We start from the raw sequence: 72089 nt of genomic DNA, 5'->3' as shown, positions 1-72089 counted from the left end.
AAATGCAGCACTAACCTTTTACAAACTTCATCAGATGACACACCTATGACATCATGTTATACAATGCATGCATTCTTTTGTTCAATAAAGGTCATATTTATATATAAAAACAGCATTTTACATCGGCGTCTGACGTTGACTAAATAATTTCCCCTCAAATGCGTCCCGGTAAACAATGCTACAATTCCCTAAATCCGATAACGATTTTTTAAATTTATATTGTCAATCTAACATTTATAGATGAATATCTCTTGAGAACACCTGTCATACCAGATTTTAAATTAACTTTACTGGGTAATCACACTTTGCGATAAAAGGAGATGCGATACTCAGAAAATGAGCTAATATACAGAGCTCGGCGCCATCTTGGCACAATCGCATGTCACATCTCATCTTGTATAATATTGTCAATAATCGCCTACCTTTAGTTGTCTTCATCAGAAAGCATCCCAGGTCCACAACAGATGTATTTTCGGTCGAAAAAGTCCATACTTCACGTTCCATTAGCCTGCTGTTGGTAGCGCGTCCTAGGGCTCTCTCCAAGCGCAGGGCTGAAGTTCCGGATAAAATGAGATTCTCCCGCCTGTAGGTTCGTTCAAACATGTCAAACGTTGTAAAACATTAATCTTCAGGGCCTGTAACACCAAGAGAGCCAATAAGATTCGAGGGGGATGATTTCATTGCCTTTAAAACCGTTTCCAAAGGTGGGGGTAGACATGGCCGCCGGCGTCATAATGGTGATGGCCCATCCCCTGTGACCAATTTCCAATGACTCTCATTCACTGAGTTTCGACTGTATAAGGCTCAAACCACTGTGAAAAGACTGGCGACATCTAGTGGAAGCAATAGGAAGTGCTCACTGAACCATGGTTAACGGTGTGATTTATAGGGAAAGATGAGAAGTCGAGTCCACAATTCTGAATTCCAGTTCCTGTTTCAATCGGTCTCGGGGTTTTGACTGCCATTTGAGTTCTGTTATACTCACAGACACCATTCAAACAGTTTTAGAAACTTTAGGGTGTTTTATATCCATATATAATAAGTATATGCATGCCCTAGCTTCTGAGTTTGATTAGTAGGCCATTGAAAATGGGAACGATTTTTTTTCAAAATGCGCTGTGGCGCCCCCTATCCTAGGGTATCCTCAAGAGGTGATATAACATTGGTTAATCATAAACATTGCATGAATTCTGTGATCTTTTTCCCTATCGCTTGGATTTAACTTAATGTTCTGTCTGTGACTATATTTAGCCTGTGGGGTGTCTGTTGAAGAAGTCACGAATGCTGCTTTGTTGCTGTAGTTTTCTCAAAGCCAAAGAGGAAATGACTAATCTGGTGCTGGCCCATCTTCCCATTTACCTTCTGATGCCACAGAGATACTCAGTAGGAGAAATCTACTAAGCCACACACTCAGATCTTGTGTGCAATGGACTTCAGTCAATGCACCACAATGACTGAGTCACTGCAAAGACCTCCGTTCTGCTCTTATTCTAACCATGTTTTGAACAGTGCTCAATTGCTATCATTACAGCATCTCTAGAGCCGAGTTCCCCTCTCTCCTTCCACACTACAGCTGAAGCTGGCATAAACTGGTTCCCTCAGCCCACACACTGACCAGTCGGATCCTGGTTCCATCAGCCCACACGCTGACCAGTAGGATCCTGGTTCCCTCAGCCCACACACTGACCAGTAGGATCCTGGTTCCATCAGCCCACACGCTGACCAGTAGGATCTGTTTCCCTCAGCCCACACACTGACCAGTAGGATCCTGGTTCCATCAGCCCACACGCTGACCAGTAGGATCCGTTTCCCTCAGCCCACACACTGACCAGTAGGATCCTGGTTCCATCAGCCCACACGCTGACCAGTAGGATCCGTTTCCCTCAGCCCACACACTGACCAGTAGGATCCTGGTTCCCTCAGCCCACACACTGACCAGTGGGATCCATCACTTCGTCCAACAGCCAGGTGTGAGTCATCTAACACAAGCCTCTAGCAACCACAGTATTTCACAGTAAGCATGATTGCAGAATTAACCTTTTACACTCCTGACCCATTCTGTAAACATTATAAGGGCACAGGCGAGAATTCATAAACCAGGTCAGAGATGAACTGGCACAGAGAGACAGGAAACACAGGGATAAATACACCAGGGATAATAAGCGACACCTGGAGGGGGTGGAGACAAGTACAAGGACAGGTGAAACAGATCAGGGTGTGACGGTCCCCCCCCCAGGGGTGCCAGTTGGCATCCTACCTGTGCGCATACCTGGTTGAGAGGGGTGTTGGCGGTGGAAGTTGGCGATAAGTGCTGGATCCAGGATGTCTCTAGCGGGAACCCAGAACCTCTTCTCCGGGCCGTAAACCTCTCAGTCAACCAGGTACTGGAAACCCCTGCCCCGTGGTCGAACACCCAGGAGGCATTTCACTGTGTATGCTGGATATCCATCGATGACACGGGGAGGAGGGGTGGGCCTGGAGACAGAAGACAAAGGGATGTGAGACACGGGTTTAATCCTAGACACATGGAAAGTAGGGTGGATACGGGGGGTACGGGATAAAAAAAGACAGACAGCAGTGGAACTAAGGAGTCTAGAGATGGGAAAAGGACCAATGAAACGGTGGGACAGTTTGCGGGACTCCACCCAAAGGGGCAGGTCCGTGTGGAAAGCCATACCTTCTGCCCAATGTGGTAGCGGGGAGCTGGAGTCCGGCAGCAGTCCGCTTGTTGATGATACGTGGAGTTGGTCTTGAGAAGTGCCACCCGAGCTCTTATCCAGGTACGTCGACAGCGGCGGACAAACATCTGGGCTGAGGGTACATCGACCTCCTGCTCTTGTTCTGGGAAGAGCAGAGGCTGATACCCCATAGAGCACTCAAAAGGGGAGAGTCTTGTGGCTGAACAGGGAAGGGTGTTCACGGGCATACCAGGGAACACCTGGTTTGGTTGAGACCAGGCATAGTGGGTTTGTGGGTTTGGTTGAGACCAGGCATCTTAGGGTGGTTTCCAGGTTCTGTTTACCTTGCTCTGACTGGCCGTTGGATTGGGGATGGAATCCGGAGGACAGGCTGGCCGACAACACAATATGGGTGCAGAACATCTTCCAGAACTGAGACGAGAACTGAGGATCCTGGTCGGAGACCATGTCCACCAGGAGTCCATGGATCCAGAAGACATGCTGCACCATAAGCTGGGCCGTCTCTTTGGCAAAGGGTAGTTTGGGGAGATGGATGAAAGGGGCAGCCTTGGAGAACCAATACACGATCTTCAGAATGACAGTGTTGCCATCAGACGGAGGGAGCCCAGTGACAAAGTCCAGAGAAATATGGGACCAGGGACGATGAGAGACAAGTAGTGGTTGAAGGAGGCCAGAAGAAGCTTGCAAAGGCGTCTAGTTCTGAGCACACACAGTTCCCACGGCGAAGAAGGCAGAGACGTCAGGAACCATTGTGGGCCACCAGAAACGTTGTCAGAGGAAGGCTAGGGTATGACGCGAACCTAGATGACAGGTCAGCCTGGAGGAATGAGCCCATTCCAGTACCTGGGACCGGACTGAGTTAGGGACAAACAACCGGTTAGCCAGGCCCCCTTCAGGTTCAGGCTAGGAACATTGTGCCTTGCGGACCAAGGTTTCAATACCCTAACCCACTGAAGTCGCAAGGCATGAGATAGGGAGAATGGTTTCGGGGACCAAGGGTGTGACAGTACCACGGGGGGCCAGTACTTCCCACGGGGGGCCAGTACGGAAAAAAAAATGTATGAAATGAATTGAAATGTATGCATTCACTACAAAAAAAAACGTATGAAATGAATTGAAATGTATGCGTTCACATTTTTGGACCCTGGGTGGTAGGAAATGGTGAAGTTGAATCTTGTAAACAATAAAGCCCACCGGACGGAGATATTCAAAATTTTTATGGTCGGTCCAAACCAAGAGTGGCTGCTCTGCTCCTTCCAGCCAGTGCCTCCACTCTTCCAGCACCACCTTGACCGCCAGTAGTTCTCGGTTGCCTATGTCGTAGTTCCTCTCTGCAGGATTGAGACGATGGGACAGGAAAGAACAGGGATGTAGCTTTTGGCCCTGGGCAGATCGCCAGTAGTTCTCGGTTGCCTATGTCGTAGTTCCTCTCTGCAGGATTGAGATGATGGGACAGGAAAGAACAGGGATGTAGCTTTTGGTCCTGGGCAGATCGCTGGAACAGGATGGACCCCACTCCAACATCAGAAGCATCAACCTCTACCACAAATTGACGGGACGGATCCCGATGGACGAGGATGGGGGCTGTGGTGAACTGATAATTCAGGTCCACGAAGGCTCTGTCGACAGCTGGAGACCATGTCAACGGTACTTTGGGCAAGGTGAGTGCTGAGAGGGGGTCCGTCAGGGTGCTGTAGCCCCAAATGAAATGATAGTAGAAATTAGCGAACCCCAGGAAACATTGTAACTGCACCCTGGACGTAGGTTGAGGTCAATTATACCACTGCTTTCACTTTTTCAGGATCCATTTTGACATTTCCATCAGCGATAACATATCCCAGAAAGGAGACTGTAGAGCGGTGGAACTCACACTTCTCATCTTTCAATAACAATTGGTTCTCCAGGAGGCGCTGAAGGACTTTCCTGACATGAAGTATGTGTTCTTGGGCAGACCAGGAAAAAAACTGGATGTTGTCAAGGTAGACGAACAGAAAACGGTTTGGCATGTCCCGGAGCACATAATTTACCAGAGCCTGGAAGACAGTTGGTGAGTCCAAACGGCATGACCTGGTACTCATAATGTCTGCTGGCTGTGTTAAATGCTGTCTTCCACTCATCTCCTTCGCATATCCAAACCAAGTGGTGGGCATTCCGAAGGTCCATCTTGGAAAAAATGGTGGCCCCCTAGAGAGGTTCGAAAGCCAAGGAGAAGAGTGGTTAGGGGTAACGATTCTTGATCATTAAATCATTCAGACCCCGGTAGTCAATGCATGGACGCAGGGTCTTGTACTTCTTCTCCACAAAGAAAAACCCTGCGCCGGCAGGAGATTGTCACGTCCTGACCAGTAAAGGGGTTATTTGTTATTGTAGTTTGGTCAGGATGTGGCAGGGGGTGTTTGTTTTATGTGTTTCGTTTTTTTTTGGTTAATGTTCTATGTTAGTATATTTCTATGTTTCTTCTTGTTTTTCTATTTCTATGTTTAGTTTATTGGGATGACCTTCAATTGGAGGCAGCTGTTCCTCGTTGCCTCTAATTGAAGGTCCTATTTAGTAGGGGTGTTTTTCCATGGGTTTTTGTGGGTAGTTGTTCCGTGTGTAGCTGTGTGCCTCACAGGACTGTTTTCCATCGTTGTTTTGTATTAAGTGTTTATTTTGGTTTTCTTCGTATTAAAGAAGATGAGTATACACATTCCCGCTGCGTTTTGGTCTAATCCATATGACGAACGTGACAGAGATGCAGACGGACGGATGCCTCCAGTAGCCAGAGAATCCTCAATGTACTCCTCCATGGCCTTGATATTCGGGCCGGATAGGGAATAAAGCCGACCACGAGGTGGTGTGGTGCCTGGGAGGAGATCAATGGCACAATCATCAGGATGGTGCGGGGGAAGAGAAGTAGCACGTGCCGTACTGAAGACCTCTAGGAGGTCATGGTATACTGTGGGAATGACAGAGACATCCGAGGCTTTGTTAACGTCCTGAGGGGGACGTCTCAAGGACAGATGGCTACTTGAAGAATCTCAAATATAAAATATATTTTGATTTGTTTAAAGCAATGAGAATGACAAAATGGGTTCCAACCCATGCTGGAGCTCGTGGTCCAGTCAATAACAGGATTGTGTTTCTGGAGCCAAGAAAATCCCAAAACCACAGGAACATTGGGGGAATCAATGAGGAGGAACTGTATGGTCTCACTGTGGTTTCCTGATACCCGTATATGAATGGGCACTGTGCTATGGGTGACTCTTTCAATAGAGCGGCCATCCAGTGCCCTTGCATCCATTGGGACAGAGAGAAGTTGAGTGGAAGTACCTACAGTGAGGGAAAAAAGTATTTGATCCCCTGCTGATTTTGTATGTTTGCTCACTAACAAAGAAATGATCAGTCTATAATTTTAACGGAAGGTTTATTTGAACAGTGAGAGACAGAATAACAACAAGAAAATCCAGGAAAGCGCATGTAAAAAATGTTATAAATTGATTTGCATTTTAATGTATTAAATAAGTATTTGACCCCTTTGCAAAACATGACTTAGTACTTGGTGGCAAAACCTTTGTTGGCAATCACAGAGGTCAGACGTTTCTTGTAGTTGGACACCAGGTTTGCACACATCTCAGGAGGGATTTTGTCCCACTCCTCTTTGCAGATCTTCTCCAAGTCATTAAGGTTTCGAGGTTGACGTTTGGCAACTCGAACCTTCAGCTCCCTCCACAGATTTTCTATGGGATTAAGGTCTGGAGACTGGCTACGCCACTCCAGGACCTTAATGTGCTTCTTCTTGAGCCACTCCTTTGTTGCCTTGGCCGTGTGTTTTGGGTCATTGTCATGCTGGAATACCCATCCACGACCCATTTTCAATGCCCTGGCTGAGGGAAGGAGGTTCTCACCCAAGATTTGACGGTACATGGCCCCGTCCATCGTCCCTTTGATGCGGTGAAGTTGTCCTGTCCCCTTAGCAGAAAAACACCCCCAAAGCATAATGTTTCCACCTCCATGTTTGACGGTGGGAATGGTGTTCTTGGGGTCATAGGCAGTATTCCTCCTCCTTCAAACATGGCGAGTTGAGTTGATGCCAAAGAGCTCCATTTTGGTCTCATCTCACCAGAACACTTTCACCCAGTTGTCCTCTGAATCATTCAGATGTTCATTGGCAAACTTCAGACGGGCATGTATATGTGCTTTCTTGAGCAGGGGAACCTTGCAGGATTTCAGTCCTTCACGGCGTAATGTGTTACCAATTGTTTTCTTGGTGACTATGGTCCCAGCTGCTTTGAGATCATTGACAAGATCCTCCCGTGTAGTTCTGGGTTGATTCCTCACCGTTCTCATGATCATTGCAACTCCACGAGGTGAGATCTTGCATGGAGCCCCAGGCCGAGGGAGATTGACAGTTCTTTGTGTTTCTTCCATTTGTGAATAATCGCACCAACTGTTGTCACCTTCTCACCAAACTGCTTGGTGATAGTCTTGTAGCCCATTCCAGCCTTGTGTAGGTCTACAATCTTGTCCCTGACATCCTTGGAGAGCTCTTTGGTCTTGACCATGGTGGAGAGTTTGGAATCTGATTGATTGATTGCTTCTGTGGACAGGTGTCTTTTATACAGGTAACAAACTGAGATTAGGAGCACTCACTTTAAGAGTGTGCTCCTAATCTCAGCTCGTTACCTGTATAAAAGACACCTGGGAGCCAGAAATCTTTCTGATTGAGAGGGGGTCAAATACTTATTTCCCTCATTAAAATGCAAATCAATTTATAACATTTTTGACATGCGTTTTTCATGCGTTAAACATTGACAAAATACATAACAATTATTTTAAGAATTATAGATACAAAACTCTTTTATGCAATCGCTGTGTCAGATTTTAAAATAGCTTTACAGAGAAAGCACAGCTAGCGTCCCACCTAGCCCATAGAAGTTAATGAGGGAAAAAATGATAGAATAACAGAATAACGCTGTAATGTAACAAAATGTGGAAACGGTCAAAGGGTCTGAATACTTTCCGAATGCAATGTACGCTTTCATATTGGTAGAGTTTTTGTTTCCCTCAATACCTGAAGTGAACAGCAAATTATCTATAGCCCCATGCATTCAGAAACCAAACAAGTGTATTAACAAGTGTATTAAATCTATGAGAAATTACATGCTACACATTTAATGACACCTTATACTCTCTTTGTAATTTTCCCACATGTGGAGTTGTCTTGCTGCAGTTATTAGTGTGTGCGTCATGATGACTGCACTGTATGGTGTTTTTTATCAATACAATTACCATTACAAAATGTTTTATCTGTCTTCTCTCCAGTGGAGACTGCTGAGTGGAGACGGCTCATAATAATGGCTGGAAAGGAGCTAATGGAATGACATCAAACACATGGGACCCATGTTTTTGATGCATTTGATACCATTCCACTTATTTTGCTCCAGCCATGACCCCCAGCCTGTCCTCCCCAATTACGGTGCCACCAACCTTCTGTGCTGCTCTCCCACGTTTATATTAAAAGTGCCATTTCAGTTCATTTCAGTGAAATTCCATTAATCACATTAGTAAATGTTGAACAGGCAGTTTGGTTGCAAAAGGAGAACATGCATTATCAGGAGAAGACCCTCCTCTCTGGTCAATGTGATAATCTTTTCTCACCACAAACAAAACAAAAACACAACAACATCTGTGTCAGGGGTCAGGGTGACCATTCAGATGTACAGCTTTAGTTGTCGTGCTTTGATGTCACTGGACTTTATATTCAGAGCATAAATTGGGAACCTGCCCCCACTGTCCTACGGTGGTGAAGTTCATCACTGAATGCAACCTCCTGGTAGCACTATTGTTCTCACCTCTGAAACCTCTGTGTGGATTGCACAAATGGAAGTGGAAATGTTGAAGGCGCCGAAGGTCTACAAAACAGCATGCCCTGTTTCAGATATCAGTGGCTCACTGTTTAAACATATTGTTAGCGCAGCAGGTGACAGCGTAATTGCTCCATCAAAATCGCCTACGGGTGGATAGGTAACATATACAGCGACAGGGTTCAGCAATGCTTCCTTAACATTATACACGTAGCAAGGTGTGTGCATGTGTGTTGTGTATTTGTACATCGTTTCTCTCTCTCTCTCTGTGTGTGTGTGTGTGTGTGTGTGTGTGTGTGTGTGTGTGTGTGTGTGTGTGTGTGTGTGTGTGTGTGTGTGTGTGTGTGTGTGTGTGTGTGTGTGTGAGAGAGAGAGAGAGCGATGCTTTCTGTCATTGTTAGGATTTCATCCTCAGGCAATAATTATTTTCCTCTGTATAGACAATGTACAGCATTTAGGCACCATAACATGTTAAAGAGTATGTCTTATCCTGTTTTATTGATGCTATGGCTTTAAAGCAAACATCCACTCCAAAAATGATGTTTTTATTTTCATTTTCCTCAATCCACTGTTAATACAGTCCCGAAATGTTTTGCATGTTAGCAGTGAAGTTTAAGGTATGGGATTTTCAAGAAGCAAAGTGTCTCTTGCCACATGCAAAATGCATCATCATTAATTGACAGATCAGCCTCACAATATACCATTTTCCATTAACAAAAGGTGTTGAGTACGCTACTTCCCTACCTTTAAGAAATGTTATTCTTTAAGAGATACACACTTAAAAATAGGGAAGTAACAATTAAATAGTTAACATTTGCTCAAGGCAACATTATGCCCAACATGCCCTGGCTTAAGAATGCTGAAGAGAACCATCTGAAACCATGGCAACATATGCCTGCAGGATAGTGGTGGCCATTTGGGACCCTATGTGCTGTCACATCTCCAATGGGAGTCAAGGGCTACCGTGGTGGGTTGGGCTAGTATTGTATGGTAATGTGTGTGTCTGTGACTCCCCTGTGTGCTGTTGTTGTGTTGCTGTTGTAAACCTCCCATCTGCCATTCCCCATCTAGGGCGTTTGTATGCTCTCCTTTTTTTTTCACCAGTGTACCAGAATGATTTGAATGAAAAATGGAGAGAGAAGCTTAAACCAATAAAGTGTGTTCCACAATGGTTGAGACATTCAGGAAGTATACTGATTTAGTGGTATAATCAATAATTTGCTATGATATAAACATATATACCAACATTGGAGAATCATGACAAAAATTTGTGATGAATGGATACAATAACTTTTCAATTTCTTTCCAGTATCCTTTAATGAACTTAATTTGGGCCATTTTGAAAGACAAAACATTTTATAACTCAAATGTGGATGGCCTCTAAAAGCACAAGCAATTCCAATGCACTTAATAACATTACAGGCTATGGAGTCAAATGAATTAGTCACAACACCAAGCACTCAGCAAAACAAAACTAAGAAAAGCGATTATCATAAATTTTCAGTGACTGAAAGTATAACAACATGGATGCTAGCATGGTTAGGGTATAGAGAGAGGCCTGTAGAACAACTGAAAGAAAGAAGGTTGTGGTTACAGTAGCTATATCCCCACCTCAGAATCTGACCTGCTCCTAAAGTGTGCTACATAGATCAACCTGTTATGCACACATTGTGTCACTGTGTCGCTGTGCAAGGATATTGGGATTATAATCATTTCCAAAAAAATGATTCACTGCAAAGGGATTGTTCTCCAACTGTGTGGGAATGGACAGCAAATCAACTAGATCCCCTTTGTCACACATACTAGATGTACGCACGTTTTTGATTTAGTTTGAACTATATCCCCTGAGTTGTCAAAGACGATATATTCCAGCTCTGGGTTCCTGGGAGGAGGTAAGGTTGTGTGATGAATGAAGTAAAGTTGAAGAGTTTAATCTTCAAATACATGTTCCCCAACCATGCATAGAGTGCAATGCAGTTTGAAAACCTCTCCTATTCTGTGTGTACAGGGTTTCTTGTTGAAAAACCTTTCAGGTTAATAGTTGACACAACATAGAGGTTAATGAGAAACACAGAGTAGCGGGACAAAATCACTTTGGAAATCATAAATGAGATCATACTGTGGTAACATGAATACACCTTGCATGCTCTTTATGCTGCTATCGGTTCACTGGCTTCAGTGATGTCAAGCAACACATGGTTTCAGACATATAACCAGTTAAATTATCATCATTATCATATCACATTGTACCCATTACAGATGAAGGACCTTCATTTGATCACCCTGTTGCAGGATAACTTTTGGTCAGAACGATACTAGAACCATGCAGATCCCCTAAACGGGGCACTTTCTATCGTCTTATTAAGGCTGTATGCATATCAGGTATGAAGGTAAGACCCAGATGCAGACACGTCAAATTAACATTGGTTTAATAATCCAACAGGGGCAGGCAAAAGACAGGTCAAGGCAGGCAGGGATCAGTAGGGATCAGGTGGGGCAACGGTACCGGATGGCAGGCAGGCTCAGGGTCAGGGTAGGCAGAGGTCAATAATCCAGAGGTGGGGCAAAGGTACAGGTCGGCAGGCTCAGGGTCATGGCCGGCAGAGTGGTCAGGCAGGCAGGCTCAGAGTCAGGACAGGCAAGGGTCAAAACCAGGAGGGCGAGAAAATAGAGACTGGGAGAGCAGGAGCTGAGAAAAAAATGCTTGTTGACTTGACAAACAAGACAAACTGGCAACAGACAAACATAGAACACAGGTATAAATACCCAGGGGATAATGGGGAAGATGGATGACACCCGGAGGGGGGTGGAGACAATCTCAAAGACAGGTGAAACAGATCAGGGTGTGACAGTACCCCCCCTCTAGGGGCGCCACCTGACCTGGTTGACCAGGATGTCTGTGATGGAAGTCGCGATGAGGGCTGGTTCCAGGATGTCTCTAGCTGGGACCCATCACCTCTCCTCCGGGCCATAACCCTCCCAGTCAACCAGGTACTGGAAACCCCTGCCCCGTGGTCGAACACTCAGGGGGCGTCTCACCGTGTATGCCGGATGGCCATCGATGACATGGGGAGGAGGGGTGGACCTGGAAACAGAAGACAAAGGGCTGTGAGACACAGGCTTAAACCTAGACACATGCATGGAAAGTAGGGTGAATACGGAGGGTATGGGGTAACAAAAGACGAACAGCAGTGGGGCTAATGACTCTAGAGATGGGGAACGGGCCGATGAAATGAGGGGAAAGTTTACGGGACTCCACCCGGAGGGGCAGGTCCCGGGTGGAGAGCCATACCCTCTGCACAAGCCGATAGCGTGGAGCAGTGGTCCGGTGGCGATCCGCTTGTTGCCTATACCTGGAAGTGGTCTTCAATAGAGCGGCCCGGGCCTTCTTCCAGGTACGCCGACAGCGGCGGATAAACATCTGGGCCGAGGGATTGCTGACTTCCTCCTCTTGCTAGGGGAGGAGCGGAGGCTGATATCCCAAGGAACACTCAAAGGGCGAGAGACCCATGTCAAAGCAAGGAAGGGTGTTGTGGGCGTATTCAACCCATTCCAGTTGCTGACTCCAGGTGGTAGGGTTGGCGGAGACTAGGCAGCGAAGAGTTGTCTCCAATCCTGGTTGGCTTGCTCCGACTGGCCGTTGGACTGGGGATGGAATTCTGAGGACAGGCTGGCCGATGACCCAATGAGCGTGCAGAACGCCTTCCAGAACCAGAACGAGAACTGCGGACCCCGGTCGGAGACCATGTCCACCAGGAGTCCGTGGATCCGGTAGATGTACTGCAACATAATCTGGGCAGTCTCCTTGGCCGAGGGTAGCTTGGGGAGAAGAATGAAGTGGGCGGCTTTGGAAAACCGGTCGACCACTGTCAGGATGGCAGTGTTGCCCGCAGACGGGGGGTAACCGGTGACAAAATCCTGGGATATATGGGACCAGGGATGGTGAGGGACAATCAGTGCTTTGAGAAGACCAGCCGAAGCTTGCCGTGGAGTCTTGTTCTGTGCGCAGACCATGCAGGCGGCGACAAACATCTGGAAACATAGTAGGCCACCAAAAGCGTCGAGAGCCCGGGTGACAGGCAGGCTTGGAGAAATGGGCCCATTCCAGGACCGGGAAGTGGACAGCGTCAGGCACCTGGTCCCACGTGGTGGGAAGGATGGTCTCGAGCTCTGGGGAGTTAACCGTGGGGTTATAGTAGTGAGACAGGGCAACCGGCTTGACGTTCTTTGGAGCCCGGCTGGAAGGAGGGAAAAGTTGAACAGGGTAAACAGCATGACTGATCTCGCTTGCCTGGAGTTGAGGAGCTTGGCGGTGCGGAGACACTCCAGGTTTTTGTGGTCGGTCCACACAATGAACGGATGTTCTGCCCCTTCTAGCCAGTGACTCCATTCCTCCAATGCCATCTTCTCTGCAAAAAGCTCCCGATTCCCCACATCGTAGTCCCTTTCCGTGGCATTGAGGCGGTGGGAGAAGAAGGCTCAGGGATGCAGCTTAACTTCTATGGGCTAGGTGGGAAGTTTGCGTCCCACCCTAGTCAACAGCCAGCGGAATCGCACCACGCGATTCTGGCCAGCATGGCGCGAAATACAAATACCTCAAAAATGCTATAACTTCAATTTCTCAAACATATGACAATTTACACCATTTTAACCTGTTGGGGATAGGGGGCAGTAATTGCACGGCCGGATAAAAACGTACCCGATTTAATCTGGTTACTACTCCTGCCCAGTAACTAGAATATGCATATCATTATTGGCTTTGGATAGAAAACACCCTAAAGTTTCTAAAACTGTTTGAATGGTGTCTGTGAGTATAACAGGTTAAAATCAATTTTTATGCTATCTTTCTCGTAAAAAAAGCGATAATATTCCAACCGGGCAACGCTGTATTCATTCAAAGGCTGAAAAAACAAATGGAGAAGTCTCATGGACGCGCATCTCAGTCTCACTGTCCCAAGGCTGACCACTCACAAACAGAGCTGCTGTACTTTGCCCAGAGACAGCAGACACCCCATTCCACTTTCTGGCGGCTTTAGAGAGCCAATGGAAGCCTTAGAAAGTGTCACGTTACAGCACAGATGCTGTATTTTTGATAGAGATGCAACAGAAGGACAACAAATTGTCAGACAGGGCACTTCCTGTATGGAATCTTCTCAGGTTTTGGCCTGCCATATGAGTTCTGTTATACTCACAGACACCATTCAAACAGATTTAGAAACTTCAGAGTGTATTCTATCCAAATCTACTAATTGTATGCATATTGTCGTATCTGGGCAAGAGTAGAACCCGTTTAAATCTGGTACGTTTTTTTATCCGGCCGTGAAAATACCTCCCCCTAGCCCCAACAGGTTAAGGTCCAGGGCAGAACGTTGGGACAGGACAGGCCCCACTCCGACATCTGAAACATCGGCCTCCACCACAAACTGACGGGAAGGGTCAGGTCCCGGAACACCAGGTCAGTGGCAGAGAACCACGTGAATGGAATCTTGGTAGAGGTGGGTGCAGACAGGGCAGGGGCCATGGTGCTGTAACCCTGTATAAAGCGGTGATAAAGTTGTCGAACCCCAGGAAGCGTTGTAGCTGCACCCTGGATGTAGGCTGAGGCCAATCCACCACCACCCTCAGTTTCTAGGGAATCCCCAATGTAGGTCTCCATAGCCTTGATCTTTGGTCCCGACAGAGAGTACAGACGTCTCCGGGGTGGTGTAGTGCTAGGGAGAAGGTCAATCCCGCAGTCATAGGGGCGCTGTGGCGGAAGGGAAGTGGCCTGGGACTTGCTGAACACTTCCCAGAGGTCCTGGTTCTCCGTTAGAATGGCGGAGAGGTCCGGAGCAACTTCCGAGCCCCCAGGAAGACGTCCCCGGGCAGGTTGCGCCGACTTCAGACAATGGGCATGGCAGAATGGACTCCATCCCATCATTGCACCCATAGACCTGTTGATGAGGTGATTGTGTTGCTGGAGCCAGGAGAATCTCAAAATCACGGGAATCTGGGGGGACTTGATGAGCATGAATTGAATGGTCTCGCTGTGATTCCCTGACACATGTAGGTTGATGGGAGTGGCGTTATGTGTGACCCGAACTATAGAGCGCCCGTCCAGTGCTCTAACATCCATGGGAATGGAGAGTGGCTGAGTGGGGATGTTCAGCTCGGAAGCCAGTGTGGCATCCAAAAAGCTCTCATCGGCGCCAGAGTCAATGAGGACCTGGAGAGATTTGGACTAGTTTACCCATAGCAGAATAACATGAAAAGGGTTGTGAGTAAAGGAAACAGAAAAGTTCTCCATATGGCCCACCAGAGTGCTCGCTCCTACTGGTGAGCCTGGTCTTTTACTGGGCAAGAGGACACAAAATGACCAAAAATGTCCCGCAATACAGACAGCTCCTTGTGTTGATCCTGTGTTTCCGTTCAGCCCAGCTCTGTCTAGTTGCATGGGCTCGGGAAACAGTGCCTCGGCCATCTTCAGTGACTCTAGAGGATGGTCGGGGAACCTCGGGTACTCTCGGCAACAGAACCGTCGGGGACTTCCATTATAACTCAGAGATGAGGTGGAATCCCTGGACGTGCAAGCGAAATCAAATTTCCTCTCCATCCATCATTCCCGCAATCGCCCATCGATGCGGATGGTGAAAGCGATGAGAGAGTCAAGATCCGTGGGTAACTCCCGAGCAGCAAGTTCGTCCTTAATCTACTCCGAGACGCCGTGCAGGAACATATAAAACAGTGCTTCCTCGTTCTATGCACTCTGCGCTGCCAACATGCAGAAATCCATCGCAATGTCGGCCACTTGGCGGGCATCCTGCCGGAGCTGGATTAGCTTCCAAGCAGCTTCTCTCCCGGAGAACGGGGCATCAAAAACCTTCCTCACTTCTCCCACAAACCCTTCCAGACTCACCCACATGGCCGCTGTTGTTCCCATAAGGCTCTCCATTAAAGTGTTCCGGGGGAGGTAACCAGGGCTCCCAGGAAGGTGGAGTGGCCAGTGGGGCAGTGCTGCTAACCGTCGAGTTACTGAGGGGCGGTGGGGTTACCACCGTGGCAGGCTTCCCCCCCTGACAACCCGCGGAATTATTCCAGCAGCATGTCCAACGCCCGGTCATGGCGCTCGCCAACGTTTGGACCCCCTCCATAAGACCACAAAGCAATTCCTCGTGCCTACCAATGGAGGCTCCTTAGGAGGAGATGGCATTGCACAGCTGGCCAGGGTCTGCTGAGTCATGGCCAGTTCGTACTATCAGTATGAAGGTAAGACCCAGATGCAGACATCAAATTAACAATGGTTTAATAATCCAATAGGGGCAGGCAAAAGACAAGTCAAGGCAGGCAGAGGTCAGTAAACCAGAGGTGGGGCAAAAGTACAGGTCGGCAGGCAGGCTCAGGCTCAGGGGAAGGCAGAGTGGTCAGGCAGGCGGGCTCAGTGTCAGGATAGGCAAGGGTCAAAACCAGGAGGGCAAGAAAAGAGAGACTGTTAAAAGCAGGAGATGAGAACAAAAACGCTTGTTAATAACTTGACGAACTGGCAACAGACAAACAGAGAACACAGACATAAATACCCAGGGGATAATGGGGAAGATGGGCTACACCTGGAGGGAGGTGGAGACAATCACAAAGAGAGGTGAAACAGATCAGGGTGTGACAATGCATGCTTTTAAAGGCTGCATGCATATTTATAAAGTCTGTATGCATGCTAATAACAGGTCTATGTGCATGCTATAAGTACTATCTAAGCTAAGATGTATTAGATCTCTTTCATTTCAGTGGATTATATGATTAGGTTACCTTTTTTAAATAATAAATTCAATAAAATACACTTTCCCCTGTACTGCTCATCAACCTGAAGGCAAGGGATAAAAAGCATTTGTTTCTGTGTTGCTACCTCCCAGTGATCGGCACTGCACTGATTAGATGGGAACGTGTCTTGTGTGTCCCTTGCGTGGGCGATAACGGAGATTGACGGGGTTAGTTGGCCATTCGGGGGCCTGATCTATAGCACCGAGTCCCAGGGGATGAAGCCATCCCGGCTCCACTTGGCCGCCCAGGGCGGACGGACACAGTAATTGAGAGGAGATGTATTTATAAAGTGCCCTGCTCAGCAGCAACCACTGATTCCAGTAAATCTGAGGGGAGCTAAAAGGGAGAGTGTCACAACCCCAAGGACGCAGCGAAGAGCTGCCCCTATAGCCTCCAGAAGGTAATTGGGGTGTCACTTTCTCCCACAATGCATTTCCTAGCTACCCCTGAATGCTTCTGGGAAATACTAACATTCTCGACAGAGCTCTGGTATAGAGAATAAATAGTTTTAAATACAAACCTGACTATATATGTATTTTCATCCTACCGCACAATGTATAGTAGTATTCAGGTGATAGAAATTATGTGATTTACTGTCACAGGACTTAGTCCCATGGAAATGGGTAGGCAAACAGAACAAAAAGATACACATCTTTACATTAAATTCACATGCTTTATTGAGCATTGTTTCCCCCTTACAGAAAAAACACATACCTTCACATGTGGAAAATCACATGGTTTCACATAAAATTTCACTTGAAAACATGTTTTTGAAACACTTCACGTTTTCACATGTGTAGTTTTATGTTCAAATAAGATGACGTGATCGCATGGAAACATGTTTTTGGAACACTTCAAACGTATTCACATGTGAAATGAATGAGTTTTTCCCCCGTAAGGGCCTCTAGGGGCTAACATACTGGCTAACGGCCATCAGATATACAGTACCAGTCATAAGTTTGGACACACCTACTCATTCAAGGGTTTTTCTTTATGTTTACTCTTTTCTACATTGTAGAATAATAATGAATAAATCAAGACCATGAAATAACACATATGGAATCATGTAGTAACCAAACAAGTGTTAAACAAATCAAAATATATGTTATATTTGAGATTCTTTAAGTAGCCACCCTTTGCCTTGATGACAGCTTTGCACACTCTTGGCATTCTCTCAACCAGCTGTATGAGCTAGTCACCTGGAATGCATTTCAATTAACAGGTGTGCCTTGATAAAAGTTAATTTGTGGAATTTATTTACGTCTTAATGTGTTTGAGCCAATCAGTTGTGTTGTGACAAGGCAGGGGGGTATACAGAATATAGCCCTATATGGTAAAAGACCAAGTCCATATTATGAAACATTTCAAGAACTTTGAAAGTTCCTTCAAGTGCAGTCGCAAAAAGCATCAAGCACTATGATGAAACGGGCTCTCATGAGGACCGCCACAGGAAAGGAAGACCCAGAGATACCTCAGCTGCAGAGGATAAGTTCATTAGAGTTACCAGCCTCAGAAATTGTAGCCCAAATAAATGCTTCACAGAGTTCAAGTAACAGACACATCTCAACATCAACTGTTCAGAGGAGACTGTGTGAATCAGGCCTTCATGGTCGAATTGCTGAAAAGAAACCAATACTAAAGGACACCAATAAGAAGAAGAGACTTTCTTGGTCCAATGAACACGAGCAATGGTGGAAATTAAACAGGTGGAAATCGGTCATTTGGTCTGATGAGACCAAATTTTAGATTTTTGGTTCCAACCGCCATGTCTTTGTAAGACACTGAGTAGGTGAACGGATGATCTCCGCATGTGTGACTCCCACTGTGAAGCATGGAGGAGGAGGTGTGATGGTGTGGGGGTGCTTTGCTGGTGACACTGTTAGTGGTTTATTTAGAATTCCAGGCACACTTAACCAGCATGGCAACCACAGCATTCTTCAGCGATTCGCCATCCCATCGGGTTTGGGCTTAGTGGAAAAATATAGTTTTTTTCAACAGGACCCAGCACACATCCAGGCTGTGTAAGGGCTACTTGACCAAGAAGAATAGTGATGGAAAGGGGGATACTTAGTCAGCTGTACAACTGAATGCCTTCAACTGAAATGTGTCTTCCGCAATTAACCCAAACTCTGAATCAGAGAGACGCGGGGGGTGTCTTCGGCGCCCGGGGAACAGTGGGTTAACTGCCTTGCTCAGGGGCAGAACGACAGATTTTTATCTTGTCAGCTCTGGGATTCGATACAGCAACCTTTCAGTTACTGACCCAACGCTCTAACACCTAGGCTACCTGCAATAAAGTGCTGCAGCACCTGTCCTCCACAATCACCCGACCTCAACCTAATTGAGATGGTTTGGGATGAGTTGGACCGCAGAGTGAAGGAAAAGCAGCCAACAAGTGCTCAGCATATGTGGGAACTCCTTCAAGACTGTTAGAAAAGCATTCCAGGTTAAGCTGGTTGAGAGAATGCCAAGGGTGTGCAAAGCTGTCATCAAGGCAAAGGTTGGCTACTTTGAAGAATTTCAAATATAAAATACATTTTGATTTGTTTAACACTTTTTTGTTCCTGCATGATTCCAAATGTGTTATTTCAAAAGTTTTGATGTCTTCACTATTATTCTAGAATGTTGAAAATATTTAAAATAAAGAAAACCCCTTGAATGAGTAGATGTGTCCAAACTTTTGACTGGTACTGTACATATGTATGCTTAATAACTAACTAAGTATTAGTAATTTATCACGTATCCCTGCAGCCCTACTGCATGTTCTTACTGTCAGCTGGGCCTGTTGCTCGACTTAAACAGTAGCCACAAATCACTGGAGGGTTATTGATTGGAGCTTATGACAAAATCCATATGAAATACTTTGAGGTATTAAAATGCGAACAGGAGCAGGAGGAGTGAAATGATTCACTGTGGGCAGGAAAAGTAAAAGCCACTATTAGATATTGGTTGTGGTATACACTACCTGTCTGGACTGTTTAAGTGTACACAAGCCTGGTGAATTCTCAATGTCAAGACACTGTAGCAACATTTATTTCTGTTCACCAGAGATGAGGATAACTCCCTGACAGTTTGTCGTTAAAGATTGGGTGAGCACGGCTGACGAATCACACACAGAATGAAAAGAGAGGTATGGCAAAACAGTATTCCTTCTAATTGCTCAAACGAGGCTGGAAGCAATTGACATGGCACTAGCAACACACAGAATCCAACTGGGAACACAAATGTGTTCTAGATGTTTCACACATGTCTTTCCAGTTAACTAACTAGATGGAATGAAAAGGGTAATGATGAATAGTCTTATGTGCTTAGAAATATTGCCTAGTTCTGTGGCCCCAAAAGCACTTTTAAGTTGCATGCATGATGATGATCAAACAGATATTGATGTGTAAATGAGGCAAGATAAGAACTCCTGTGCAGTTGCAATGGGAAAGCACAGTGTATGATATTGATATACATTACATTTGAGTCATTTGCAGGTGCTCTTATCCAGAGCGACTTATAGGAGCAGATATGGTTAAATGCCTTGCTCAAGGCCACATCGGACAATACATTTTTTTTTTACCTGTTGAGGACAGACGGAATGCCTAGCCAATATCCAATGCAACAGCGTGGCGCGAAATACAAATACCTCAAAAATCCAATAATTTCAATTTCTCAAACATACGACTATTTTGCATCATTTTCAAGATACACTTCTCCTTAATCCAGCCACATTGTCCGATTTCAAAAAGGCTTTACAGCGAAAGCAAAACATTAGATTATGTTAGGAGAGTACATAGACCAAAATAACCACACAGCCATTTTCAAAGGAAGCATATATGTCAATAAAACCCAAATCACAGCTAAATGAAGCACTAACCTTTGATGATCTTCATCAGATGACACTCCTACGACATTATGTTACACAATACAGGTATGTTTTGTTCAATCAAGTTCATATTTGTTTCCAAAAACAGCATTTTACATTGCCGCGTGATGTTCAGAAAATGTATTCCCACCGCAAACCTCCGGTGAATTTACAAAAATACTCATCATAAACGTTGATGAAATACATAACAATTATTTTAAGAATTATAGATACAGAACTCCTTTATGCAATCGCTGTGTCAGATTTTAAAATAGCTTTACGGAGAAAGCACATTTTTCAATATTCTGAGTACATAGCTCGGCTATCACGGCGAGCTACTCAGACACCCGCCAAGTACGGGGCAACCTAAACTCAGAATTAGTATTAGAAATATGCTCTTACCTTTGCTGATCTTTGTCAGAATGCACTCCCAGGACTGCTACTTCCACAAGAAATGTTGTTTTTGTTCGAAATAATCCAAAGTTATGTCCAAATACCTCTGTTTTGTTCGTGAGTTCAGGTCACTATCCAAAGGATAATGCGCGAGTGCAATTCGAGACACAAAAAGTCAAAATGTTCCATTACTGTACTTAGAAGCATGTCAAACGCTGTTTAAAATAAATTTTTATGGTGTTTTTAACGTAAAATTGCGATAATATTCCAACATGACAATAGGAGAAAAATAAAAAACAGCGTGCTCGCAGGAACGCGCATATCCAATCCCTTTGTTGCCAGGCAGACCACTCAGTAACTGAGCTCCTATTATCTGCCCAGTGACAGGAAAATGCTCAAACCACTTTCTGAAGGCTTTAGACAGCCAATGGAAGCCTTAGAATGTGCAACGTAACAGCACAGATACTGTAGTTTCGAAAGGGACTAGAAAGAAGAACTACAATTCTCAGATCCTCCAATTCCTGGTTGACTTTTTCTCAGGTTTTTGCCTGCCATATGAGTTCTGTTATACTCACAGACACCATTCAAACAGTTTTAGAAATTTCAGAGTGGTTTCTATCCAAATCTACTAATAATATGCATATTCTCGTTTCTGGGCAAGAGTAGTAACCAGTTTAAATCGGGTACGTTTTTTCATCCGGCCGTGAAAATACTGCCTCCTATCCATATCAGGTTTAAATCAGTTAGTCGGCTCAGGGAATCAAATCAGCAACCTTCGGTTAACTGGCCCAATGCTCTTAACCACTAGGCTACCTGCCGCCCATTTATAGACCATGCAACACAAATCATCGGGGGAGCTTTCAGGATCCTCCCTCGCCTTGGATCACACAACTGTTCCTGTAGGATTCTCGTCAACTAAAAAAGGTTATTTCTTCTTTATGTCTCCACATTAAGCTTAGTGTCACTCTGTCCTGCTAGTAAAAGCTTTCTGTTGCATACTTCCCTTCCTGTATTAACGTTTGCTTTGAAAATGCAGCGTGTTTCAAAGACGTGGTATATTTAAAGCCAGCATTTGATTCATTAGTTCAATTGAGACGCTAAATTACCCTTCAGTATATTGAAGCAGCGTGGCTTGAGACACTTGAGATGTCTTTTGTTCAGTAATTCAAAAGCCGTTGTGTTCCCCATGTTATTACAAAATAGTTGGACCAAAGCAGCTAAATACCACAAGGGTAATGAGACTGACCGCCCTTGGCTTTTGATAAGAGCCCAACTAAGGGAAAGATATATAATTGTGAAAATTATGTTAACTTCTTGTATAAGAACAGCATTGAATTCCGCCTTGGTTTCTGGATATTTTCCAATCTACCATTGCCACCAAGTCCGTGATGAATTCTTCACCTGTTTATTTGAAAACTATCAGCTTACACCTCTCATTTCTGTTTGACAATTTTCTGCACTTGAAGATACTCATTTCTGGCCTGATTTAACTGTGCAATTAGTCTGGTGCTATATTGACACACTTTCAGTTGTCTAGTCCTTCAGCAAAATACAGCATGTAGCTACAGTGATGATGAGAAGTCCCACTGGACACAGGCATCAGTTCAACATCTATTTTTGATTTACATTTGGTTGAGTTTGATTGAATTTCACCATGTCCTGGGATTTAGGTTAAAAGTTGGTTGAAAAAAATTATAATTCCTTTATGTTAATGACTTTTTGCAAATCCAATGAATTTTCCGTGTTGATTCAGTGTCATCACACAGATTTTTGGGGGTTGAAATGACATGGAAACAATGTTGATTTAACCAGTTTTTGCACAATGAGGCGGTTCTATTCCAGGAAGGGGGAAGATGTGCCTGTCAGCTTGACATACAGTGTTGATTGTTAGCTGACAATTGTTAGCTGACATGACTAATTGAGTGACTGTCAGTGACTGACATAACAACAGAAAAAATGCTAATACACAACCAAATTTCTAAATTGCACCTGGTGTATTCTATTATTTAGCGGCCGGGAGCCCTAAGCAACCACTTATGTCTGAAACCTACCCTGTACCATAAGAACCTGCCCTGTACCATATCATACTAAATAGTGTCTAGAATTTACATACATAATAATACAAAATGCTCTGAGACCATGTTGCTCACTAAGACGAAATCTTGGAATATTTTGGTTTGAGTGACCCACAGTGCCTCCTGTATCTCCTGTGCTGTGGTGATCTGTGCCTAACACTACCCTGTCACCTCTCAGTCCCTGGATTTGAGAGGAAAACAAACAAATAATGTTATTTCCCAGAGGGCTCTAGAACATTCTCACAACACAGTATGCACCTGCATAAAACAAATACAGTTAAAGAGACAGTGGTGATTGTTTGAACATAGGCCTACATTCAGAGGAAGACTATAGGAATCCATGAGTCATAGACCACTGAGAAAAGTGTCACTGGGCTTCACAGAAGATCATGTAGGCCTACAATACATGTACATAAATGATGATGACGTCGTTGAATCTATGGTTGTCTATCCAGGGAACGGCCTTCATGAATCACCTGGTTGATGAAAATTACATATAATAACCACTGAGGCAGCAATGGAGAAAAGTGAGCAGTCCAAAGTTCCACTTCCTTGCCATATACACTGTCTGTGGTTGTTTAAAAACTATCAAATGACTTTAAGGAACATGTCTCATTTGTAGACGTCTGTCATGTTTCCAGTTCAGGAGACACCCTATCCACCGTTCGCCCTCCACCCTCCCACAGGTCGTTAAATTCTCCATATCAGTCACTGTGAGAGGGCCTTATCCACTTTGAAAAGAAGGCTGACGACATCCGCTCCTCATTCACTCAGCCTATTGAGTCCACTGGTCCCACTCACACAGAACTACCTTACGTTGTGATCTCTTTCTCCCCTTTTCTCCAGCCGCCCATAACCTGCCCACTCGATCCTATCACCTCTTCCCTTCACCAGACCATCTCTGGAGACCTTCTCCCATTCTTCACTTCCTGAGTCACTCCCCTCCACAAGAAACCAACAGTCGACTCAAAAACTACAGACTGGTATCCCTTCTTTCTTTTCTTTACAAAACAACTCTCTCGCTATGTCTCTCAGAACAATCTTCTTCACCCTAACCAGTCAGGCTTCAAGACGGGACACTCAACTGAGACTGTACTTCTCTGTGTCACGGAGGCTCGCCGCACTGCCAAAGCTGACTTTCTCTCCTCTGTTCTCATCCTCCTAGATCCATCCGCTGCCTTCGACACCATTAACCATCAGATCCTTCTCTCCCCCTCTCGTGGCTGAGCGTCTCACGCTCTGCACAGTCTTGGATTGCATCCTACCTGGCAGACTGCTCCTTCCAGGTGGCTTGGAGTGGATCTGTGTCTGCCCACGTACTTTCTCTACTGGTGCCTCCAGGGCCCAGTCCTAGACCCTCTTCTCTCTATACACCAAATCACTCGTCACAGTCATATCGTCACATGGTCTCTACTATCATTGCTATGCAGATGACACTCAACTACTTTTTTCCTTCCCCTCTTCTGACACCCAGGTGATATACCAAAGCTTTAAAGGTAGACTCAGCGATGTGAAGTAGATGCAGACAGTGAACAGCATAGTTGGTCAATTTCCACAACAACTAAGAGCGTTTCTGCTGTTTTGGTGCCCTGGCTACCAAGCTGTAAACAGCGTGAAGCGAACCCGTGTGCATGCGCAGATACTGTGTGTGCCTTTGTGAGAGCGAAGTGTTACATCTTGCTTATCTTAATATCTCCGGTGCTGCTCGGGGAAACACATTTCGCTGAGTCTACATGTATAGTCAGTTTCCCAAAAAAGAGGAACTTAAAAAGAATCAATTAGATCTGTACTTATAGACATCAACAAGAAAATGTCATAGCTTTTCTTAATTTATTGTGGTCATTACTACTAAACATGTGAACATGTGCTTTTCTGTGAGGCAAAGTTTTGGGTGAATGAAATTAGATTAAACCCATGACGCAAGAATAGTATCAATGATAGCCAGTGGTCAGATGCAGCAGGTGCAAAGCTACCAGACTGTTTTGCTAGCACAGACTGGAATATATTCCGGGATTCCTCCAATGGCATTGAGGAGTACAACACATCTGTCATTGGCTTCATCAATAAGTGCATTGATGACGTCGTCCCCACAGTGACCATACGTATATACCCCAACCAGAAGCCATGGATTACAGGCAGCATCCGCACTGAGCTAGAGCTGCCCAGTGACAGCCGAGAGCTGCCCAGTGACACGAGCCTACTGGACGAGCTAAATTACTTCTATGCTCGCTTCGAGGCAAATAACATTGAAAAATGCATGAGAGCACCAGCTGTTCCGGAAGACTGTGTGATCACGCTCTCCGCAGCCGATGTGAGTAAGTGTCACATCCTGACCATATACGTAGGTATTTTTGTATTATATTTGGTCAGGACGTGGCAGAGTTATGTTTGGTTATGGTATAGTGGGGTTGTGAGTGTTGGTTTAGGTTCTAGGTTAGGTTTTCTATGTGTAGGTTGGGTGCTGGACTCTCAATTGAAGGCAGGTGTGTTGCCTTTGATTGGGAGTCCTATATTAGTAGGGTGTGTTTGTCTGTGTGTTTGTGGGTAATTGTATTTTGCACTGTGTTTCGTTTCACCTGTGAAACTGTCACCGTTCTCCTTTGCGTGTTTATTTTGTTTTGTCGTTTCCATCTGTAATAAATATGATGTGGAACAGTCAACCCGCTGTGTATTGGTCATCGAGTGATTTCGACATATCTTCCGATGAGGGAGAATACGAAGAACGTGACAGAATTACCCACCAAACCAAGACCAAGCAGCGGGGGAAGGAGCTGCACACTGAGTATATGGATTATGGTGAGAGATGGACTTGGGAGGAGATTCTGGACAGGGCCGGACCCTGGCATCAGGCTGGGGAATACCGTCTCCCTCCCGCGGAGATTGAGGCAGCCAAGGCAGAGAGGAGGCGTTTTGAGGCCATGAACGCTCTGGTGGAGGAGCATGAGAGGCACCCCCAATAATTTTTTTGGGGGGGGCACACGAGTAGATTGGCTAGGGCAAGGAAAAGCCAGAAGCCAACTACCCGTGCTTACATGGAGAGAAGTATGGAGTTGAGGGCGCCGAAGTTTGCAGAAGGGCGCACGATCTCGCCCATACGCTTGCACAGTCCCGTGCGAGCTATTCCAGTCCCGTGCGAGCTATTCCAGCCCCGCGCAGATGCCGTGCTAGAGTGGGCATCCAGCCTGGTAGGAGGATGCCTGCGCAGCGCGTCTGGCCGCCGGTACGCCTCCTTGGACCAGGCTACCCTACGCCCGCTCTACGCACGGTAACTGTCGAGCCCCTGCACAGCCCAGTTCGCCCTGTACCAGCACCCCGCTCGTACAGGGCTACTAGTTCCATCCAGCCAGGACGGGTTGTGCAGGCGGTGCGATCAAGACCACCTGTGCGTCTCCATGGCCCAGTCTTGCCAGTTCCCGCCTCTCGTGCTGACCCGGAAGTGCGTGCCTCCAGTCTGGCACGACCTGTACCAGCTCCACGCACCAAGCTTCCAGCGTGTCAGTCCAGCCTCGAGAGTACGGAGACTGGGCCCCGTCCAGAGGATCCCACACCAGTGTGCAGCCCAGAGGATCCGACGCCTGAGTGGCCCGCCTCAGGGGGTTAATTGTGTGTTGTTTTTTTTCTGTTGGTTTGGTGCATTCAGTGTATGCACCTTTAGGGGGGGTAATGTCACGTCCTGACCATATACTTAGGTATTTTTGTATTATATTTGGTCAGGACGTGGCAGAGTTATGTTTGGTTATGGTATAGTGGGGTTGTGAGTGTTGGTTTAGGTTCTAGGTTAGGTTTTCTATGTGTAGGTTGGGTGCTGGACTCTCAATTGAAGGCAGGTGTGTTGAGTTGCCTTTGATTGGGAGTCCTATATTAGTAGGGTGTGTTTGTCTGAGTGTTTGTGGGTAATTGTATTTTGCACTGTGTTTCGTTTCACCTGTGAAACTGTCACCGTTCTCCTTTGTGTGTTTATTTTGTTTTGTCGTTTCCATCTATAATAAATATGATGTGGAACAGTCAACTCGCTGCGTATTGGTCATCGAGTGATTTCGACATATCTTCCGATGAGGGAGAATACGAGGAACGTGACAGTAAGACCTTTAGACAGGTCAACATTCCACAAGGCCGCAGGGCCGCAGACGGATTACCAGGACGTGTACTGCGAGCGTGCGCTGACCAACTAGCAAGTGTCTTCACTGACATTTTCAACCTCTCCCTGTCTGAGTCTGTAATACCAACATGTTTTAAGCAGACCACCATAGAGCCTGTGCCCAAGAACACTAAGGTAACCTGCCTAATTGACTACCGGCCCATAGCACTTTGAAAGGCTGGTCCTGGCTCACATCAACACCATCATCCCAGAAACCCTAGACCCACTCCAATTTGCATACCGCTCCACATCATCCACAGATGATGCAGTCTCTACTGCACTCCACACTGCACTTTCCCACCTAGACAAAAGGAACACCTATGTGAGAATGCTATTCATTGACTACAGCTCAGCGTTCAACACCACAGTGCCCTCAAAGCTCATCAATAAGCTAAGGACCCTGAGACTAAACACCTCCCTCTGCAACTGGATCCGGGACTTCCTGAAGGACCGCCCCCAGGTGGTAAGGGTAGGTAACAACACATCTGTCACGCTGATCCTCAGCACAGGGGCACCTCAGGGGTGCGGGCTCAGCCCCCTCACGTACTCCCTGTTCACTCATGACTGCACGGCCAGGCATGACTCCAACACCATCATTACATTTGCCGATGACACAACAGTGGTAGGCCTGATCACCGACAACAAGACAGCCTATAGGGAGAAGGTCAGAGACCGGGCCGTGTGGTGCCAGGACAACAACCTCTCCCTCAATGTGATCAAGACAAAAGAGATGATTGTGGACTAAAGGAAAAAGAGGACCGAGCACACCTCCATTCTCATTGACGGTGCTGCAGTGGAGCAGGTTGAGAGCCTCAAGTTCCTTGGTGTCCACATCACCAACAAACTAACATGGTCCAAGCACACCATGACAGTCGTGAAGCGGGCACGACAAAACCTATTCCCCCTCAGGAGACTGAAAAGATTTGGCATGGGTCCTCAGATCCTCAACAGGTTCTACAGCTGCACCATCGAGAGCATCCTGACTGGTTACATCCCTGCCTGGTATGGCAACTGCTCAGCCTCCAACCGCAAGGCACTACAGAGGGTAGTGCGAATGGCCCAGGGCAAAACTTCCTGCCATCCAGGACCTGTATACCAGGTGGTGTCAGAGGAAAGCCCTAAACAATTTTCAAAGACTCCAGCCACCATGGTCATAGACTGTTGTCTCTGCCACCACATGGCAAGCGGTACCGGAGTGCCAAGTCTAGGTCCAAGAGGCTTTTAAACAGCTTCTACCCCCAAGCCATAAGACTCCTGAACATCTAGTCTATTCACATTGCCCCCCCTTTCCACACCACTGCCACTCTCTTTTGTCATCTATGCATAGTCCCTTTAATAACTCTACCTATATGTACATACTACCTCAACTAACCGGCACCCCTGCACATTGACTCTGTACCGGCACCCCCCTGTATATATTGTTATTTTTTACTGCTGCTGTTTAATTTCTTGTTACTTTCATCTCTTATACTTATCTGCATTTTTTTAAACTGCACTGTCGGTTAGGGGATCGTAAGTAAACATTTCAATGTAAGGTATACCTGTTGTATTCGGCGCATGTGACTAATAAAATTTGATTTGAATGATGACTTATATGTAGATTCTCTCTTACTTTGAGCTAAACATGGAAAAATAACATATCCTTTTAAATTAGGCAGGAGTACACCTGTAAGATACCACTTGGCAAATTGACCAGGACCCAGGTGAGACCTGAATTTACTGAAGCCTGTGCCTTGTGTATATGTAATGTGTGTTAGCAAACTCAGACCTCAGACAAACTCAGACTGAATCAGCAAGCAAAGTGGATGTGTAATGTAGGCTATTGATTTATTTAAGGATGGTTGTCAATTAGTCACCTGTAGTGTCTATATGATTTGTTTTCTAAACAGTAAAAACAGTAAAAAAAAAACAGTAGAAACAGTCAACTTGCATTTATAATTCCAATTATTTATTTCCCTTCTCTGTGATATGATCCACCACACCATTAGACTAAACCAGGTATTATTGTCTGATGTATGCCCTCACCAGAAGCAAAGCATGCTGACTGGGTACAGTTACGATGTGTAACTCCTAATGGTTAACATTCGAATCAGGTAGGGTACGTTCATCTCAAATCTTTTTTTAGCTGTAACTGCTACTTACAGGAGGACAGCTCCCGCATTTGAACAAAGAGATATCAATTGGTACAGTATACCGGTGTGGCAAGCAGCTCTCTGTGGATTCCTTTCAGAGCCCAACAGAGAATCATATACAAGGTGTTCCTCACTTCGAATCTTTAATGAGCCTTTCCTCTACTCTGGCAGAGACAAAGTGGGCACAAAGAGACCTTTTCCTCTGATGAATTCATGCAGTGTGGAGTGAAGTGTATTGCAGTCGTTTGTTAGTGTCTGACTGCTTTAATAAAGGATCCTTACACTCTCCCCCAGAGATGACTGTGTAGGGCAGCAACCTTGAAGGGCTGCAATCTTTACAAGTCCAGGGAAAATTAAAGGTTGCATTTTATCTAATGGCAGTGTCAGCACAGGGCTTTATTCCTACCTTTTCTTGTCCTCTCCTCCCTCAATGAAAAGCAAATGGAGGAGCAATGTGTCCTGCCACATTTGCATTTATATAGCACCTATCCAGGAGCCTCCCCTGGGTGTCCCTTGAGGTTGTGTGTGTGTGTGTGAGTGTGAGTGAGTGAGTGAGTGAGTGTGTGTTCAGAGGAACTAAGGGCAGCACTTCATTAGTGTTTGAGAGCCCACCAGACAGCAGTGGATAATCCCTGCTCCTTGCGGACAAGCAACCTGTGTCCTGGGCCTGAGAGTTTAGGGGCTGATAGTTTAGGGTCTGAGAGCTGAGGGTCCTGAGTCTGAGAGCTGAGGGTCCTGAGTCTGAGAGGCTGTGTCCTGAGTCTGAGAGCCCGTGTAACTGGGTCTGAGAGCCTGTGTCTTGGACCTGAGCGCTGAGGATCGTGTTGGCGTGATGCAGGTCCCAGCAGTGCAGGGTCAAACACAGGTCAGGGTGTTCTTGAAGTCGTGCCATCTTCAACATCATGTTGGATTTAACTCTTAAACATGTTGTGCACCACTGCCCTTTTCAAATCCTGGTATTTGTCTTACGCATAACAGATAATCTTTCTGGGTATGCTATGAGGAGATTTGGTCGAGACTTCTCTATTTTTCTTTGATTCAAATTGAGGTAGAGCTCTATGATGCTACACACCGTCATATCGACTGAGCGCACAGTACTGTTCTTCTGGCAATAGCATCTTCATGCAGAGTACTGGAGAGAGAATGTAGCCTGCAGTCCGGCTGTCCATAGTATCAGCTGTCACTGAGTCAGACTCCTTCTATGTACGTAGCTGAGCACCATGTGAGGGTCTGACTAAGGCCTGGATGGTTTTTGCTCTATTTGCGGCAGGTTGTCACACATGACAAAGCAAGCTGTTGGTCGATAGTATCACATGATCTGTATGGTTGTGTTGAAGTGTTGAGGCAACCTCCCGTGTGTGCGTTGCTTAGGTGCATGTGTGGTCAACCCTCCCTCAGATCAGACAAATCACTGCTTAACCAGACTCATCCAGCCTACCATAGGTCAATGAGTCAGAGAGCAGAAGGAGAAGAGACTGCATGTTTGGTAACTCATGGCAACACGTTAATCTGATCTAGTTGTTATAATAATTAAATACACATTTTTGTACACCCTCATAGACATGTAGAGAGAACCTGCTTCTCCCATCTCACTCCACTGGGATGTGGCACAATGAGCTTTTGGGTTATCAAGGTAGTAAAGTCACAGTACATAATGGTCAGTGCCTAGCTATTCAGAGCTGAGTCCCTCTCTGTTCTTTCTCTCTCTCCCCTATATTTATCTCTTTCCTCCCATTCTCTCTCTCTCATTCTTTCCTCCCTCAAGGGGTCTCTGTCAGGCAGAGATGGATACGTGAACAGCATGCATTATGTCTGGCTGCAGGTGCTGAATTGAGGTATTAGTTTCTTAACCAGGGCTGAAATGCTTAAAATCCACATAGCTCTTCCCTGCACCTCTCCTTATGCACCCATCTCCCATACCCTATGTCTAGGGTGAATCACTCCCTCACCCGATGTGTTCTTTGCTCTCTATTTCTGTCTCTCTATCATTATCGCTGTCTCTCTTTCTCGACCTCTCTTTCTCTCACTTTCTCTCTTTCTTTCTCTCTCTATATATCTCTGTTTGCCATTGAGAGCTATGAGTGGAGCCATCCATCTTATCGCTCTCCTAATCAGGATGCCCCTTATCTTAACTCACCCTTTACTTTCTGCTGAAACACATGCTTTATCGACTTCTCATCCTCTTCCACTCGTTGCAAGATATTTATTTGTATTTTAAATTTGACACTCTCATTTTTAAAAGTGAAAGCATTCTTAAACAACTTGACTTGAATATTCAATTTCACATATGAATATGCATATACTAAACTGATTTTACATACAAAATGTACATAAATACGTATTAGTCTTTATAAATAATGTCCTTCAAGAGTGTAATAAAAGGGCACTCATCAGTGCAGTTGCAAACTCTTTAAACAGCCAAAGCCTTATCAGTTTCAAACCCAGTTTTAAATGGGATCAGAAGGCTTAGGGTGTGGGGGGGGGGGGCTATTTCACAAAAACAGTTGGTTGTGTTCTAACTACAAATGTTGAAACTCTCTATGTATGGAGGGATAATACTTTTCTTTTATCGCAGTGAGGACGTATTTGCACCAAAATGCTAAGTGGAAAAATGATAAAGAGTAATTATCTTAGATACCTAAAATGAATGGTTTGAGATAGACCTTCCCATTATATAAGCATACCCTTGTGGCTCAATGTTTCCTGATAAAACAGTCAAACTAAAGTTTCCCTTCAACACATCTTTTTGTGATAAGTGAAAGTTATGCTGGTACAGTACTCTCTTCTCTTGGCATGAAAACAGAGAGAAGATAATGCAAGTAAGAGGTTACAGAGCAATAACATTTTCACACCAACATTGTCAGTACTCAAGTTGAATACTGACTGGTGAATATCTGAAATAATCAAAAAACTTCTAACATCATCAGTCTATTCAAATTGAATACTGACGGTTGAAAATCTAAAATAATCCTGAAAATGCTTTACTTTGATCAGGTGACTTTTTTTCACTCGTCCCCTTTGTTACATTGATATTTTAGCAATTTAGCAGACACTCTTATCCAGAGCGACTTACAGTTAGTGCATTAATCTTAAAATAGATAGAGGAAAATACTTCTCAGTCGTAGTGAGTAAATGTTTTCCTAAAAAAATAAGTTATCAGCAAAATTAGTGCTAGTAGGAAAAAGCAAGTGCAGTTATAATATTTGGTTTATAACTTAAAAATATATATTTGGGGGGGGGCATAAGACTACAATACATTGTTTCAATACATTGTTTCAGTCTCTTTTTAACATAATGTTGTTCCTCTCTGTATGTATAATTTACTATAGCTCAATCGACATACACACTGCAGCTAAGAGTCAGATGGCCTTATCTTGGCACATGATGGATGTGTCCTGCAGACACACAGCTATGCTATCGAAAGCTGCAAGTATCTGCTTCAGACAAGCTGTGAACACAGCATTTTCTCAGCGAGAAAAGATTACTGGAACTGAAATCAAAAGCTTGCCTTGGTTTTCAATTATACATTTCATGATATTATGAAGAATCACTGCATCTTTCGATACTGTTTATGAAGACAAATTGCAATGTATTATCTAACACTATAAAAAATGATGATACAGTAGTCTTTACAATATACAATACCAGTCAAAAGTTTGCACACACCTACTCATTCAAGGGTTTTTCTTTATTTTAATATTTTCTACATTATCTAATAATAGTGAAGACATCAAAACTAAGAAATAACACATATGGAATCATGTAGTAACCAAAAAAAGTGTTAAACAAATCAAAATCTATTTTATATTTGAGATTCTTCTAAGTAGCCACCCTTTGTCTTGATGACAGCTTTGCACACTCTTGGCATTCTCACAACCAGCTTCATGAAGTAGTCACCTGGAATGCATTTCAATGAACAGGTGTGTCTTGTTCAAAGTTAATTTGTGGAATTTCTTTCCGTCTTAATGCGTTTGAGCCGATCAGTTGTGTTGTGACAAGGTAGGGGAGGGTATACAGAATATAGCCCTATTTGGTAAAATACGAAGGCCATATTATGGCAAGAACAGCTCAAATAAGCAAAGGGAATTGACAGTCCAGCATTACTTTAAGACATGAAAGTCAGTCAATGCAGAACATTTCCAGAACTGAAAACGTTTCTTCAAGTGCAGTTGCAAAAACCAGGAAAGGAATGGAAGACCCAGAGATACCTCTGTAGCAGACGATAAGTTCATTAGAGTTAACTGCAACTAAGATTGCAGCCCAAATAAGTGCTTCACAGAGTTCAAGTAACAGACACATCTCAACATCAACAGTTCAGAGGAGCCTGCATAAATCAGGCCTTCATGGTCAAATTGCTGAAAAGAAACAACTACTAAAGGACACCAATAAGAAGAAGAGACTTGCTTGGGCCAAGAAACACGGGCAATGGACACTAGACCGGTCGAAATGTATCCTTTGGTCTGATGAGTCCAAATTTGAGATTTTTTGTTCCAACTGCCATGTCTTTGTAAGATGCGAAGTAGGTGAATGGATGATCTCCGCAAGTATGGTTCCCACCGTGAAGCATGGAGGAGGAGGTGTGATGGTGTGGAGGTGCTTTGCTGGTGACAGTGTCTGTGATTTATTTAGAATTCCAGGCACACTTACCCAGCATTGATACCACAAAATTCTGCAGCAATACCATCTGGTTTGCACTTAGTGGGACTATCATTTGTTTTTCATCAAGAAAATGACCCAAAACACGCCTCCAGACTGTGTAAGGGCTATTTGACCAAGGAGAGTGATGTAGTGCTGCCTCAGATAACCTTGCCTCCATAATCACCCGACCTCAACCCAATTAAGATAGTAAGGGATGGGTTGGACCGCAGAGTGAAGCAAAAGCAGCCAACAAGTGCTAAGCATATGTGGGAACTCCTTCAAGACTGTTGGAAAAGCATTCCTCATGAAGATGGTTGAGATAATGCCAAGAGTGTGCAAAGCTGTCATCAAGGCAAAGGTTGGAAACTTTGAAGAATCTCAAATATAAAATATATTTTGATTTGTTTAAAAAAAATTGGTCACTACATGATTCCATATGTGTTATTTCATAGTTTATGTCTTCACTATTAATCTACAATGTGGAAAATAGAAAACATAAAGAAAAACCCTTGAATGAGTAGGTGTGTCCAAACTTTTGACTGGTACTGTATTTCATGGAATTCTAGCTGGTAAACATTTGATATACTGTGTCGTGAAAAAGTATTTGGCCCCTTTCTGTTTTCTTTATATTTGATAGTGAATGTTATCAGATCTTCAACCAAAACCTACTATTAGATCAGTGGCGATTTTAGCATGTGAATCTTGGTGGGGCAAAAAATTATAATTGTGGGATGCATGCCAGTGAAGCTACTACACAACACATAACTAAACAATACATTAATTGCACTTTAACGGTGACAAACAGTGCCCACAAACTGTTAGGACCTACATAAAGCTGTCCCAACAGCAGTCCCAACATCTTACCACTGCTACACCTGGCTATCAGCGGAGCCTTATCTGGCAGCGAAACAGTTCATTCAGCCTCATTTACTGCCTTTTATAAAAACATAGCTGATATGGTTGACTTGCTTAAACAAATGTGGTTTCTCCTGACAATTGAGATGTATAAACTATGGCATAAGGGGACAACAATCAGATAAGAGGCAATCCTTCATTTTGATTAAGACATTAATGAGAAAGCTAGGACGTCCGTAGTCAATATAACTTTTTGTTAAACAACACCTGGTTTTCGCCAGGCACAATGGGACCCATGTTGTCCAAAGGTTGACTCAAGTTTGCCAAGAAGCAACTGGAAGCACCTTTATGATCATCAAGATTCTTGGAAGTATGTTTTTAATATTAGGTTTTGGTTGAAGATCTGATAACATTCAGTGTTATTTCATTGTTTTGATGTCTTCACTATTATTCTACAATGTGGAACATTTTTAAATAAAGAAAAACCCTTGAATGAGTAGGTGTGTCCCAACTTTTGACTGGTACTGTATGTCATGGAATACCAGCTGGTAAACATTTGATATACTGTGTCGTGAAAAAGTATTTGCCCCCTTTATGTTTTTCCCTATTTTTGATAGTGAATGTTATCAGATCTTCATCCAAAACCTAATATTGGCATATGGGGACGACATACCATAAGGGGACGACAAGTGGATAAGAGACAATCCTTAATTTCAATTAAGACTTTAATGAGCGAGCTAGGATGTCCGTAGTTAGTATAACTATTTGTTCTGCACTTTTGAAATGTACAGCTACAGAATTCAGAACATGGGCTGTTCTGAATTCTGTGTGTTCTCCCTGTACACCAAGTCAGAACTGTAGGATAAATAAAGGGGGCATATAAGCAGACAATGAAAGCTCTTACAATATTTGATGATTACGTATCTCAAAAACAGTTTAAAGGCTGTGCACCACCAAGTCAGAACAGTAGGCAAATTTAAGAGGTGTAAATAGACCAAATTATTACGGTGAGGCACATGGGCTAGTAACAGCATACTACACAACATACACTTAGTATTACTTTCTTAGCTACAGTATACATATCTCCCTGGCATATTACATAATTTATTCAGCAGCATAGAATTTATTTTTGGACTCCCCTTGTTGTGCTGTGGTCACTTGAACAGGAAGGTGGCACAGCGGTCCTTCGTGGGAAAATTTGTCATCAAACTTTGTCATCAAAGTCTGGCATTCTCTGGATTTATGGTGCTTTCAAGCAAACTTGGATCTCTGAGAAGAAAAAAAAGTTGAATCATGATGACGTCATTGATCTACAGGTCGTAGCTCTAGAAAGAGGCCCGAGTTCCGGATTTACAATTCCAAGTAGCATGCAAGTTCATAACTTATTTTCCCAGTTGTAGCTCATTTTTCCCAAGTTCCCAGTTGTTTTTAAATCACTAAAGTCAGATTTTGCAGTTCCGAGTTAACAATTGTTTTGAGCACGCTTCATTAACAGCTTGGCCAATGTTGAATGTTTATCATTTTAAAATAGAAAAAGAGACCCTTAATCTTGGACTTGGGACCACATAGCCACTCCACTGAATAGCTGTAACGGCTGTCTGAAGAAGTAGACCAAGGCGCAGCGTGTTGAGCGTCATATTTAATTTTAATCGAGACACTTTGAACAAAACAAGAAAATGACAGCCAAGCAGTTCTGTCAGGTATAACAAAACACTAAACAGAAATTAACTACCCACAAACCCCAAAGGAAAACAGGCTGCCTAAGTATGACTCCCAATCAGCGACAACGATGTACAGCTGTCCCAGATCACTGCACCTGTACATAGCCCATCTATAATTTAGCCCAAACTACTACCTCTTCCCCCTACTGTATTTATTTATTTTATTTATTATTTTGCTCCTTTGCACCATATTATTTATATTTTAACTTTGAACTTTCTTCAAATTATAATTCTACCATTCCAGTGTTTTACTTGCTATACTTTATTCACTTTGCCACCATGGCCTTTTTTTGCCTTTACCTCCCTTATCTCACATCATTTGCTCACATTGTATATAGTCTTATTTTTGTCTACTGTATCATTGATTGTATGTTGTTTTACTCCATGTGAACTCTGTGTTTTTGTATGTTGTCGAACTGCTTTGCTTTATCTTGGCCAGGTCGCAATTGTAAATGAGAACTTGTTCTCAACTTGCCTACCTGGTTAAATAAAGGTGAAATAAAAATGGAGAGCCATACCAGGCCAAAACAAAGAAATACAAAGCATAGAAAAAAGGACATAGAATGCTCACCCAAATCACACCCTGACCAACCTAAATAGAGACATAGAAAAGGCTCTCTCAGGTCAGGGCGTGACAGTACCCCCCCCAAAGGTGCGGACTCCGGCCGCAAAACCTGAACCTATAGGGGAGGGTCTGGGTGGGCATTTCTCCGCGGTGGCGGCTCTGGAGCAGGACGCAGACCCCGCTCCACCACTGGCTCACCCCACTTTGGTGGCGCCTCTAGAGCGGGGTTCCTTGCCCCGGGCCACGGACTGGAGGGCGACTCTGGCTGCGCCGGAGGACAGGCGGGTGACTCTGGCTGCGCCGGAGGACAGGCGGGCGACTCTGGCTGCGCCGGAGGACAGGCGGGCGACTCTGGCTGCGCCGGATTCCCCAGGCTGGGGAGACCCAATGGAGGCCTGGTCCGTGGAGGAAGCACAGGATAGACAAGGCTGGGGAGACTTGCAGGAGGCCTGGCTCTGGGCGCAGGCACAGGCCTCACCAGGCTGGGGAGACATGCAGGAGGCCTGGCTCTGCGAGCAGGCACAGGACTGACCAGGCTGGGGAGACATGCAGGAGGCCTGGCTCTGGGAGCAGGCACAGGACTGACCAGGCTGGGGAGACTTGCAGGAGGCCTGGCTCTGGGCGCAGGCAAAGGACTCACCAGGCTGGGGAGACTTGCAGGAGGCCTGGCTCTGGGCGCAGGCACAAGATTCACCAGGCTGGGGAGACATGCAGGAGGCCTGGCTCTGGGCGCCGGCACAGGATTCACCAGGCTGGGGAGACATGCAGGAGGCCTGGCTCTGGGAGCAGGCACAAGACGTGCAAGGCTGGGGAGGTGCACAGGAGGCCTGGTGCGTGGGGCTGGCACAGTCTTCACCAGACGGCTAGCACGCACCTCAGGACGAGTATGGAGAGCTGACTCAGGTGACATCAATTTGACGACATGCTCCGTAGGGCGAATGTCGTGCCTCATGCAACAACATAGCAGCTCTCTCATAGCTCTCTCCTCCAATTTCCCCATTAATTCCTTCACTGTCTCTGCTTCGCTCCTTTCGCTCACCTCCAACTTCACCCTGAATGGCTCTGGTTCCATCCTAGGCACCGCCGACCTTCCCGTGTGCCCCCCCCCATCTTGGGGCTGCCTCTCCTCTTGCCGTGCCAGCTGATCCTCCCAGAAACGCCGTTCTGCCTTCGCTGCCTCTATCCCCTCCGGCGGGCGGCGGTATTCTCCAGGGTCCCTTTCCTTCCAGTATCTCTTCCCAAGTCCAGGAGTCCTGAACCCTTTGCTCCTCCTTACCACGCTGCTTGGTCTGTTGTAGGTGGGTAGTTCTGTAACGGCTGTCTGAAGAAGTAGACCAAGGTGCAGCGTGTTGAGTGTTCATATTTAATTTTAATCGAGACACTTTGAACAGAACAAGAAAATGACAGCCAAACAGTTCTGTCAGGTATAACAAAACCCAAATCACACGCTGACCAACCTAAACAATAGCAGACTTAAGATTGCTTTGCAAATTTTCAATGCTTGCAGTTAGACACTAATTCCTTCCAAACCACTCATTGTTGAAATTGCGATTTCCAACTTGTTGTTTAATGTTTATGTCCAATGGCCCATGAGCACCGATACTTTTGATCTATAATTTTTCTTAATTATTTATCTTCATATGACAAGGAAAAAACATTTGCCAGTAGATTGTTGACTTGATTCATGATGATGACTGCTAGCTAAGATTTTGAAAGTATGATGTTTACACGATCAGTCCAATCAAAGCTACAGAACATATAACGTGATTTGACGTAATTTTATCTTTGGCCAATGACCTTGAGCCTTCTTGAATGGGCATTTCTAATGTAAGTCTATGGCAGCACCCAAGGGGCTGGAATTGTATAGCTCTAACCTTAGACTTGGCGGTGACATAGTGACAGAGTGACAGAGTGACTCTGCCAATCACGGCGCAAAGTTTTGTATTTTCTGCTGGCTTGCTCAACCACCACAGAAAGCACTGAGCTAGGCTGAAACACCTGCATTTTGGAGCTGCCTTACTCAAGAAAACAAAAAAGAGACAGTGTATGTATGCTTTATTAACTCAATGGTGTATATATATTTTTTTTTTACATTTATTGCAGACTGATGTGACACATATTAATGCCAAAATAACATGCAAAACAGACAATCCCAAAAATGTATATATAAAAATGTATTTATTTTGCTAAAAATGTGGGGCTCTGTCTTCCCTGAATGACGGGTCGTACATTGTATTAGATAAAGGGAACCTGAGATTACAAATAACAATACAAATTGATACTTATTTTATTTATTTAATAAACAAAGTTATGCAAGACCTTGTTTTCACCAGGCATAATTGGACCCATGTCATCCAAAAAGTTGACTCAAGTTTCCAAAAGGCAAGACTCTTGGAAGAATGTTTTAGGGACAGATAATTCAAAAGTATAACTTTTTGGAAGACATGGGTCCCATTATGCCTGGGAAAAACCTTGCATTCCACAGTAAGAACCGCATACCAATGGTCAAGCATGGTGGTCGTAGTGTAATGGTTTGGGGATGCTTTGCTGTCTCAGGACCTGGACAACTTGCCTTAATAGAAGCAACCATGAATAATTCTGCACAGTATCAGAGAATTCTACAGGAGAATGTCATGCCATCCGTCTGTGAGCTGAAGCTGAAGCGCAGCTGGGTCACGCAGCAAGAGAATGATCCCCTTACAATTTTTTGTTCATGAAATAAATATGTAATTGTTGTGTTATTTGTTAACTCGGTTTCCCTTTATCTAATATTAGGTTTTGCTTGAAGATCTGACAACATTCAGTGTAAAAAAACATGCAAAGTAGAGAAAATTAGAAAGGGGGCAAATACTTTTTCACGGCACTGTAGTTATAGCAATCCTTGTCTCCCAGCTGGTTTATTGCTGGTCTGGTCTGGACAAAGAGCCAGAGCCTGCTCACACTCACTGTACCCACAGTAGACACAACAAGCCAAATAATGGAGAAGATGGGAAGTACTCACTTGAGGGAATAGAGAGAAAGGCAGAAAAGGTTTAGGGCATAGCATCTTTTAGAAGAGTGTGTTGACTATAGTCAAAGTTGACAATAATAAGCAATAGGAAAATACAAAACATCTCTTTAAAGTGATGAAATAAACTATTTGCGACATTCATCAGTTCCTATCTGAGTATACAGTACAATGCCAGCGTGTTTGGGGACTGATACCAGTCTGGGGTTGTTCACTAATTGGCTCATTATGTTTCGTACTTTGCTGTGCGCCATGTTGTGTTTTTACCCTCTGACACTTGCCTTCATATTCCCAGTTTTGCGTTCCTATCTACAAAAAAACCTACCCTAGGGTCCTTGTTCTTTTGTGAGCAATTTTAGCTTGAATAACGCTGACATAAATACGATAAATGTTTCATTTTGCCATTTCATACTAAAATATAAAAGACCTAACACTGTTGAACACTTTACAAAGACGTGTATTTCATCTTGAGGCTGTATGTCTACCCTTTTTTAATTCTTCTTATTTTGAGCATCAGCGGCAGTATTTCCAAGTTGGCTTTCATTTTGTATTTTGCCTTTGGACTTTTCAATCAAGGCACGCCAGCCACACTTTCCTAAGGAAGCATTCCATAATTAATTGGTGCTTGGCTTTCGGCCATGGGTGATGTCACAAAAAGCAATCAAGAGGGAGCAGATTATGGAGTAGAGGTTTACTACGATTAGCTGCCCCTTTCAGGTCTCTGTCTGCAGCATTGTCTCAATGAATTCCACTTGGTTAGGAGAGAATTTCATTCTTAAACTCTGACAGAGGTCAGGGGTTGCTCTATGGATTGGATGCTGTTATCTGTATTGTCATTGATGGAGGAGTATGCTTTAGAAATACCTAATGACTGAATACATTCTGGAAGTCAGCTCCAAGGGTTGGTTCGTATAATCTACCTCCTCTCCGCAATAACATTAATATATGCATTTAGTTAACTGTTATAAAGAGTCATGATCTATTATGAATGTCTATAGGTCTACCTTAAATGTATATATCATACTATATAAAGTCCATTATACGGAACCATGGGCTGTTAGGAATGTTCTATAATGCACTTCGGGGGATAGAATGCAAGGCACTATCTGCATTCGGCAGGTAACCTAGTGGTTAGAGCGTTGGGCCAGTAACTGAAAGGTTGTTAGATTGAACCCCTGAGCTGCCAAGGAAAACATCTGTTGTTCTGCCCCTCTTAACTGGCTTGCCTAGTTAAATAAAAAATTAATTCATAATATATTTCAAACAGGTGGCTAAAGTGTAACTCTTTTTTATCTGGAAGTTTGACTTAATATATGTACGTGATTTTTCTGTAAGTAATCTAAATGTATTCATTTTATCTACTTCCCCAGATTCAGATGAAATCATGAATACCATTTTTATGTCTCTGCATCCAGTATGAAGGAATTTAGAAATAGTTTAGCTTGCCAATGCTAAGTAGCATTAGCACAATGACTGGCAGTCTATTGTAAACAATTGCTCTAACACTAGTTAGCAACTTCCTTCAAACTGCACGCAGAGAACTAAAAATGGTATCCACGAGCTAATCTGACTTTGGGGAAGTAGATAAAGGGCTTGATTTCCAAAATCCTGAACAATCCCTTTATATAAGAAATTGTTAATCTTATCTAAATTAGGGATTTAAACCTTCCAACATCCCATGAATGATGCTGTTGAGTTGACAATGTGAGGAGTTAATTTGGTGATGTGATGAGCAATGTTCCCTCTAACATTTTTTGGCACTGAGCAAATTTCAGGTCTGCCGAGTGCAAACTTGAACCTTGTGAAATTTCTGTGCAACTTCCGGGGCACTGAACAATGAATTTAGTGTTTTAACAGTGGCCAGGTAGGCTACTGTGGCTATTTGATCATAATGTAGGCCTACCAGAGTGGCCTACCATTTAAAACAATGGATAAATGCATCACATAACATTTTAACAGCCTACAGTAGCAGCCAATGTGTGGTATTCAATGTAGGACTACATTCCATGAGACTTTTAAAAAAACATGCAGGGCCTGTTTTTCCATTTTGTGGTGTAGTTTGATGCAACAAACCACTTTATAAAATAAAATAAATTATTATCCCCATGCCATTATTACAGAGAATCAGACAAATGATGCTACCCTCTGCCTATTGGCTACTTAGCTTATTCAAGCCTGTCTCAAATTACAACACTGCCCCTTTAACCCTCCTGCTGGGTTCCGGTCGAATTGGACGGATTTACAAGTTTTCTCTCTGAAAAATGTAGTTCATTTAATCTGATTGTCATAACTTTGACTTTGTCCACACAGGGCATCTGAACACACAAAATACATTTTTATGATTTTTATTCAATTTTCGGTGTTTTATTTAACTTTTGTATATCTGTGGTGTCCTCGATCAAAAATGACCGGTCATTAGAAATTAATGGGTGAGACTACAATTAGTGTATAAAATTGAGTTCAGGCACATGCCCATTCATCAGATGGACACACTTCCTCTCCCAGACCCATACATGCATGTGTGTTTGAACACACACACACACACACACACACACACACACACACACACACACACACACACACACACACACACACACACACACACACACACACACACACACACACACACACACCTCACTCCCCTTCTTGGCTTCCATGGCAAATAAAGCTTTTTTAAGACCTTGCTCACAATTCATTCTGTGGCAGCACAATGACCAAATGATATACTGTATGTGAGGCTCTTGATCATATCTTTGATCATGATACTGGTGAGAAGGAGAGAGGCCAGGAAACTGACAGTGAAGAGGATGCATTAGAGGAGAAAGTAGTCTGTGATAAATAGCACAATATGTTTCATCTGAGTATTTGTTATAGTCAAAATAATCCATACACTATGCTTTTTTTACTCAAAAACAAGTTGTATGAGCTCAGGTCAATGAGGCCTACAGACCATAAATAGCAAATAGAAGTTCAAAACTTGCAATGTTCACAAGAACTTAAGTTGATAAAAAGTTCTAACATAACATTAGGTGATAATATATGTATTATTATGTATTTATAATCTGCTATAACGGGGAGGTCCTTTTGGACCGGAAACACAGAATTAATTAGCATGAAACAAATACAACAGGAGGCCCTCCAACACCACTTCCAGCAGTAGCTGGTCTCCCATCCAGGGACTGACCAGGACCAACCCTGCTTAGCTTCAGAAGCAAGCCAGCAGTGGGATGCAGGGTGATATGCTGCTGGCAATGTGCTTTGCCTACAACAAAATCTCTTGCATAGTTAGTGTTGCATACTAATTATTGCATAGTTCATTTTCATTCAGTATGTTGCATTGAAAGTGTCTAATAGTGTGTTGATTCGATCACAATACCAACAGTAAAGGGAAGTTCAATCTTGGGTTTCTCTGCGCGCGGGCTGATTTTTCTTCTGAGAGGCAGTCCCTGGGCAGCTGCGTGTCCCTGCACGGGAAAATTGATGAGTTAATGTTATGTGATGAGTACCCACCAACATTTAATTAAGTGTCATCCACAATCTACTGAAACAATCTACTGAAATATTTTGTCTTTTTACACAGTATTCGACATGACTGGTGTTGATATTTATATAATTTAAATAAAGTAAACATAGTGCAGAGCACAATCATGCCATCACCAGCCAGCTATCACCCAGGTACTCAACCCTGCATCGTAGAGGCTTCTGCTCTTTATACATGACATAGACATGGAATCACTGGTCACTTTAATAATGGAACACTAATTACTTTAAAAACTTCTTAGGGCTAGGCTTCTCGCTAGCGGGCCAACTTCCGGTGAAACTGGAGGGCGCGCAAATCAAATAAATAATCATAAAAATGATGGATATTAAACATTTAGGTACATACAAGTGTCTTATATCGTTTGAAGGCTTCAATTCTTGTTAATCTAAGTGCACTGTCTGATTTACAGTAGCCATTACAGTGAAAGCATGCCATGCGATTGTTTGAGGAAGGCGCCCCACATCAAAATAGAAAACAAGGATGATACATCACATGCATGTGTAAGTACAAAGTGATTTCAACTCAAAGTTTTCCCAGTTTTTCCCCCTCTAAAAGAAAACAGCTGACTAGGCCTACATCTGATGTGTGATATGGATTTGCAAGAAGCCTGATTCTCCAGCAAATGTGCATGGTTAGCTTGATTGAAGTGAAGTAGTGGCATGCCTACACACACACACACACACACACACACACACACACACACACACACACACACACACACACACACACACACACACACACACACACACACACACACACACACACTTTTTGTTGTAGTGCTTTTTGGGTAGTTTTGCCAGAGGCCTAACCTGCAGGCTGTGTTTTGAGAAGTTGTCTTATGAGAAAAGCCAAATAATCACATCTATGAAGGCAGCTGTAGCAATGCCTGTGTGTGAACTGCGTAGTTTGGATAACTAGATCTGATTTAAAAAATTGTTCATACTTTATTTGGTTCGTCTGGATTTTACATCTGTTAATAAGCGACTGCTTGCTAAGGTTACAATAGGGTTAGGGTCCGGTTTAGAATAAGGGTTAGGGTAAGGGTTAAGGTTAGGGTAAAGTTGAAGGTTAGGGTTAGTTGTAACTAACCTGATTCAGCTGGAAAGCCCTGCTGTAGAGCATCTACGGATTGACTCTCCAAATAAAGTATAACCAAAAATTGGTGAAGGAGAGCGATGAGATAGAAGAGTGGATTAGATATGAGAGCCCTCGGTATTTTAGTTGGTCACACACCGTGGACATAAGGCTGATAATGATATAGAGGTAGCTACATGTATTTTACTCATCACCTTTTAACCTACTTTGAGATTCCACACTTAAGCAGCATTGGATGACCTCTTCATCCTTGTCCTCAACTAGAGTAGTAGAAATCACAGTTTATAGCTGAGCAATGAGCATATTCTGACAGCTGTCCAAAAGATCACTGCATCATATGCCAAATACTCTCCGCTCAACTGCCTTAAAGGCCTATGTTCTACTAATATAAATCAGGCTATGAAAGTTCTGATTTGTGTCTATTAATTAATCAATGTGGGAGAAGCAACACAGGTGAGCCAGGTCCAATCAAGCTAATTGTCCAGAATTGGTGTTGTAAAGCTATAGATTTCTCCCTAGAAAAAGAAAAGTAGGATTTCCTGCCAAACTGGCTGCTGAGTGAGTGAACCCCCGGAGAACATTTGCTAAAATCAGCCTTTTGCCCTATGCTGTATGATTCAGCATGAATGTGAGTTGGCAGTCAGCGCTGGTGACTCATGTCTGGATCGCCCTTGCCACTCAGATGAATTGTTGTGGGTAAACAGAGGTCCAAAGGCCCCCCAGTGCCATGTCAGCCATAGTCCTGGTTCTGGCCTTTAACCAAACGCTACAATGTATCGAGAAACAACCTTATCGCCCTGTTCCCTTAAACTTCTTGTTTTTGTTTTACATTTATACTTAATATAGCAGAATCTTACAGATACTGTAAGTAGAATTAGCTCAGAAAAGCATAAAACCATTCATCTGGCAATATATTTGTTACCCTTTTCCCAAAACTGCAATATTAATACCTCTGTCATCTCCTGGAGGTATCATCATTGCATCAGAGCAACAACAAACATGCTCCAGGGCACACTACTATGGTTATGATTGCTGCCTATGTCATTATTCACAATGTGGCATATATTTCTAGGTAAATTACCAAAAGAGTTATTTTTGAAGAATAAACATTGGGTATCCCACTATCTCCATGTATCTGTGTGGACTCTGGATGGGGGTACTAGGCATCTAAGTGATTAGGTGAGTTCATGAATTGTGTAGACAAGCTATGGATCCCAGGGGCACACCTGCTCTGGCCATTATGCAGGCTTCCCAGCCAGACGACCTTGGGTTCTCCTTATAGCCGGAGGCTGATCCCTGAGGGGAGGATGAAGGAGAAGAAAACACTGTACACTTGGTGTGTGGCTTCTGAATAGAGCTAGACTAGGACTACTCCATTATATTAGGTGATATCGTGCCAATAAGTATCACTTTAATAGTATGGAAGGTATGGTTTGGTGGAAGTAAAAAAGGAAATTGATATCAGGAAATACATATTGTAATTACTATCTAATGTGCATCAAGAAATCAACACACAACACCATGTCTGAGTACAATCATGCAAATGTATGCGCTGCACTCAAGTAAATATGAAACATGCACTGTGTGGGGATGTAGTTAACTATGACATGTACTGTATGCTCATTTCTGTTTCACAAGTAATTACAATGTGCTGAAAAGGGTATCTAAAGGGAGTCCAATGGCAAGGTCTCAATATTGTCATGTTTTATTGCATTTGACTAACAAATGGATCATTTGGCCACAAAATCAGGGTTATTTCTGTAAAAGAACATGCTACAGTATACTGCTTTCAGAAATTAAATTAAACTAAACCTACTCAAGTAGATCCTGCTGTAAGAGAACAAATCAGTTGTCATATTTTACCTAAGCACATGATAAAATATGTTTGGAAAAACTTAATTTTAAGAGGTCCTTATTACAATGTATTCACATATATAATTACACTGTAACAAGTATTGTAATGAATTGTAGTAATACATAGTTACACTGTAACAGCAACATGTAACTGATGGTAATTGCAGTCTGTAATTACAGTTGTAACAACGAATGCTTGTTACCGTGCTTGTTACAAATGTTAAAGTTTCCAATAACATCCCAACGCAACGCATTTCAGCCTGCTATGACCAGTTGGTGAGTGTTATCTAATTGAAAACCGACCACCTGATTGGCACAACTCTGTAATAAATGGTTCTGGAGTCTGATGTACAGGCCCAATGGCAAAAATGGGTTCACAAACAGGTCACATCAAAACATAACAGTGCATTTGGCAATAGGTGAATTACTGTAACCATTAATAAAAAAAATGGACACATTAATAAACAGTAAAATAATTGTTGCAATAAATGGTGTGGGAACTAAATTATGAAACGCTACCAATTATTGTAGGATTAGATGGAATAAAGATGTACCACATATATGCATTTAAACGTGTGAAAGCAAGAGCAAGCATTTCAACAAAAGAACAAAGCACAGTTTGGAGAGCGCAAGTGGAGAGACGCGCCTATGGTGCGTCTTGACCACAGTAATAATACATTTTTACAATAAATTCAAAATGCAAGCTTCATGAGTAAATTATACATTTCAAGCAATTTTGACATACCAAAGAACCAGTAGGCCTATGCTAGTAATTGTTGCTTGATGCTGATTGCTGAGCCCTACACTACAAATCAGGTTTGAGGATATTAATTAATGAGGATTCACAGTTTGACAGTTGCCAGTGAATCTGAATCAATCAATGGCCTTCATCTGGTCATTATTTCAACCTGGAGGGAAGTGGGGTACCCTACGAATCAGGTTTGAGGAGTTACCGAGGTAACTTTTGGTCAACTCTTAGTTCAGCTCTGGATATCCGGTACCATGAAAGTGGCTCACTTATTAGCCAGTCACATTTCTATGGCAACAAATCCTTCAGAGCTAACCTGCTCCGGGGCAGGCTAACTCCATTTATCCTGAATGAAGAGTCTGAGCCACGAGTTGAGGACCAATTCATTCAGATTCCCTCCCTCTAGCAAATACTGCGTCATCACCCCCTTTAGGAAGATGACTGATTCAATGTTAGTTTAATCAAATGCTGTGTGTTATAAAGTTAATAATGTTAAAATACATATCACAATACACATTTAGTAATGACGAAATGTATTTGAAACTTTATGCACATTAACACTTTTGTATGACTTTCATTTTGATTTCGACAAAAATGAAAATTTGTCACTGACTCGCCCATGTTTGAAGAGTTTGGCGTTCAACTAGCCACGTGCGACATGCATGCACAGTTACAAGCCTACTACAGTTAGCGGTAGGCAGAAGAGCCAAATCCATCATCGTAATAGCTGGCTAGCTTTCAAAAACCTTGAGTAGATCTAGCTTCCTTTGTAGTATACCCCTCTAGTGAGCTTGCAAAGTAAACAGTTAATATTCTTGATCACCAAAATGTATTGGTAGCATCATATCAATTTATTATGGCAATCCTTTCTCCCTACAATTTGACGTTTGCACTGTACCCGATCCTATAGCTGTAAAGCAAATCAGCAAACTGTTCGCTAGCTCACCTGACCTGTGTTGATTGACAGTTTGCTGGTCCAATCAGAGGGGCTGAGTGTGCATTTCACTGTTGCAATTGTTTTTTGTAAGGGCGAAGCTGTGGCTACTGTCTCTGGCTTGGGGGAAGGGTAATCCACAGACTCTGTGCCACAAAATTTGTGACAACATGTTACAAAACCTGGCCATATAATTTCAAGTCATCAGTCTCAACTCAAAGTCGAGTCCCGAGTCTTGAGGCTTCAAGTCCAAATCAAGTCTCAAGTCATCAAATTTGTGACTCGGGTCCAAGTCATGTGACTCGAGTGCACAACTCTGTCATTACGTACGAAGTACCGGACGTTCCACTGATTTCTTAACTTCTTTGGGATAGGGGGCAGTATTTTCACGGCCGGATAAAAAACGTACCAGATATAATCTGGTTACTACTCCTGCCCAGAAACTAGAATATGCATATAATTAGTAGATTTGGATAGAAAACACTCTAAAGCTTTCTAAAACTGTTTGAATGGTGTCTGTGAGTATAACAGAACTCATATGGCAGGCCAAAACCTGAGAAGATTCCATGCAGGAAGTGCCCTGTCTGACAATTTGTTGTCCTTCTGTTACATCTCTATCGAAATTACAGCATCTGTGCTGTAACGTGACACTTTCTAAGGCTTCCATTGGCTCTCTAAAGCCGCCAGAAAGTGGAATGGGGTATCTGCTGTCTCTGGGCAAAGTATAGGAGCAGAGTTTGTAAGTGGTCAGCCTGGGGACAGTGAGACTGGAGATGCGCAGTCACGAGAACTCGCCATGTTTTTCTTTCTCTCTTTGAATGAATACAACGTTGCCCGGTTGGAATATTATTGCTATTTTATGAGAAAAATAGCATAATAATTGATTTTAAACAGCGTTTGAGATGCTTCTAAGTACGGTAATGGAATATTTAGATTTTTTTTGTCACGGAATGCGCTCGGCGTTACCCTTCGGATAGTGATCTGAACGCACGAACAAAACGGAGGTATTTGGATATAACTATGGATTATTTTGAACCAAAACAACATTTGTTGTTGAAGTAGAAGTCCTGGGAGTGCATTCTGACGAAGAACAGCAAAGATAATCCAATTTTTCTAATAGTAATTCTGAGTTTAGGTGACCCCGAAGTTGGCGGATGTCAAAATAGCTAGCCGTGATGGCCGAGCTATGTACTCAGAATATTGCAAAATGTGCTTTCGCCGAAAAGCTATTTTAAAATTGGACATAGCGATTGCATAAAGGACTTCTGTATCTATAATTCTTCAAATAATTGTTATGTATTTTGTCAACGTTTATCATGAGTAATTTAGTAAATTCACCGGAAGTTTTCGGTGGGTATGCTAGTTCTGAACATCACATGCTAATGTAAAAAGCTGGTTTTTGATATAAATATGAACTTGATTGAACAAAATATGCATGTATTGTATAACATAATGTCCTAGGAGTGTCATCTGATGAAGATCATCAAAGGTTAGTGCTGCATTTAGCTGTGGTTTGGGTTTATGTGACAATTATGCTTGCTTGGAAAATGGCTGTGTGATTATTTGTGTCTATGTACTCTCCTAACATAATCTAATGTTTTGCTTTAGCTGTAAAGCCTTTTTGAAATCGGACAGTGTGGTTAGATTAACGAGAGTCTTATCTTTAAAATGGTGTAAAATAGTTGATTGTTTGAGAAAATAGAATTTTGGTATTTTAGTTGGTTTTGTATTTCGCGCCGTGCGATGCCATTGGCTGTTGGCTAGGGGTTCCGCAGTCAACTTCCTCAGTGACAAAAATACTGTTTCTCTGTTTCTTCCCCATCACTGTCATCAGAAAACTCTGCAATGTCTCGTTCAATGTCAATGTTTTTAACATTTCTTTGTCGTCTGATTCATTTTGAGAGTTAGGGAGTCAGAATGGCATGATGATCATCCTCCAGAAAGTAGTCTCTCACAACTTATTCCCACAGACTTGTCGATAGCGGCAGCTAAATTCAGGGGAGTAATAGTGTTGAGAGCTGTAGCAACACTTCTGTAGTTGTGCATGGCTATATAAATAAAATAAAACCTACGGTAGGAAACATTATCTACATACTGACCAAGGATGCTCTACTGACAAAGGATGCATTCCTGTTATAGACAGAAGCCTGTGACATGGCAGGTCAGTTAGAACTCATCCCTCGGCATGTCCAGCCCCAGAATATGAAAATAGCTGAACACTTGAGTGGCCGCCGTGCATGGTTAGCAGTGCCGATTTTAGCATGTAAATCTTGGTGGGGGAAAAAAATTAAAGTGGGATGCATGCCAGCAAAGCCACTACACAAGACCGCACTAAACAATATATAAATTGCACTTTAACGGTGACAAACATTGCCCACAAACTGTTAGGGCCTACATAAAGCTGTCCCAATAGCAGTCCTAACAGTTTACCCCTACTATACCTGGCTCTCAGTTGAGCCTTGTCTGGCAGTGAAACAGTTCATTCAGCCTCATTTACTGCCTTTAAAAAAAAGCTGATATGGCTGACTTGCTTAAACAAATGTGGTTTCTACTAACAATTGAGATGTACAAACTACGGCATAAGGGGATGACAAGTGTACAAGAGGCAATCCTTAATTTAGATTAAGACATTAATGAGCGAGCTAGGATGGACGTAGTCAATAAAACTATTTTTTAGCACTTTTGAAACGTGCAGCGACAGAATTCAGAACATGGACCGTTTTTACAGTGTTCTCCCTGTACACCAAGTCAGAACCATAGGATAAATATATGGGGTATATAAACAGACAATGAAAGTGCTTACAATATTCGATGATTACCTTTCTCTAAAACAGGATATAGGCTGCATGTGCACCACCAAATCAGAACAGTAGCTGAAATTAAGAGGATTAAATAGACCAAGTTATTAGGGTGAGGCACATGGGCTACTAACATCTTCCACACAACATACACTTTCTTCTCTACAGTATTGTCACGTCCTGACCAGTAAAGGGGTTACCTATAAGCAGGATTGCCATTACAAAAAATACATTTTTGCAAGCAATTATTATTTTAGCAAACAATTATTGGGATTCCTCCTATATTGTCCTTAACATCCTTACCACCTTGCAACAGATGTGGGATTCATACACACACACACACACACACACACACACACACACACACACACACACACACACACACACACACACACACACACACACACACACACACACACACACACACACACACACACACACACACACACACACTCACCCCCTTTCCCCCACAAACAACCATAAACCCAACAGTTGTTCCATCCCTGAGCCCAACTCAAGAAAGGACTTGATTTACGAATGCATAGACAGTTGCAGCTGTTTGAGAAGGCATGGCAAATTAAGCAAAAGCGGGCAAAAATGGTGCGATTTGATTAACCATTGTCAAGTCCCAGGTAATTGAGAGCCTCCACTGTTACATTGACACCCCAATGCACACATACACAAACACACACAAACACACTTTCACACTCACCACATATGCTGTGGCTACTGTCTATTATCTATTCTGTTGTCTAGTCACTTTACCCTTATCTATATATACGTACATAGCTACCTCAATTTCCTCATAACCCTACACATCGACTCGGTAAAGTAAAATGTTTATTTGACCTTTATTTAACTAAGCAAGTCAGTTAAAGAAGAAATTCTTATTTACAATGACGGCCTACACCGGCCAAACCCGGACAACACTGGACCAATTGTGCACCGCCCTATGGGACTCCCAATCACAGCCGGTTGTGATACAGCCTGGAATCTAACCAGGGTGTCTGTAGTAATGCCTCAAGCACTGAAATGCAGTGCCTTAAACCGCTGCACCACTCGGGAGCTGTTAATCCCTGTACAGTGTATAAATATGTTATTTTTAATTGTTATTGTTATTCTGTATTCACTGTGTATTTATTCCTTGTGTCACTATTTCATTATTTGTTTTTATCTTAATCTTTAACTCTGCATTGTTGGAAAAGGACCCGTAAGTAAGCATTTCAGTGTAAATTTACACTTGTTGTTTACAAAGCATGTGACAAATAAACATGTATTTGATCTGATTACAATTAACTACAATACTTGCTACACATGTAATTACACTGTAATAAGAACCTCTTAAAATGTAGTGTTACCGTATGTTCTCATGCTTTAATGTAAATCAAAGCCTCATCAAAATAATTATGGGTAAACCCCTGTTGCTTAACTCTACTCTAATGTCTTAATACCCTCCCACCTCCATACCCAAGCATATAACAAATCACATTACTGCCGCTTAACAAATCCCATCAACTAAAGCAAATGTGATATCTCTAGTTTGTCTTTTATAATACAGATTAATAGCTTTTCACTGTAGATTATCATGGGGAAGGGAGGGGGTTGGGGATAGCCTATATGCTGAAAAGCCAAAAGGAAACATAAATGCATAATAGGTTTATAATTGAATCATACCCATTTAAAGAGGGAGGAAAGTGATAGTTCAAAAAATGGAAGAGGCGTCTGAAATGGTGCATATGTGCATGGGTTTATTAATTTATCTCTCTCCAGATTGGGTGCGTTATGAATGACAGTGTGCTTACTCAGGTGGAAGGATATTCACGCCACATAGAGAGAATGAATAATGTATGATACAAAGTTCTCCAAAACTGTAATCACAATTCAGGAAATCGAGTGCAGAGTGACAATTTCGAGCCCTATATTTTTTTTATGCTGTATTTTAAACTAACTTGGTGTGTTTCAGTCATCTTACACAATGTGAAGTCTATACCTCTCTTGAATTAGACTTTTCTTTCTCTGTTCTGGCCATCTGCATGCTCGCCACCTACATCATGTACTGTACATTTTATGAGTGAAATATGCCTTTTTTAACCTGCTGTAACAAAGGGCTGAAACATGGTATCATGATTTCCTCCCAAACCATCTCCATCTCCATCCTCCTTTGAGGTAAATCATTAATGAGGACAAGATCAACCATATCCAGATTACTTCAAAGCTTATCAAATTGACATGGTACTGATGTAGGTTACAGGTTTGTTTTATGCTCCAGTCTCCAGATACCTTCATGACAGTCTCTCATTCAAATCCTTCTCGCTTATCTTCCATCACCAGATTGGTGTTCTTGCAAACATGAAACAAAAATTATGTAATTACCAATGTCACCAGATGTGTCCAACATGTTGGTAATTAACAGTTAATCTATGACAATCTATTGTGATTTTGGTAATTCATACTTGAATAACTTTTTTTTTTAATTATTCAGTATAAAATATTCCAATATGTGTCCAGATTGTCCATGAGTTTCTAGTAGAGAGACCATGGTTAAAGATAAATTAGCCTTATTAATGAAAAAAGCATCTAATCAACAATGGCATTATTTTCAATTAACTCTGCAACTTTTCCAACTATCGACTTTTTCACAACTTCAACCAGTTTGGCACCAAACCATTTACAACAAAGACATATTAACATAATTAAAAAGTTACAAGTATGTAGAAAATATACTGAACAAAAAAATAATGCTACAATTTCAAGGATTTTACTGAGTTACAGTTCATATAAGAAAATCAGTCCATTTAAATAAATTAATTAGGCCCTAATCTATGGATTTCACATGACTGGGAATACAGATATGCATATGTTGGTCACGAAACCAGTCAGTATCTTGTGTGACCAACATTTGCCTCATGCAGCATGACATCTCCTTTGAATAGAGTTGATCCGGCTGTTGATTGTGGCCTGTGGAATGTTGTCCCACTCCTCTTTAATAACTGCAAAGTGGAAAGTGGAAAGCTGGATATAGGTGCGAACTGGAACATGCTGTCGTACACGTCGATCCATACAATCTCGAACATCCTCAATGGGTAACATTACTTTTGGGTATGCAGGCCATGAAAGAATTGGGACATTTTCAACTTCCAGGAAATGTTTACAGATCCTTGCAACATGGGGCTGTCCATTATCATGCTGAAACATTAAGTGAACGGCGGTGGATGAATGGCACAACAATGGGCCTCAGGATCTCGTCATAGTATCTCTGTGCAGTCAAATTGCCATTGATAAAATGCAGTTGTGTTCGTTGTCTGTAGCTTATGCTTGCCAAAACCCTAACTCCATCACCATAATGGGGCACTCTGTTCACAACATTGACATAAGAAAACCGCTCACCCACACCACGCCATACACGTGGTCTGCTGTGGTGAGGCCGTCTGGACGTACTGCCAAATTCTCTAAAATTACATTGGAGGTGGTTTATGGTAGAGAAATTAACATTACATTATCTGGCAACAGCTCTGGTGGACATTCCTTCAGTCAGCATGCCAATTACACACTCCCACAAAACTTGAGAAATCTAAGGCATTGTGTTGTGTGACAAAACTGCACATTTTAGAGTGGCCTTTTATTGTCCCCAGCAAAAGGTGCACCTGTGTAATGATCATGCTGTTTAATCAGCTTCTTGATATGTCATACCTGTCACGACTCCTACCGAGGGTGACTCCTCTCCCTGTTTGGGTGGCGCTCGGCGGTCGTCGTCACAGGCCTACTAGCTGCCACCGATCCCTTTTTCCTTTTTCAGTTGGTTAAGCCTTTATTAGTTGCACCTGTGTTAATTAAGTGATTAGTTGTGTTATTTAAGCCCGTCCCCCACCTGTTCTGTGTGCGGGCTTGTTACGTTCAGTTTCACTGTGTTTGAGTAGTGGATCGTGTTTTGGACTTTGGGTTTTTGTTACGCCCTGTTGTTTTGGGCATATTCTCTTTTGTTATTAAAGAAGCATTGTACCAAACGTTTTCTGCCTCCTGCGCCTGACTCCACACCCATGACGTCCAAGTCTTACAATACCTGTCAGGTGGATGGATTATCTTGGCAAATGAGAAACGCTCACTAACAATATGTAAATACATTTGTGTACAAAATTTGAGAGAAATCGCTTTTTTTATTATTATTATTTTTTTTTTATTTCAGCTCATGAAACATGAGACGAACACTTTACATGTTGCATTTATATTTTTGTTCAGTGCATTTGGAAAGCATTCAGACCCTTTCACTTTCTCCACATTTTGTTACGTTACAGCCTTACAAATACAAATACCTCAAAAATGCTATAAATTCAATTTATCAAACATATGACTATTTTACACCATTTGAAAGATAAGACTCTCGTTAACCTGTTATGGCTAGGGGGCAGTATTTTCACGGCCGGATAAAAAACGTACCCGATTTAATCTGATTATTACTCCTGCCCAGAAACTAGAATATGCATATAATTATTAGCTTTGGATAGAAAACACTCAAGTTTCTAAAACTGTTTGAATGGTGTCTGTGAGTATAACAGAACTCATTTGGCAGGCCAAAACCTGAGAAGATTCCATGCAGGAAGTGCCCTGTCTGACAATTTCTTGGCCTTCTTGATTATCTCTATCCATTACAGGGGATCTCTGCTGTTACGTGACACTTCCTACGGCTCCCATGGGCTCTCAGAAGGCGGCAAAAAGCTGAATCGTGGCATTGCAGGCTCTGGCTGAAAAAAAGTAGCGTGTTTGGATAGTGGCTGCTCACAGTACTGTGAGACTCAGGCGCGTGCACGAGGGGACTCCATGTTTTATCTTTGAACGAAAACCACCGCTCCCGGTCAGAATATTATCGCTTTTTTTACGAGAAAAATGGCATAAAAATGGATTTTAAACAGCGGTTGACATGCTTCGAAGTACGGTAATGGAATATTTAGAATTTTTTTGTCACGAAATGCGTCATGCGCGTGACCCTTATTTACACTTCGGGTAGTGTCTTGAACGCACTAACAAAACGCCGCTATTTGGATATAACTATGGATTATTTTGAACCAAACCAACATTTGTTATTGAAGTAGCAATCCTGGGAGTGCATTCTGACGAAGAACACCAAAGGTAATCAAACTTTTCTAATAGTAAATCTGACTTTGGTAAGGCTAAACTTGCTGGGTGTCTAAATAGCTAGCCCGTGATGCCGGGCTATGTACTCAGAATATTGCAAAAAGTGCTTTCACCGAAAAGCTATTTTAAAATCGGACACCTCGATTGCACAAAGGAGTTCTGTATCTATAATTCTTAAAATAATTGTTATGTTTTTTGTGAACGTTTATCGTGAGTAATTTAGTAAATTCACCGGAAGTATTCGGTGGGAATGCTAGTTCTGAACGTCACATGCTAATGTGAAAAGCTGTTTTTTTATATAAATATGAACTTGATTGAACAAAACATGCATGTATTGTATAACATAATGTCCTAGGGTTGTCATCTGATGAAGATCATCAAAGGTTAGTGCTGCATTTAGCTGTGGTTTTGTTTTTTGTGACATTATATGCTAGCTTGAAAAATGGGTGTCTGATTATTTCTGGCTGGGTACTCTGCTGACATAATCTAATGTTTTTCTTTCTGTAAAGCCTTTTTGAAATCGGACAGTGTGGTTAGATAAAGGAGAGTCTTGTCTTTAAAATGCTGTAAAATAGTCATATGTTTGAAAAATGGAAGTTTTTGTATTTTTGAGGAATTTGTAATTCGCGCCACGCCTATCATTGGATATTGGAGCAGGTGTTCCGCTAGCGGAACGTCTAGATGTAAGAGGTTAACCTGTCTGCGAACCTGGGACGCTTGCGTCCCACCCGAGACAACAGCCAGTAGAATTGCGTGGCGCGAAATACAAATACCTCAAATGCTATAACTTCAATTTCTCAAACATATGACTATTTTACACCATTTTATAGATACACCTCTCCTGAATCGAAACACGTTGTCTGATTTCAAAAAGTCTTTACAGCGAAAGCAAAACATTAGATTATGTCAGGAGAGTACCCTGCCAAAAATAATCACACAGCCATTTTCAAAGCAGCATATATGTCACAAATACCAAAACCACAGCTAAATGCAGCACTAACCTTTGATGATCTTCATCAGATGACACTCCTAGGACATGTTATATAATACATGCATGTTTTGTTCAATCAAGTTCATATTTATATCAAAAACCAGATTTTTACGTTAGCATGTGATGTTCAGAACTAGCATACCCACCGAAAACTTCCAGTGAATTTACTAAATTACTCATGATAAACATTGACAAAATACATAACAATTATTTTAAGAATTATAGATACAGAACTCCTTTATGCAAACGCTATGTCAGATTTTAAAATAGTTTTTCGGCGAAAGCACATTTTGCAATATTCTGAGTACATAGCTCGGCCATCACAGGCTAGCTAATTTGACACCCACCAAGTTTGTGGCAACCTAAACTCAGAATTACTATTATAAAAATTGGATTACCTTTGCTGTTCTTCGCCAGAATGCACTCCCAGGACTTCTACTTCAACAACAAATGTTGTTTTGGTTCCAAATAATCCATAGTTATATCCAAATACCTCCGTTTTGTTCGTGCGTTCAGGTCACTATCCGAAGGGTAACGCGCGAGCGCATTTCGTGACAAAAAAATTCAAAATATTCCATTACCGTACTTAGAAGCATGTCAAACGCTGTTTAAAATCAATTTTTATGCTATTTTTCTTGTAAAATAGCGATTATATTCCAACCGGAATACGTTGCATTCATTCAAAGACTGAAAGAAAAAAATTGAGAAGTCTCGTGAACGCGCATCTCAGTCTCACTGTCCCCAGGCTGGCCACTTACAAACTCTGCTGCTGTACTTTGCCCAGAGACAGGAGACGCGTCATTCCGCTTTCTGGCGGCTTTAGAGAGCCAATGGAAGCCTTAGAAAGTGTCACGTAACAGCACAGATGCTGTAATTTCGATAGAGAGGCAACAGAAGGACCACAAATTGTCAGACAGGGCACTTCCTGCTTGGAATCTTCTCAGAGTTTTGCCTGCCATATGAGTTCTTTTATACTCACCCACACCATTCAAACAGTTTTAGAAACTTTAGAGTGTTTTCTATCCAAATCTACTAATAATATGCATATTCCAGTTTCTGGGCAAGAGTAGTAACCAGTTTAAATCGGGTACATTTTTATCCGGCCGTGAAAATACTGCCCCCTATCCCAAACAGGTTAACCTCATGTCACTTCCTGACCAGTATAAGGGGTTATTTGTTATTGTAGTTTGGTCAGGGCGTGGCAGGGGTGTTTGTTTTGTGTTATCGGGGTTTTTGGGTATGGTTCTATGTTTTTGTATTTCTATGTTTTTTCTATGTTGTGTATTTCTTTGTGTTGGCCTGGTATGGCTCTCAATCAGGAACAGCTGTACATCGTTGTTGCTGATTGGGAGCCATACTTAGGTAGCCCTTTTTTCCACCTGTCTTTTGTGGGAAGTTGTTTTTGCACTGCTATGGTTATCCTGCAGAACTGTTTAGCTGTCGTTCGTTTTTTCATTTTCTTGTTTTGTGTCGTGTTCTGAATAACGGAAATATGAGCATTCACGTACCCGCTGCATTTTGGTCCAATCCTTACGACGGCCGTGACACCTCATTGCTTGGTTTTTCTCTGACATGCACCGTCAATGTGGGACATTATATAAACAAGTGTGTGCCTTTCCAAATCATGTTCAATCAATTGAATTTACCACAGGTGGACTCCATTCAAGTTGTCTAGAAGGCCAGCATCCCGGAGTCGCCTCTTCACTGTTGGCATTGAGACTAGTGTTTTGTGGTACTATTTAATGAAGCTGCCACTTGAGGACTTGTGAGGCATCTGTTTCTCAAACTAGACACTCTAATGTACTCTTGCTCAGTTGTGCACCGGGGCCTCCCACTCCTATTTCTATTCTGGTTATAGCCAGTTTGCGCTGTTCTGTGAAGGGAATAATACAAAGCGTTGTACGAAATCTTCAGTTTCATGACAATTTCTCGCATGGAAAAGCTTTCATTTCTCAGAACAAGAATAGACTGACAAGTTTCAGAAGAAAGTGCTTTGTTTCTGGCCATTTTGAGCCTGTAATCGAACCCACAAATGCTGATGCTCCAGATACTCAACTACTAAAAAGAAGGCCAGTTTTATAGATTAATCAGGACAACAGTTTTCAGCTGTGCTAACATAATTGAAAAAGGGTTTTCTAATGATCAATTAGCCTTTTAAAATGATAAACTTGGATTACCTAGCACAATGTGCCATTGTAACACAGGAGTAATTGGCCTCTACGCCTATGTAGATATTCCATTTAAAAAACTCTGCCGTTTCCAGCTAAAATAGTCATTTACAACATTAATAATATCTACACTGTATTTCTGATCAATTTGATGTTATTTTAATGGACAAAATGTGCTTTTCTATCAAAATCAAGGACATTTCTAAGTGACCCCAAACTTTTGAACGGTAGTGTGTATTTATATACATTTCATATATACAAGTCGGAGGTTTACATACATTTAGGTTGGAGTCATTTAAACTCAATTTTCAACCACAAATGTATTGTTAACAAACTATAGTTTTGGCAAATTGGTTAGGACATCTACTTTGTGCATGACACAAGTCATTTTTACAATAATTGTTTACAGACAGATTGTTTCACTTATAATTCACTGTATCACAATTCCAGTGGGTCAGAAGTTTACATACACTAAGTTGACTGTGCCTTTAAACAGCTTGGAAAATTCTAGAAAATGATGTCATGGCTTAGAAGCTTCTGTTAGGCTAATTGACACAATTTGAGACAATTGGAGGTGTACCTGTGGATGTACTTCAAGACCTACCTTCAAATGCAGTGCCTCTTTGCTTGATATCATGGGAAAATCAAAAGAAATCAGCCAAGATCTCAGAAAAAGAATTGTAGACCTCCAAGTCTGGTTCATCCTTAGGAGCAATTTCCAAACACCTGAAGGTACCACATTAATTTGTACAAACAATAGTACGCAAGTATAAACATCATAGGACCACACAGCCGTCATACCGTTCAGGAAGGAGACTCGTTCTGTCTCCTAGAGACGGACGTACTTTGGTGTGAAAAGTTCAAATCAATCCCAGAACAACAGCAAAGGACTTTGTGAAGATGCTGGAGGAAACCGGTACAAAAGTATCTATATCCACAGTAAAATGAGTCCTATATCGACATAACCTGAAGCCACTGCTCCAAAACCGCCATAAAAAAGCCAGACTACGGTTTGCAACTACACATGGGGACAAAGATCATAGTTTTTGGAGAAATGTCCTCTTGGCTGATGAAAAAATATATAACTGTTTGGCTATAATGACCATCGTTATGTTTGGAGTATGTGTTTGACCCGTGTGTTTTGTTTATTGTACCGTTTGTGTACTTTGGGCGTTATCGCTGTTTTCCTTGGGCATAAATACAGTGCGCCTGTTATCACCCATCTCTGCTCTCCTGCACCTGCCTTACCTTCAACCAGTTGCGCACATCGTGACACATGTAAAGTGTTAGTCCCATGTTTCATGAGCTGAAATTAAAGATCCCATTAATGGCGGAGGGGTTATGGTATGGGCAGGCATAAGGTACTGACAATGAACAAAATTGCATTTTATCAATGGCAGTTTGAATGCACAGAAATACCGTGACGAGATCCTGAGGCCCATGTTTTGTAACGATACTTTGACCAACAGATACATGTCTGTATTCACAATCATGTGAAATCCATAGATTAAGGCTTAATGAATTGGGACCGAGAAGTTGTTAGAGATTGTGTTTGCTTGCTTTATGTTGTTACTGTACATTTTAAAAATGGTTCATTATAATGGCTATGCATTGCAATTGGGTTCGCTAAAACAGACCTTAGTTGTAGTGTCCCTGAAACATCCATGAGTATACAATATAGACTAGGCCTGATATCGCAAAAAAGTTCAAGGTCGCTCTGTCAGTACTTCACATTCTGCTGTACACAGATCAATAAACCCCATACAGTTTGCAGTACACCTCATTTCCCTCAACTGTAAGGGATTGGATTTTACTTCCAAACCATCTCACAGTGGGTGAGTAAGAGACATATGTTAAACGCCTTCCATTGACACCTTCGACATGAGCCACACAGTCTCAGTGGGTCCTCATTGGACATTTTGTGTAATACCTTGTCTTACTATATGATTTTTTTGGGGGGTGAGACATAAGTCTTTCTTCTCTGAAACAAGCAGATTTAGATATTAATTTGATGCAAACCAACTCTCAACACTCCAGTGCGCCGAGACTGCAGTGGCCCCCAAGGTTAAAGCGGACATTGGGAAGTAATTAAGATAAAGCTAATAGAATTCATTTATAGTTCAATAAGCCACAGTTTAATTGAAATGGCTAAGCCCGACTTTGTCTCCTAGTAATGGTGAAAATAAAACATAAAAACAGTAATTGATTTTCAGTTTCATGCGGCTCTGGAAAGGGATCAGTGTTATGCTCAGGAGAAATGGCCACCTGAGCCACCAGAGCATGAACACACATGGTCATACCATTTGAAATAGTCTCCTTTTATTTTCTTATGGACTAAAGGTGTGCGTGTGTGTTTAATTACAGTTGTGGGGACCGGAAGTCCCCAAAGGAATTGTAAACAAACAACATTTTACCAACTGGGGACAATTTGTTAGTCCCCACAAGGTCAAATGCTATTTCTAGGGGGTTTAGGAATAAGGTTAGAATTAGTGTTAGGGTTAGGAGCTAGGCTTAGTATTAGGGTTAGGATCTAGGGTTAGAGTTAAGGTTAGGTTTTTGGGTTAAGGTTAGGTTTAAGGTTATGGTTAGGGTGAGGATATGGGTTAGGGTTAGGTTTAGGAAAAATAGGATTTTGAATTGGGCTGAATTGTGTGTCCCTGAAAGGTTAGTTACACAAGACTGTATGTGTGTGTGTGTGTGTTTACTTCACAAACAATTTTGAATCCATTTGTTTGCTTTGGAACCCAGAGGGATTAATCTCCCTCTCCAGGTTCACAGAATTAACACGTCACAGCTAACACACTGGCATGACTAGCACGCAGGTTAGCATTTTCATCATGACTCTTGTTCGAGAGGCAGCTCTGCAGAGTGGACACTAGCTGGCACAGGCAAAAAGTTATAAAATCTGATTTTAAACCTAACCCTAACCTTAATCACACTGCTAACCCTAATGCCTAACCCTAACCAACAAAGCCTCCTTCACTCATGTCGCCAAACATACCCTCTTAAAACTGACTATCCTACCGATCCTTGACTTCGGCAATGTAATTTACAAAATAGCCCCCAACACTCTACTCAGCAAACTGGATGTAGTCTATCACAGTGCCATCCGTTTTATCCCCAAAGCCCCATATACTACCCACCCCTGCGACCGGTAGGCTCTCGTTGGCTGGCCCTCACTACATATCCGTCGCTAAACCCACTGGCTTCCGGTCATCTATAAGTCTTCGCTAGGTAAAGCTCACTGGTCACCGTAGCATATTTTCACCTCTAGGGCCTTTTTATTGCCTACCTCCTCACTCTTCTACATTTGTAGATGCTGTACATAGATTTTTCAATTTTTATTTTCTTTTGTGCTATTGACTGTACGTTTGTTTATGTGTAACTGTTGTTTTTGTCGCACTGCTTTGCTTAATCTTGGCCAGGTCGCAGTTGTAAATGAGAAATTGTTCTCAACTGGCCTACCTGGTTAAATAAAGGTGAAATAAAAATAAAATAAATATTAAGACGAGAAAGCTCATTTGTTTTCATGAATTCTTACCAAATAGCCTATTTTGACTTTGCAGCTGGCCCATCTAGCGGAAATTGCTCAGTTCTGCCTCCAGGACGAGACTCGTCAGAAAAAACGTCAACCTGCGACTAATACACATAATTATGACTAGATTGGGCTGAGAGGACTAGATTATACTGCAGATAATGTTCTTGTTTTAGTACATTCATGTACATACAGTGAGGGAAAAAAGTATTTGATCCCTTGCCGATTTTGTACGTTTGCCCACTGACAAAGAAATGATCAGTCTATAATTTTAATGGTAGGTTTATTTGAACAATGAGAGACAGAATAACAACAAAAAAATCCAGAAAAACGCATGTCAATAATTTTATAAATTGATTTGCATTTTAATGAGGGAAGTAAGTATTTGACCCCCCCTCAATCAAAGATTTCTGGCTCCCAGGTGTCTTTTATACAGGTAACGAGCTGAAATTAGGAGCACACTCTTAAAGGGAGTGCTCCTAATCTCAGTTTGTTACCTGTATAAAATACACCTGTCCACAGAAGCAATCAATCAATCAGATTCCAAACTCTCCACCATGGCCAAGACCAAAGAGCTCTCTAAGGATGTCAAGGACAAGATTGTAGACCTACACAGGACTGGAATGGGCTACAAGACCATCGCCAAGCAGCTTGGTGAGAAGTGACAACAGTTGGTGCGATTATTCACAAATGGAAGAAACGCAAAAGAACTGTCAATCTCCCTCGGCCTGGGGCTCCATGCAAGATCTCACTTCGTGGAGTCTCAATGATCATGAGAACGGTGAGGAATCAGCCCAGAACTACACGGGAGGATCTTGTCAATGATCTCAAGGCAGCTGGGACCATAGTCACCAAGAAAACAATTGGTAACACACTATGCCGTGAAGGACTGAAATCCTGCAGTGCCCGCAAGGTCCCCCTGCTCAAGAAAGCACATATACATGCCCGTCTGAAGTTTGCCAATGAACATCTGAATGATTCAGAGGACAACTGGGTGAAAGTGTTGTGGTCAGATGAGACCAAAATGGAGCTCATTGGCAACTCGCCGTGTTTGGAGGAGGAGGAATGCTGCCTATGACTCCAAGAACACCATCCCCACCGTCAAACATGGAGGTGGAAACATTATGCTTTGGGGGTGTTTTTCTGCTAAGGGGACAGGACAACTTCACCGCATCAAAGGGATGATGGACGGGGCCATGTACCGTCAAATCTTGGGTGAGAACCTCCTTCCTTCAGCCAGGGCATTGAAAATGAGTCGTGGATGGGTGTTCCAGCATGACAATGACCCAAAACGCACAGCCAAGGCAACAAAAGAGTGGCTCAAGAAGAAGCACATTAAGGTCCTGGAGTTGCCTAGCCAGTCTCCAGACCTTAATCCCATAGAACATCTGTGGAGGGAGCTGAAGGTTCGAGGTGCCAAACGTCAGCCTCGAAACCTTAATGACTTGGAGAAGATCTGCAAAGAGGAGTGGGACAAAATCCCTCCTGAGATGTGTGCAAACCTGGTGGCCAACTACAAGAAACGTCTGACCTCTGTGATTGCCAACAAGGGTTTTGCCACCAAGTACTAAGTCATGTTTTGCAGAGGGGTCCAATACTTATTTTCCTCATTAAAATGCAAATCAATTTATAACATTTTTGACATGCGTTTTTTTCTGGATTTTTTTGTTGTTATTCTGTCTCTCACTGTTCAATTAAACCTGCCATTAAAATTATAGACTGATCATTTCTTTGTCAGTGGGCAAACATACAAAATCAGCAGGGGATCAAATACTTTTTTCCCTCACTGTACCTGTGTACATGTTTACTTTCTGTAAGACCCAGGTCAATAGCTATGACTGAGAATGAAGAAAGTGCTGTGAGAGTGTCCTCCACAAAATGTTCCCTGCCTGAGAAACAAAGCATACAGTATTGTGGGAGTCTTCTGGCATGGCATGAACAGAATGAATGAGACAGAGGGCGAACACTAAGATGCCTCCCCAGGCTTCTGCCCTTGCTGTTGTAGAGAGGGAGAAGAGCACATTAAGGCCAAGCGTGTCACACAGACCAGGAAATTGAGGTGATGTGTCACACTAATTAATTTGCTAACTGATACCTAGCCAAAATTCCAGGTCCATTGAAATGCATTTACGTGCCATAACAATGTTGTAGGTGTAATATTTATTTCAGCAACAACAATTTGTATCAACATTTTCTTTATTTCTCTGGTTTCAATGTTTATCTCCAAAGAGAAACTTTATATCACACCTTCCTTAAAGATCCCTCAAAATAGTATTTATTAATATATTTGAGAATGGGAGATTCTCTCTCTCTCACTCCAGAAAGTGTTCTGAATGTGTAACAGAGGGAGAAAGTCAATGGTTTTTCTCTGAATGTTACACATACAATTCAGAGCCTGTACTGTATATATGTGCGGTCAAGTGTAGATAACAGTTTGAACAAACTTTAATGCAAAGCTGTCAAGAGTTGATGTTGTTAAGACATAGTTATATTATTTTTTGTCTGTTAGAGGTCACTATGTACTGAGTCTCTTGATCATGCAACATAGTGAAAGAGCATCCCATTGACTTAATGTTCCATCCATTAGGCACTCCTCCATTTTCTGTCTGTGCAAATGTTCACCTGTACATACATTCTATGAACAATTGATCAAGTAAATTTACATTTCACACACTAAAAGACAGGAACTTGGATAACAAGGGAAGGTTCTAGAATAGTCAGCAGCACATATTTTCAGAACTGTAAGCCTTCATGGGGATATTTCATCATCAGGCTTTATTCTCTGTCTGCTACTGAAGGTTGACTGTCTGCCGCCAGCTCAAAATACATCCATGTGCAAGGCCTGACAGATGTTCCAGTAGATAGCAGGAGGGAATATTTCTAATTCCCTGTCAATTCTATAAGTATGATTGAAGACAGTGTCATAACAGAGTTCATGGGGCATTGGTGGAAAACGAGCAAACCCCTCTGCACATTTATCTTGCACAGGATACAGTGAACTTTGAATTTTCAGAGATTCCCAAACCAACTCACTAAGGACACAGCAAGGTGTGGAAGTCTCACACACTGTATACTGCGACTTAAGCACTCTAGAAGCTCTGCTGTTGCCAATGGGAACGATGTATCATGTCACCTGCAGATTGTCATCTCATGAATTATAGCAAAAATCTGAAGTTAACTCAGAACACTAATACAAAACGTTGAGCATCCTGTGTGGGTGGTTTCCTTAACCACAACACAATTTTCTCCTTTATGACCTATATTTCCCTTTATCTTCTCTACTTGGGTTAAAGATAGTGTTTTTCAGTATAAATCAGCTCTTGATGTTCCACATTTTGTGGTAAAATACACAAGCACTCTGAGAAATGACCGCCCTGGGGATAGGAGACAAGCGGCCAGCCTGCCATGGAGGCCGCTACCCAGGTTTGAACGCTACACTTTTGTAAGGGCTATCAGTCTTGATAACATCTACACTTATTTTGACCTTGGTGCAGCTACATAGATAAGTCCAGGAAAGGCTACTAAGAAGTCAGGGAAAATATATAACCATCCCTCTGCCCCCCCTATTCATAAATTTATCACAATGAGAGCGGAGAGACATCAATTATTTAGCCTGCCAAGGCCACAAAGAGAGAGGGAATAGGTAGAGAGAGAGGGAGATTCAAATTCATACACTACTCTGGATCCTATATATTGTTGGGGTGGGTGTGTATCACCCTGGCCCTGTTCACTCCTACCTGTCAGATTACTGAAGGCACTTACAAATGGGACGCGGTAAATGGCAATTGAACCGCAAAACAAATCTGACTACTGTGTGTATAGAGACAAGCAGTCCCAGTTGTTGTCAGCTCGAACGTTGTCATTAAAACATTATTTGATTGGTTGACAAGATGAACTCTGCTCATTGGTCAACCAATAAGATTAGCAAACTTATTCATGACATGTAAAGAACAAATGCGGAGCCTTCATATTAATGCATAATGGACCAAATAATGAAAGACAAGCATTGTAGATATGAATTCAGCAAAGTTGGTGTGGAAGAGGAGAACAAATGATTGCTATCTATAAATAAGGAGAAACCACCTGGAACCGACAACCTGGATTGCAAAATACTGAGGTTGGTAGCGGAATTCATTGCAACTCCTATTTGCCACATTTTCAATCTAAGAAGACGGAATGTTCCCTCAGGCCTGGAGGGAGGCAAAGGTTATTCCGCTGCCCAAAAATAGCAAAGTACCCTTTAAGGATAAACATAAATACTTTACTGCTAAACAGCAGCCGCAGGATCACAGTACACTGGGGGGAAAAAACAGCAAACACTAAGTCTCAAACTCAGGAAACGAATGCACACAGTAAACAATTCAAGCTTCTGTAAAGGAAACCAGAAGACACACCTCTTTTAACCGGGAAATTATAATGAGTAATAGGACACACCTGATTGTCATTAATGTCTCTAGGACGGTCTCTGCCACCCTCTGGTGACAGGTGGAACCATGACAGGGACTGGGAGACTAATTAGGTTCGAAGCAATGCGGAGCAAAGTGCAGAGATATCCTTGATGAAAACCTGCTCCAGAGCGCTCAGATCCTCAGACTGGGGTGAAGGTTCACCTTCCAAGAGGACAACGATCCTAAGCACACAGCCAAGACAATGCAGGAGTGGCTTCGTGAGGGGAACGGCACCTCTGTACCTTTAGGCTCTGATCAGTCCCTACACCCAAAGAAGGGCACTGCGTTCATCCACCTCTGGCCTGCTCGCCTCCCTACCTCTGCGGAAGCACAGTTCCCGATCAGCCCAGTCAAAACTGTTCGCTGCTCTGGCACCCCAATGGTGGAACAAGCTCCCTCACGACGCCAGGACAGCGGAGTCAATCACCACCTTCCGGAGACACCTGAAACCCCACCTCTTTAAGGAATACCTGGGATAGGATAAAGTAATCCTTCTAACCCCCCCAAAAAGAAAAAGATATAGATGTACTATTGTAAAGTGGTTGTTCCACTGGATATCATAAGGTGAATGCACCAATTTGTAAGTCGCTCTGGATAAGAGCATCTGCTAAATGACGTAAATGCTTCGGAACAAGTCTCTGAATGTCCTTGAGTGACCCAGCCAGAGCCTGGACTTGAACATGAACAAACATCTCTGGAGAGACCTGAAAATAGCTGTGCAGCGACGCTCCCCATCCAACCTGACAGAGCTTGAGAGGATCTGAAGAGAAGAATGGGAGAAACTCCCCAAATACAGGTGTGTCAAGCTCGTAGCATCCTCCCCAAGAAGACTTGAGGCTGTAATCGCTGCCAAAGGTGCTTCAACAAAGTACTGGGTAAGTACTGGGTCTGAATACTTATGTAAATGAGATATTTCAGTTTAAAAATGTTGTTTCATTTGCAAACATTTCTAAAAACCTGTTTTTGCTTTTTCATTATGGGGGGTATTGTGTGTAGATTGGTGAGGGAAACAAATACTTTTAGAATAAGGCTGTAACTTAACAAAATGTGGGAAAAATGAAGGGGTCTGAATACATTCCGAATGCCCTTTAAATGTACTGCTATGTATATATATGCCTATTAGGTATTTTATTTGTTGTGTTGTTTCCTGTTTAGGCCCCTGGAAGAGTAGCCATTGCCTCTGCAGCAGGGGATCCTAATAAATACTAACAATAAACATGCATGGCAGCCACTCAACAGCTAATTTCATATTTTGGCGCCCCTAGCCAGCAGTGCCGCTCACAGTAGTAAGCAACGCGAACTGCTCCGCTATAAAACCTCTTGCGTTTTGCCACCCGCCTACCCTACTCCCATTGAAGTCTACAACTAGCTTGGGTCTTCCATGAGTAACTCAGGGCTCCACAAGCTTGGGTCTGCCATGAGTAACTAACTATACCCTTCCTATTTCTCAACAGAGGGGAATTTAAAGACGTATTGCCACTTACACTTAGTACCTTGATTAATGCTTGTTTAATTCCCCTCTCCTCCTGCCTTATGGTGGTTGATTGGGTTGTACTTACGAGTGTCAAATTCGTTTTTTTAAATCCTGGTTCACTCAACGTATCATTTTCTCACAGTAATTCATCAACAATAAATGATCTTCAGTCATTGGCTGGGAAATAATATTGGCAATTAGTTGTTCATGGCTGTTAATTAAACACATGATTACATGTGAAGCATTCAATGTGAATGGGGGACACATCTTAATCACTGTATTCATCCTATTATATAAATCAGCGTCTCAAAGATGACTGCTGCATTATGGGAATGTAGTTTTTCTGTTGTTGACAATCTTCAAAGTATTTTCTCTAATGTCTCAAGAAAACCACTAAACATGTGTTGGTCCTCAGAGAATTGCTAGCTACTGCAAGTATCACCAAATCATTATGTGGCCCAAGAAAGGGGAGTAGGTTGGTAGTCATTTTCACAATATATAAAATGTAGTCGCTTTTTAATATGTTACAGTACAATACTTGCTCATCATCTTGGGTAGTTTAAGCCACACAACATCATCTGATATGGTGGTAAAGTTCTGTGCATTTCTGAAGAGTCTTTAACCTTGCTCAGACACCAGAGGACTCAAACTGAAGTATCATCTGGAGTTCAACCTCCTTAAAACCTGTTTAGGATAGGGGGCAGTATATTCACGGCCGGATAAAAAAACGTACCTGATTTAAACTGGTTACTACTCTTGCCCAGATATGAGAATATGCATATTATTAGTAGAATTGGATTGAAAACACTCTGAAGTTTCTAAAACTGTTTGAATGGTGTCTGTGAGTATAACAGAACTCATATGGCAGGCAAAAACCTGAGAAAATTCCAAGCAGGAAGTGGACTGTCTGAGAATTGTAGTTCTTCTTTTGATTCTCTATCAAAACTACAGTATCTTTGGGGTTTAATTGCACTTTCTAAGGCTTCCATTGGCTGTCTAAAGCCTTCAGAAAGCGGATTGAGCCTTCTCCTGTCTCTGGGCAGAGTATAGTAGCTCAGTTTCTCAGTGGTCTGCCTGGGGACAAAGAGATTGGATATGCGTGTTCCCGCGAGCGCGCTGTTTTTTCTTTTCCTCTTTGAATAAATACACTATTGTCCGGTTGGAATATTATCGCTATTTTACGAGAAAATTACAAGAAAAATGTATTTTAAACAGCGTTTGACATGCTTCTAAGTACGGTAATGGAACATTTTGACTTTTTTTGTCTCGAAATGCGCTCGCGCGTTACCCTTTGGATAGTGACCTGAACGCACGAACAAAACGGAGGTATTTGGACATAACTATGGATTATTTGGAACAAAAACAACATTTCTTGTGGAAGTAGCAGTCCTGGGAGTGCATTCTGACGAAGATCAGCAAAGGTAATACAATATTTCTAATACTAATTCTGAGTTTAGTTTGCACCGAACTTGGCGGGTGTCAAAATAGCTCGCCGTGATGGCTGAGCTATGTACTCAGAATATGAAAAAATGTGCTTTCGCCGAAAAGCTATTTTAAAATCTGACACAGCGATTGCATAAAGGAGTTCTGTATCTATAATTCTTAAAATAATTGTTATGTATTTTGTCAACGTTTATGATGAGTATATTTGTAAATTCACCGGAAGTTTTTGGTGGGAATACATGTTCTGAACATCACACGCCAATGTAAAAAGCTGTTTTTGGATATAAATATGAACTTGATTGAACAAAACATACATGTATTGTATAACATAATGTCCTAGGAGTGTCATCTGATGAAGATCATCAAAGGTTAGTGCTGCATTTAGCTGTGTTTTGGGTTTTATTGACATGTATGCTTGCTTGGAAAATGGCTGTGTGATTATTTTGGTCTATGTACTCTCCTAACATAATCTAATGTTTTGCTTTTGCTGTAAAGCCTTTTTGAAAATCGGACAATGTGGTTAGATTAACGAGAGTCTTACCATTAACTTCTCTAGGGTCGGCGGGATGAAATCGTTCCACCTACTCAACAGCCAGTTGAATCCCGTGGCGCGTTATTCAAATACCTTAGAAATGCTATTACTTCAATTTCTCAAACATATGACTATTTTACACCATTTTAAAGACAAGACTCTCGTTAATCTAACCACACTGTCCGATTTCAAAAAGGCTTTACAACGAAAGCAAAACATTAGATTATGTCAGCAGAGTACCCAGCCAGAAATAATCAGACACCCATTTTTCAAGCTAGCATATAATGTCACATAAACCCAAACCACAGCTAAATGCAGCACTGACCTTTGATGATCTTCATCAGATGACAACCCTAGGACATTATGTTATACAATACATGCATGTTTTGTTCAATCAAGTTCATATTTATATCAAAAACCAGCTTTTTACATTAGCATGTGACGTTCAGAACTAGCATACCCCGCCAACTTCCGGTAAATTTACTAAATTACTCACGATAAACGTTCACAAAAAACATAACAATTATTTTAAGAATTATAGATACAGAACTCCTATATGCACTCGCTATGTCCGATTTTAAAATAGCTTTTCGGTGAAAGCACATTTTGCAATATTCTCAGTAGATAGCCTGGCATCACAGGGCTAGCTATTTAGACACCCACTAAGTTTAGCCCTCACCAAAGTCAGATTTACTATAAGAAAAATGTTATTACCTTTGCTGTTCTTCATCAGAATGCACTCCCAGGACTTCTACTTCAATAACAAATGTTGGTTTGGTTCAAAATAATCCATAGTTATGTTCAAATATCCTCTGTTTTGTTCGTGCGTTCAAGACACTATCCGAATGGTAAAGAAGGGTGACGCGCACGACGCATTTCGTGACAAAAAAAAATTCTAAATATTCCATTACCGTACTTCGAAGCATGTCAACCGCTGTTTAAAATCAATTTTTATGCCATTTTCACGTAAAAAAAGCGATAATATTCCGACCGGGAAAGCGTGTTTAGGTTCAAAGAGAGAGAAAATAAAAACATGGGGTCGACTCGTGCACGCGCCTCCGTCCCATTGTCCTCTGATAGAGCACTTACCAAAAGCGCTAATGTTTTTCAGCCAGTGGCTGGAATTACATCATTCAGCTTTTTCCCGCCTTCTGAGAGCCTATGGGAGCCGTAGGAAGTGTCACGTTACAGCAAAGATCCTCAGTTTTCATTAAAGAGAGCCAAGAAGAACAAGAACTTGTCAGACAGGTCACTTCCTGTAAGGAATCTTCTCAGGTTTTTGCCTGCCATATCAGTTCTGTTAAACTCACAGATACCATTCAAACAGTTTTAGAAACTTTAGGGTGTTTTCTATCCAAAGCCAATAATTATATGCATATTCTAGTTTCTGGGCAGTAGTAATAACCAGATTAAATCGGGTACGTGTTTTATCCGGCCGTGCAAATACTGCCCCCTACCCCCAACAGGTTAAAATGGTGTAAAATAGTTGATTGTTTGAGAAAATTGAATTGTGGTATTTTAGTAGTTTTTGTATTTCGCGCCATGTGATTCCATTGGCTGTTGGCTAGGGGTCCCGCTAGCGGAACGCCTGTCCACAACAGGTTTAAAGAAGGTCTTCCCCAACAAGCACAGCCAGAAGAGGACTGGCCTTCTTCCCTACCCGGTACAGCCAGAAGAGGACTGGCCAC

The sequence above is a fragment of the Salmo salar genome, chromosome ssa24 (assembly GCF_905237065.1).
Source record: "Salmo salar chromosome ssa24, Ssal_v3.1, whole genome shotgun sequence".
Taxonomy (NCBI): domain Eukaryota; kingdom Metazoa; phylum Chordata; class Actinopteri; order Salmoniformes; family Salmonidae; genus Salmo; species Salmo salar.
The sequence above is the reverse complement of the archived record's forward strand: the minus strand, read 5'-3'. Positions refer to the sequence as shown.